At 34.9% G+C, this 72,089-nt stretch overlaps 1 protein-coding gene across 2 annotated transcripts; it reads right to left on the reverse strand.

Annotated features, from left to right (window-relative positions):
- Positions 1–21,871: 21,871 nt before the first annotated feature.
- LOC110673316 (protein DETOXIFICATION 45, chloroplastic) lies at positions 21,872–44,804 on the reverse strand. Of its 2 annotated transcripts, none has more exons than XM_021836416.2 (15): positions 44,562–44,804; positions 43,643–44,002; positions 43,218–43,360; positions 36,285–36,428; positions 35,792–35,967; positions 35,342–35,477; positions 34,435–34,531; positions 34,247–34,347; positions 33,847–34,010; positions 33,333–33,404; positions 33,066–33,182; positions 32,883–32,978; positions 32,659–32,780; positions 22,341–22,398; positions 21,872–22,242 (listed from the first exon to the last, which is right to left on the reverse strand). In XM_021836416.2, exons 2-15 carry the CDS (start codon positions 43,981–43,983, stop codon positions 22,231–22,233), a joined length of 1,779 nt encoding a protein of 592 aa, XP_021692108.2. In that variant the 5' UTR covers positions 43,984–44,002; positions 44,562–44,804; the 3' UTR covers positions 21,872–22,230. The 2 variants fall into 2 exon arrangements, with proteins under 2 accessions (XP_021692108.2, XP_058001939.1); XM_058145956.1 differs by having other exon boundaries at positions 22,337–22,398.
- Between the last annotated feature and the right edge of the window lie 27,285 nt (positions 44,805–72,089).

Genomic DNA, 72,089 nt, shown 5'->3' on the forward strand with positions numbered 1-72,089 from the left:
CTGTGTCAATGGCAGCCCAGTTATAAAATCCATGGTGATGCGGTCCCATTTTCATTCTGGTATAGATATAGGTTACAACAATCCTGATGGAGCCTGATGCTCAGCTTTAACCAGCTGGCATGTCAGACATCTGATTACAAAATCACCAATCTCCTTCTTCATTCTAGGCCACCAATACTGTGCCTTCAGGTCATGATACATCTTGGTACTTCCTGGGTGCATAGCGTGGAAATTACTATGTGCCTCTTTCAAGATATTCTTCTTCATTTATTCATCTCCTGGTACATAGATTCTGCCTTTATAATACAGGCACCCATATCCTTTTAGCTCATAATCAGTCTCCTTCCCCTCTTTAACTCTGCCCATAATTGTCATCAGCTTTTCATCTTTCATCCGTACTTCCTGTATTTGCTGTAACAAGCTTGGCTTTACACACAACTCAGCCAAAATAGTCCTATCTGGAACTAAGGACAAGTGAACATTCAATGCTCTCATAACCATCATGGACTTCCTGCTCAGTGTGTCAGCCACTACATTTACCTTTCCAGGGTGATAGTCGATCACACAGTCATAATCCTTAAGGAATTCAATCCATCTCCTCCGTCTCAGATTAAGTTCCTTCTGAGTTGGCAAGTACTTCAGACTCTTGTGATCAGTGTAAATGTAACACTTCTCACCATATAGGTAATGCCTCCATATCTTCAATGCAAATATTATTACCGCTAATTCCAAATCATGTGTTGGGTAGTTCTTTTCATGTGGCCATAGCTGTCTGGAAGCATAGGCAACTACTTTACCTTCCAGCATCAGAACACACCCAAGTCCATTATGAGAGGCATCATTGTAGATCACATAGTCCTTCCCTGACTCTAGCTGTTTCAACACTAGAGCTTCTGTGAGCATAGCCTTTAGCTTTTCAAAGCTAGCTTAGCATTTGTCATTCCAGTCAAACTTGACATTTTTATGTAATAACTTAGTCAGTGGGGCTGTTATAAGGGAGAATCCCTTCACAAATCTCCTATAGTATCTAGCTAACCCCAAGAAGCTTTTGACCTCTGTTACATTTCTAGGAGGCTTCCATTCAACTACTGCTTCAATCTTCTTTGGATCTACCCTGATTCCATCTACTAATACAATGTGTCCAAGGAAAGATATCTCATCTAACCAGAAGTCACACTTGGATAACTTGGCATACAACTGCTTTTCCTGCAGTGTCTATAGTACTACTCTCAGGCGTTCATCATGCTCCTCCCGGTTCTTAGAATACACCAGAATATTATCTATAAAGACCACTACAAACCGATCCAAGTAGGGATGAAAGATATGGTTCATGAGGTCCATGAAAGCTACTGGTGCATTTATCAGCCCAAATGGCATCACTAGGAACTCATAGTGTCTATACCGGGTCCTAAAAGTAGGTTTTAGCACATCTGTCTCCTTTACCCTTAACTGATGGTAGCCTGATTTGAGATTTATTTTGGAGAATACACTGGCTCCCTTTAGTTGATCAAATAGGTCATCTATCCGTGGTAAAAGATATTTATTTTTCACAGTCATCTTATTCAGCTGTCAGTAATCTACACAAAGCCGAAGTGTATCGTCCTTTTTCTTTACAAATAACACCGGTGCTCCCCATGGTGATGCACTTGGGTGTATGAAGCCCTTATCCAGTAACTCCTGTAACTGAACCTTTAACTCTCTCAGTTCAGTAGGTGTCATTTTATATGAAGCAATGGAAATCGGTACAGTACTCGACATAACCACTATAGCAAACTCCACTTCTCTATCTGGTGGTAAACTCGATAACTCTTCTGGAAATACATCTGAAAAATCACATACAGTGGGGATGTCCAGTAAACTCGGGCTAGTCTTACTGGTGTCAATCACATGTGCCGAGAAAGCCTCACAGCTTTTTCTCATTAATCTTCTGGCTGCTGTGGCTGATATAATGGTAGAAAGATAACCCATTCCTTCACCCACGACTATAATCTCATTCCCATTTGTTGTCTGTAATGAAATTCTCTTCAACCAACATTCTACCATCACCTAATGACGTGATAACCAATCCATTCCCAGTATCACATCAAACTCATAGAATGGTAGTTCAATCAAGTCGGCTGGAAACTCATAACCCTGTATATTCAGAGGATAACCCTTATAGACCTTCTTCACCATAACACTATGGTCTAAAGGTTTAGTAACTTTTATGTCCTCCTCTAACTCCTTTATCTGTACCCCTCTATCAACTGGCGGTGTAATACACACATATGAATGTGTGGAGCTGGGATCAATCAGTGCACATACTAACATATCGTAAAGAGAAAATATACCTCTAATGATATCTGCTAGATCTGGCTCCTCCCGAGCCCTCGTAGCATAAGCACGAGGAGCTACCCTAACCTCCTGTCTCTGAACTGTCTCTGCAGTAGGGCTCTGTGATAGACCAGTTGTATCAGGCCTCGCAGGTCTTCTACCCCTCTGTGCTGCCGCGGTAGACCTCTCTGTCTGGGGTGGAGTAGTGGGAACACTAGCACTCCTCTATGGACAATCTTTTAAGAAGTGATCCGTAGACCCACATCTGAAACACCCACCAGTCAACAATCTGCACTCTCCTCGGTGGTTGCTCCCACAGTGTGTACAGGCTGGTATTGGGGCTGATCCCCGTGTAGCTGCACCTGGAGAACTACCCACTGATATACCAGACTGTCCTCCTCTTCTCGGAGCAAACAGAGATCTCTGCCTCTTACCTCAACCCTGAGTCTGAACTTGAGACTCCTTGGACTTCTTACTATCAGTGGCTTTTGAACCAGACTGACCAGATCCAGAACCCCTCTTACGTTGCCTATCCCTCCTGAACTACTTCTCATTTCTGACTCTCTCCACATCCAGAGCTGATGCTACTAATAGAGAGAAGTCTGTGAAGTGGTGAGATGTGTCTATCAGTCTGATGTTATCATTTAATATGTCCTCAAATCTCATGCATCTATCAACCTCTATAGGCATTATCTCCAATGCATGCATATCCACTAAGTCTCAAGAATTTTCGCTCATATTCGAAGACTGTAAGCTGCCTCTATCTCAGTGCTAGGAATTCTCTCCTTCTGGCCTCTAAATACACATGGCTGACATATTTCTTCCTGAATTCTTCAAAGAAGAAATCCCAGGTGATCTGTGCAGGCTGTACTACCCTCGATACTGTCACCCACCATCGATATGCATCCTCCTGAAGTAATGACAGAGCACACTCCAACTGCTGCTCTGGGGTGCAGTGGAGCTGCTATAAAACCCTCTCTGTCCTCTCTAGCCAATACTCTGCAGCAGCTGGATCATCCTCAGTCTTACCCTTGAAGTTAACTGCCCCATATTTTCGCAGTCTCTCGAATGGGTACCTGTGTATGGGTTACGGCTATAGGGGTGCTGGTGGCTGTACAGGTGGCAATAGCTGTGGCTGAGGCTGTGGAGGTGGAGGTGGCTGAGGCTGTGGAGGTGGAGGTGGCTGTGGCTGAGGTATGGCTCCGGTGACCTGACGGAGGAGCTGTGTCATCTGTTCCAAGAAGGGCTGCTATGCTCTACCCGCAGCACCCATAAATGACTCGACTATTATGCTTTGCTCCCTACTAGGAGCAGGTGCAGGTGCGTGACTCTCTACCTCCTCCTCGATCCGTTTAGGAGACCCGTGCTCTAAAGGATCAGATGCCATCGATCCCATAAAATAGACAAAGAATATATCTGCATTAGTGTCACCTCAACTCTATTTAAAGGCCCATGCATGTGATGCAAACTATTTCTTTCTATCTATCTAGGTCTAGAATCGCCTAAACCTCTGCTCTGATACCACTAAATGTGATACCCCTTACCCATCTATAGTATAGTCGAGTAAAGTGTGCCACCTTTGGTGTCGGAGCACCCTATCTTATCTTGTCCTGTCCATTATTACTTTTAAACTTCAGAGAAAACATGTGGTAAATTTTTTTTTATCACAAATTATTTCTGTGGATACCTGGGCAGAGCTTCCTCTGTTTTATTAGCATCTGGCTGGTTCTACTATTCACCTGTTAAAAACAATTTCATAAATATCTCATATTTACATATACATCATGTCATATCATATCATTTCTACTTATATAATTTCAAGAAAATATATTTCTCATTCATTCATTCATATGAAATTCATCTACAATAATTTACAATTTATTTACAATATCAAAATTGAACTACATATCTCAAAAAGATTCACATCATTTACTTATATACAATAAACAAAATGCAAAACTAAATATACATGGGTCCTACCAAAACTACTATGCTGAGGTGACTAGCAGACATCGCCGATCCGATCAAATCTGCTGTGGCACTCTGCTGCACGCTGCTGCTTCTTCATCGTGGCGTGTCTTGTCTCCAGATTCACGCCGATGGAAAACCAACGCACTAAGCGAATTAGTGGTGCATAACTTTAAAGTAAAATAACTGAATAATTAAAAATAACAATTCTAGGCTAATTTCATAAATTCTAAGTCAGTTATGAATTTTTTGCACTTTGGAAATAATTAAATTTATCAGTATCTTTTCTGTTCATTTCTCATATTTTCATTCTTAATTAATTTATAACAATGCCCAAGTAACCTATAACAGACTATAAGTACTAGATACACGGGAGTATACTAGTTAGACAACCATATGTCTACCCTGTATAGAACTGTCATGTCAGGCACAAGGCCAACAGGCAGGCTTTCAAAGCCAGTAATGAAATTAGGCACAATGGCCAACCGGTAGGCATATAGCCTGTAGAACAATCATATCAGACATATTTTATCAGTCAATGATTATTCATGAAGGCAGTACTGCTATCTGCAGTCCCTAATCAGTATACCAATCGATCCAAACTATATACATAAGCCTAGGTTTACCTTGGGCAATTAAACATTATCAATTACTTATTAGAAATTTCATGTCACTTTGTAGTGGGAAAGTAGGTCCCACATACCTATTTCATGTAATTCAGTCTTTAGCAATTAGGGTTAAAACCCTACCATAAGATAAGTTGTCTTATGAACCTTTCTTTAGGTTTAGTTTTAATACCTTAACTTTACTTATCATTTTGATCACTTTGTGGTCACTGTTTGGCCATACTTCCTTCATGGAAGTTGTTCCTCTATGTTTTGTCTTTGTTTTTCCTTTTTAAATCATGTCATTTGGATTTCTGGAACTCAAGTTATGGTCAATTAACCATAACTGATTCATTTCCTAATTCTGAATCTTTAACTAGACAAATTTAAGAGTTACACTTTACTAATTTAATTGGACATGTTACAGTCACTTTTAGGCTTAGTGTTCTTCATAGAGTTTGTTGCCCTATGTATTATGGTCACTCAAAATTTTGGATTACAATTTTTCAAGTTTTGTAGAATTTCTTATAGCCAAATCACTAGCCTGGACTCAAGTACCCTGTGCCAACAGGATCTTAGTTCAGGTCAGTAGTTTTGACTCAACTTTTGGAATTCTTACATTTATAATTTAAGGAAAGTGTCTAAAACAAAGCTGGAGCTCTGTTTCTCAGGTTTCTAGAACAATATAGCTCATCCCAATTGAAGTTTCCAAATGAGAGATATAACTAAAAGACTATTCTGGAGTCAAATGGTCACTTAGGCAATTTTCAGAATTTGAATACTAACTTGATCTAGCCAATTGACCTAGTTTCCTTGATTTTTGGGTTTTGGTTAAAATACCAATATTGTAGATTGATGTCTTGTGGATAGTTTTCCATTGGTTTCATTGCATTTGGATTTCTGTAGACCAAGTTATGGCCTCTTTGCCAAAACTAGTCAAGTAAGCCTATTTCTAGCAATTTTTGGGCAATATGGTTCTGGGCAGTTTTGTTACTTAACTTGGGCCAACAATTTGAATTGGTTTAAGGCATTTCTGGGCTCTGTGGTCTTCATGTAAGTTGTAGTCCTATATTTAAGCTTTACAATGGTATAAAATTCAGGTCATTTGGACCTATCTAGTGGGAGTTATGGCCAAATGAATGTATACTGTTCATTTGGTCAATTTTCTGGGTTCATCATTTGGTCATCCGGATTGAGACAAGAATTTGGTCAATTTCTAGGCAGAAATTGGGCATGGTCTCTTCATGAAAAATGAAGCATTTTAGGTCTAGTTTCATCTCCAATTAGCCTCATACCAATTGGAGCAACACAAATTCAGTTATGGCTCAAATTATTCACTGGATTTCTCAATACTCAACCTGCATGGAAAAGTACACTTCCAAATTTCATTTCCTCCAACTCTCAAACTACAATTCAACATTCATGGCACTTCTTATATTATCAATTCATCTCAACACTATCAAATTCCAGCAACAACACAAAGTCTCTAATAGTTAAACCAAAACCCTAACTCCAATTTAACAACCACAACATACACATGCAATCAATTTCTTATACATATAACTTCAAATACATATCCATTAAGATCATCAAACACCATTTACATGCATGAAAACATTAAACTCCCATATATCTCAAAGCTGCTGATAGCTAAGGTTCTAATTTACTAATCATTTTCTTTCAATTTTATGTCAAACTCACTCATTTCAACCTCAATTCAAGGTTTAACAAGGAAAGGAGAAGAAAACTTGCATAAACCTTAAATGGACAATTCTTCAAGTTGCTAAAACTTCACCAATCCTTCATTTTTTTGCTGCCTATAGTCTTCCCAAGGTGTGGTGATTAATTTTTGTGAAGTAAACTTATGGTTTTATGTTGAAAATGGAGAGAATTGTAAGCTTGGAAAATGAACATTCATGGAGGAAGGAATGGGAATGGTTCGGCCACTTGAGAGAATGTTGAAGAAGATGAAGTTAGTGGATGCATCTTTGTCACCTAGTACTATTTATACTCCACTAAGAAATTAAATTATTAATTTCAATACTTAAGGTTTTAATAATTCTAATAATTCCCCCTTATATTTCCTTTAATTACATTACATATAGTTTTCATGTTTTTAAGGGATTTTCAAAATTTTAATATTACTTATTTTAATGGACATTTAGGTCAAAAGTCGACTCTAGGTGCCAAATGACCAAAATTCCCATCTTCAGGTTATAGTCAACTTTTTTTGGTAATATTGACTAAATTTCTGATCCGACAGTTCTTTTAATTTTATACTGTCTATTTCATTTTTACTTTTTACCTGTACTAATTAACTAAATTTTCTTTGACATTTTCAATGTCATTTATACCTCAGTAAACCTTTAATTATGTCTCAAAAATTATTTTCTAGGGTTCCTCGCGTGCAGGGTCGTTAATCGCTCACGCATGACTTCCGTCTGATCACCACCCATCGCCATGGTTTTGGCTTGTTTAACTTGTTACATTTCATTTCTTTTATTTTTCTTTAATTTTTCTTGGTCTTTATTTCATCAATTTATGTCTCGTCACCCTAATTTAAGTGTAGTTCTAGACATTCTGACTGTCCAAACAAACGTTAATCACCAGAATATAGAACGTACGGACTACCTACGGTGAGGGAGTTACAGAGCCATAGTGCCAGAATGTAGACACTGTGGTAGGAGACATAGAGGGGAGTGTCAATTGTTAATTGGGGGATGTTTTCGTTATGGAGCTACAGACCATTATCTACAGGATTGCCCATAGAGGAGTGTTCCCACTGCTCCACCACAGACAGAGAGGTTTGCTCCAACTGCCTAGAGGGGTAGAAGACCTGCTAGGACAGAGGAAGCTGGTACTTCACAGAAAGTTGCTTCTAAGACAGTCGAGAGGCCTGAAGCCAGAATAGCACCACGTGCATATACCATGAAGGCTCAGGAGGAGCCAGATCCAACAGATGTCATCGAGGGTACATTTTCTTTCTATGATATGTCTGTATACGCATTGATAGACCTAGGGTCTACGCATTCATACATATGCATTACATCGCCTGTAGATAAAGGGATACAGATAGATGGGTTAGAGGAGGATATATTTGTCACTAAACTTTAGACAATAGTGTGATGATAAAGAAGGTCTATAAGGGTTGTCCCTTGATGATACAGGGATATGAATTCTCAACTGATTTGATTGAGTTACCATTTCACGAGTTTGATGTGATAGTGGGTATGGATTGGTTATCATGTCATCAAGTGATGGTAGATTATCGGCTAAAGAGGATCACTTTAAAGACAACAGATGGTGATGAGATAACAGTTATAGGTGCAGGAACGGATTGTATTTCTAGTATTATATCAGCCTCGACAGCCAGAAGATTGATAAGGAAGGGCTATGAGACTTTTCTAGCACATGTGATTGATACCAAGAAGACTACCCTGAGTTTACATGATATCCCCACAGTATGTGATTTTTCGGATGTGTTTCCAGAGGAGTTGCCGAGTTTGCCACTCGATAGAGAGGTGGAGTTCACTATTGAGGTTATGCCAGGTGTTGCACCAATTTCTATTGCTCTATATAAGATGGTACCTACTGAGTTGAAAGAGTTAAAAGTTCAATTATAGGAGTTATTGGATAAGGGTTTCATATGCCCTAGTGTGTCGCCTTGGGGAGCACCGGTGCTATTTGTTAAGAAGAATGATGGTACACTCTGGCTTTGTATAGATTACCAGCAGCTGAATAAGGTGACAATGAAGAACAAGTATCCGTTACTCAGAATAGATGATCTGTTTGATCAGTTGAAGGGAGCTGGTGTGTTTTCCAAGATTGATCTCAGATTAGGCTATCATCAGTTGAGGGTAAAGGAGGCAGATGTGCCTAAGATTGTATTCAGGACCTGGTATGGGCATTACGAGTTTCTAGTGATACCATTTGGGCTGACAAATGCACTAGCAGCATTCATGGACCTAATGAACCATATCTTTCATCCTTATTTAGATCGATTCGTAGTGATCTTTATAGATGATATTTTGGTGTATTCTAAAAACCAGAACAAGCATGATGAGCACCTAAGAGTAGTATTACAGACATTGCGGGAGAAGCAGTTATATGCTAAGTTGTCCAAGTGTGATTTTTGGCTAAATGAGATTGCCTTCCTTGGACATGTTGTATCAGCAGATAGGATTAGGTTGGATCCCAAAAAGATTGAAGCAATAGTTGAGTGGAAGCCTCCTAAAAATACAACAAAAGTCAAAAGTTTCTTGGGGTTAGCTGGGTACTACAGGAGATTTGTGAAGGGATTCTCCCTTATAGTAGCCCCATTGACTAAGTTGCTACACAAGAATATAAAGTCCAACTGGGATGACAAGTGTCAAGCCAGTTTTGAGAGGCTGAAGGCTATGCTTATAGAAGCACCTGTGTTAACACAACTAGTATCAGGGAAAGACTATGTGATCTACAGTAATGCCTCACATAATGGACTTGGGTGTGTCTTAATGCAAGAAGGGAAGGTAGTTGCTTATGCATCTAGGCAGCTAAAGCCACATGAGAAAAACTATCCTACCCATGATCTGGAATTGGCAGCGATAGTATTTGCATTGAAGATATGGAGGCATTACCTATATGGTGAGAAGTGTTACATCTACACAGATCACAAGAGTTTGAAGTATTTGCCAACCTAGAAGGAACTCAACCTTAGACAGAGGCAATGGATTGAGTTTCTGAAGGATTATGATTGTGTGATTGATTATCACTCTGGGAAGGCAAATGTAGTGGCAGATGCTCTGAGCAGAAAGTCCATAGTAGCTTTGAGATCCTTGAATGCTCGCTTATCTCTAGCACAAGATAGAACTATTTTGGCTGAGTTGCAAGTAAAGCCAAACTTGCTACAGCAAATACAAGAGACACAGAAACAAGATAAAAAGTCGATGATCATCACGGGCCGAATTAAAAAGGGGAAAGAAATTGGATATGAGCTAAAAGGAGATGGATGTCTATACTATAAAAAGAGAATATGTGTACCAAAGGATGAAGAATTGAATAAGAACATCTTGAAGGAGGCACATAGTAGTTTTTATGCTATGCACCCAGGAAGTACAAAGATGTACCATGACTTAAAGCCCATTATTGGTGGCCCAGTATGAAGAAGATATCGGTGACTATGTGGCTAGATGTTTAACATGCCAGCAGGTTAAAGCTGAGCATCAGGTTCCATCGGGGTTGTTGCAACCCATATCCATACCAGAGTGGAAGTGGGATCACATCATGATGGACTTTGTCACTGGGTTGCCACTGACACAAAAGAAACATGATACCATCTTAGGTGATTATTGATGGATTGACGAAGTCAGCTCACTTTCTATCAGTTAGAATCGACTACTCACTGAAGCGTTTGGCAGAGATATATATAGCTGAGATAGTTCGGTTACATGGAGTGCCGACATCGATCATATCAGACAGAGGCCCGAGGTTTCCTTCGAGGTTTTGGAGGAAGCTATAGGAGGCATTAGGCACTCAGTTGCATTACAGCACGACTTTTCATCCTCAAATAGATGGACAGTCAGAACAAGTGATTCAAGTAACCCTTAAAGACTTGGTGAATTATTATTGTTGTTAAAAAAATGATGGTGATGACATGAATTATATGATAGGTGCTCGAGGATATGCTTCAGAGTTGTATTATTGATTTCGAAGGAAGTTGGGAAAAGTATCTTCCTTTGGTGGAATTCGCATATGATAACAGTTACCAAGCAAGCATAAAAATGGCTCCTTATGAAACATTATATGGGAGAAAATGCAGGACCCCATTATGTTGGACAAAACTGGGTGAAGATATGATTGTGGGGCTTGAGCTAGTGAGGCAAACTGAGGAGAAAGTAAAGCTCATCAGGGATAATTTAAAAGCCGCCTCAGATAGGCAGAAATCATATGCGGATTTAAAAAGGAAAGACATAGAGTATGAGGTTGGTGATAAAGTGTTCCTTAAAGTATCACCATGGAAGAAGGTGCTAAGGTTTGGGAAGAAGGACAAATCGAGCGCTAGGTTTATCAGTCTATACGAGGTCATTGAACATGTAGATCCGGTAGCCTACAGGTTAGCCTTACCACTGGAGCTGGATAAGATCCACAATGTGTTTCATGTTTCGATGCTGAGAAGGTACAGATTAGATTCTTCACATGTCATATCAGCAGAGAAGATAGATGTGTAGCCTGATTTGACATATGAAGAAGAACCAGTAAGAATCTTAGCTCGAAAAGCTAAGGAACTCAGGAACAAGAAGATTCCACTTGTGAAAGTATTGTGGAAGTATCACAACACTGAAGAGGTGACATGGGAGAGCGAAGAAACGATGAGGCAACAGTTTCCTCAGCTATTTACACCAGGTAAATTTCAAGGACGAAATTTTCTTTTAGAGGGGAAGAGTTGTAACGTCCCGAACTTCAGAGTTCTGAATAGTGTCATTTTCAGTCAATGAATAGTTCTATTCAAAGTTAGTTTGAGGACTAAAAATGAAATGAAAATAAATTGAAATAAGCAGAATAAAAATCAAAGTGACCATCGGGTTATGAACTTGATCGTCATTATCGAAAAAGATGGACTATAACCCCATGAGGGGCATTTTGGTCAATTCACTCTAAGAGTTGACTTTTGACCTAAATGTCAATTAAAATGTGTGAGATTAAAATATTGAAAATGAATTAAAAATATGAAAGTTATATGGAAAATTTATAAGGGATACATAAGGAATTAAGTGAATTGTTATAATTAAAATTAAAATTATTTAAAATAAGACAAAAGGAATTAATTCATTCTTATCAATAAAACTCATCTACTTCTTCCTTTCTATTGTTGGCCAAACCTCCCTCCCACCATCTTCCACCATTGCTCTTCATTTCAAGTTCCATTTTTCTTAGATTTCTACTATATTTTCCATAACCCCTAAAATAAAAACTTGATATTTGACCTCAATTTGAAGATTGGCAGTAAAAGGAACCAAGGAAATTGAAGTTTTGGTAAGCTAGAAAATTTGGTCAAGTGAGGTATGTGCACTCCCATATTAAATTCATGTATAATCCTTGAATTTAAGTATAATTATGAGGAAATTGTATGAGAATTAAAGAAAAATAAGCGTGAATGGTAGGGTATGAAATTCAACTAGCTATGGGAGTATGAGGTTGTGATGTTTTGATGGAATTAAATATGCCTACTAGTGTAGATTGAAGTGTATACTTATTTTGTATGATTGGAACTTGCTTGGATGTGGAAGATGTGAAATCAGAGTTTTGGAAGAATTAGGATTTTTGTGCTATGAAGTGTAATTAAAGTGTATAAGGTCTTATAATGACCAATGGATGTGTATTGAATGAGGAATGATGATAAGTTGGTGAAAGAATAAATGTGATTGACAATGTGCATTAGGTTGTAAATCTGGACAGCATGAGTCCAGCAAGCTTGAATGCCTATAAGTTGAACTACATAGCTCTAATTGGTGTAAAACTAATTAGAGATGAAACCTAAGACATAATGCTATAAGTTTCATGAAGAGATACTGTCCAGAAAATGACCATAAGTTACCCTAATTAAGCCTTGAATCTGGAATGGTAATTCTAGACCTGAGCAAAATGACTATATGAATAGTACTTAGTAAATAAAGCATAACTCATACTAGGAAACTCCAATGTAGGTGATTCTTGAACCTATAGAATTTTGAGACATAGGAGAACATTTCATATGAAGAACTTAAAGCCAAATTATGACCCTAACTCAACTAAATTGCTAGACAAAGTTGGTCCAGAAAACCTGTCCTGGTTCTTGACTGAACCTAAATATTTAGGTATCCAACCAGTTTTGACAAAATTGCTATAACTCAAGCTACAAATTTGAAAATGTAGTAATTCCAAAGCCAAAATTCTCCTAAAACATAGAACTACAACTTTTCTTTTTGGACCAGAACCCAGTTCTTAGAGCAAAGTAGGGAAATTGTTAGGATAAGTCAAGAATGTCAAATTTGGAATTCCTACACCTGAAGCATTTTGCCTTATGACCTCTGAATGGTCAACAGGCCATAACTTTCTCTACAAAACTCTAATTGACATGATTCAAAAAGAATTGGAAACCTAAGACAAAGGGCTAAAACCTTGTTTTAGGGACCTAAAGCTAATTTTGAGTTTAAGGTGCTAGGTTATTAGATGCAAAATTTGGTAAAATTCTGGAAAATAAGGAAATAGCAGGGTTTAGTGCCCTGGAACAGTACTTAATAATTTGTTCATAACTAGAGCTCCAAAACTTCAAATTGAATGATTCAAAAATAGAATTAAAGTCGAAACATAGGGGAACAACGTTCATGAAGAAAGTGAGGCCAAACTGATTTTACATCTTGGCCAAATTGCTAGGAAAAGTTAAAGCATCAATTTTGGAATTCATTAAACTTTCACAAAATGACTTGAAATGTGATATATGCTTAACATAAATGGTTTGATGAACACATATATCATATGAATATGTAATTGGGACTTTTGTTCCTATTATGAATAGAATGAAAATGTTATGAAGCATGACTAACACATATGTTGAAATAATGAGATTTATGTATACATAATGATACTAAATTACCCATGTATGCCTAAAAATTAGTGCATGAGTTGGATCGATTGGCATGCCGATTAAGGACCATAGATGCAGTACTGCCCATAGCTTTTGAGCCTACTTCATGAATGATCATTAATAGACAATGTATGTCTGATATAGTTATTCTTCTGGCTTTATGCCTGACATGCTGGCAATTTTGCCTAACAGTTTTACTGACTTTTATGCCTGCCATCTGGCTTTATGCTTAACAGATGTATACATGATAGGCACATAGGGTGTCTAACTAGTATACTCCCATGTATCCAGTCTTAACAATCTGTTATAGGTTACTTGGACATTGGAAAGAATTAAGGAGATTGGATGTTCAATAAATGAATGGTAAAGATGCCAATGAACTAAATTGCTCCTAAAGATCAACAAAAATGTACAATGACTTATAATTAATGAACATGCATTTCCTTTATGACACTACACACATGAAACATTTACTTTTATTTATTTAGTTTATTTTCATTTTATTATTACACCACTAAGCAATATGCTTAGCGCGATGGATTTTCCTCACGTTGGTACAGGAGATAAAGCCCAATAGATGTTGGACTGGGATTTGGACTACAGATTTGTACTAGAGTTAGTGTCACCTCAGCGTAGTATTTTGATAGGGTTCACCGAGCTACCATATATTGTCATTGTACATTGTAACCACATATTAAGTTTGTAATTTGAATTCAGAATTTATATAAAAGTTTTGTACATTATGTAGATTAATAAATTTTGTAAATCCCATGTATGAAATGAGTTTGCAATTTGATATGGATCAATATGAAGAAATGAGTTGAAATTGTGATGGCAATGTGTATGGATGAAGATGAGATTTTGATTTGAAATTATTGAAAATGATGATGGAATTGAGATTGATATGGAATTATTTAAACAGGTTATTAATTTTAATAGGTCAAATGTTGATAAAACAGGGAAAATTCTAGCAGTTTCGCCATTTAAATATTAAGATTTAATTAATAATGGGTTTGAATGTCACACCTTACCCCTCTGTAAGGCATAACATGATCCCGTAGAATACTTAATGAACTACCGAACTTCACCTACCGATAACTCATTAAGCACCCTACAAGGGATTTTAAAACAAATTTCTTACTTTTGGTAAGTGGTGAGCATTTTCTAATAAGTACTTAAAACATGTAATTAAGTTGAAAGCTAGTTGGAAATTTTAGCCCATTTAATTTTTTCGCAAATTTTATAAAAATTTTGACAGAATTTCATCTGTATTTTGGGAAAACAGTTCTTCAATTACCTGTAAAAAGCACTTCTAAAAATTTTCCTCAACAACTACTTCAATTTCATACTCAAACTCAATCAATTTCTCAACACATTTATCAACTTTCAAATTTCATTCATATCTCATTAGAAACAAAACAATTTATATACATCATTACAAAATTTACATTAAGAGAATTTCAAACTACAATATATATTACAACTTTATACAATTTTTATACAAACTGCTCAAGACCCATTTTTACATGTCCATACATTTATGTGCAATATATACATCAAAAAAAATATTTACAGTTAGGGTATAGATTATACCCGAAGACTTTAAACTGATAGCTCCTCACACCTCAGCAGCTCAGTCTGCTGCTCCTCTAGTCTCTGTATCTGCGACAGGAATAGAAGCCATCGCTGAGTACTAGGACTCAGTGGTGCACAACATACAAAAATAATCTTTATGCAGAATATAATCACATTTATTCAAAAATTTGACTAAACATAAGCATTAAACACAAAACATGAATTATGAAATTTTAATGCAAACCAAGTTTATTTCGAAGTATCAAAACACATTTCGTAAAACCCACAGTTAGATCATGCCATTCGAAACAAATAGAATCTCAATAGCCAGAGGCTAAAGAGAAATCACATCACAAGGCTAGCTAGCTCAAATATATGGATATCCATTCACATCCTCTTCTACTGGCACACCTCAACACTTCTCCAGAGAAGGAATCAAAATTCGAAACTAATTACCCCCACTAGTCATGCTAGTGAGGTGTTCAAATATATGGTCATGATACTGTGGTTTCAAAACTTATCTTAACAATTTGCTAAACATTGTCATTTTAATATACATAATAACTTTCAACAATTTAAATCAAAACATCATAGGAATGCCATAATTCAATATTTCACATTATTCAAAAATGTATGCAAAAGACGATTATAAAAAGTATACGTTGTGCACAAACCTCAAGCGAGTCGCCCCTTAGCCTCGACTCGGTTCCTCGGGTTCCTTCCCGATATTCTTTTCCACTGAAACACACAATTTTACAATGTTTCATTACTAGAACTTAACATAAATCCAAAATAAATTTAGCTTCACATTTACCTAGTTCTAACGTGTTAAATTCAACGTTCTCGAAATTTTTGTGTTTCGGGTTACTATTTACGATACTATTCAAGTCAAAGAGTTGACTTTCTTAGGCTTAATAGGTATGGGAACTCCAACTTCACCCACATACCACATTTTGGTCATTAAATTTGTTGATTTTAGTCATTTTCTCAAAACTTAAATCCTTTTGGCCAAATTGTCAAATTTTCAGTTTTGGTGCTTCAAGTTGCACTGTTCCATTAGCCCTTTTACTGTTGGAATTTGGCAAAACTTCCTTCATAGAAAATGTTCCTTATTGTCTTAAGTGTATTCTCATTTTTGGATCACCCCAATTGGAGTTTTATAGCTCAAGTTATAGCCAAAATATAATTACTGTTCACGTGCACTGTTAATGCTGCAATTTAGGTTCTGGCAGATTTTTTATCTAACTTCATTCAATAATTTGATCAACTTAAGTCTATAATTTGGTCTAATTTCCTCCATAAGAAATGTTCTACTATGTCTTAGGTTTCCATCGGTTCAAGAATCGCCTAAATCGGAGTTTTCTAGAGAGAGTTATAGCCATTGGAACTTTACTGTTCAAATGGAAATCTGCAGTTTTGCAGGTTCAGTAACTCAACTTTGCTCAATCATTTGATTAGGTTAATGGCATAATTTGGGTTGGTGTTCTTCATGAAAGTTTTAGATCTATATCTTATCTAATTACTGGTAAAATTTCAGGTCATTTTGACCTTCCTAGCTCGAGTTATGACCAAATGAACAATTACTGTTCATTTGGTCAGTTTGTGCAGTGGCAGCCTGCTCTCATTTCACTTTGGTCAATTGGTTCACTAAGTTTTGGTCAGTTTTTGGCCATGGTTCCTTAATGAAAATTGTGCTATTTTATGTCTATTTTCATCCCCAATTGGTGGCATATCAATTGGACTTGTAAAATTTCTGTTTTGGTCCTTCAAAGTTGGCTTGGTCATGCTGCCAGCAGCATGACCATTTGCCCTACGAATTTAACTTTCATTCTCACAATTTCCACACATCTCTTTTGGTCATTATTGACCATTTTTCATCTCACAATAGACCAAAGTCATCATTTAAGCATTTCTCCAAAATTTGGTTCACAAACCCTAGGTCTTCAAACCCTAATTACACTAAAATGTTGTATTTATTCCCATTTATGCATTTCAATCTTACTACCACTTTCATACAAGCTTACTAACACATTTAATTCATTCAAAATACATCAAACACTCCCATATCCATGGCTGGCTGAAATTCCTTTTGGTCTTCTACAAATGTTTTCTTTTGATTTTAATTAAATTTCTAGATTACTCAAACCACAAAGATAACCAATAAACTAAAATTTGCAATTTAGATTGCTTACCTCACTTGAAATTCCTCTTCCTCAAATTTCTTCTTTTTTTTCCTTTCCTAATCTTGCTCAAACTTCCTTTCAAGTGAAATCAACAAGGTTTAAGGTTGGTAAATAAATTTTCTAGGTTGGGATTTAGGGTTTTTCAAGCTCAAAATGAGCTTTAATGGTAGTTTAAGTGAGGGAGAGGGTGAGGGAGAGAGAGTGACGTTTTGAAAAAGAAGAAGACTTGTGTTTTATTTTTTTTTTCTTTTCTTTCTTTTTATCTATTTTGCTTATGGAAGACCACAAAATCTAATTTAATAAATAAATAAATTAATTTATTTATGGCATCATGCATGAGGTCATGCATGATGTCATCACCTTTTTACTTTTTCATTTTCCTCTCTTTTTTTTTATTTTTTTATTTTTCTATTAGTTCTTTAATTTAGTTCTCGATTCCAAAATTTTTTTTTCTCCGTTTTTATTTGACAGTTAGGTCAGAAATCAGCTCTCGGGGTCAATTGACCAAATTGCCCCTCGCCGGTTCATCCCGGTTTGCAATTAATTCCATATTTCTTTCGGCTCCCTAACCTAATTATTTGATTGGCTTAACAGTTATTTTTCATGATTTTCTCTTTTCCACTGTGTTCATAAGGGTCCTAAGGACCTCAGCGTCACATTTACTGTTCGAAATTTGAGTTTAAAACGACTTAGCAGTCCTTCCCTAGAAGGTCACCCATCGCTGTGACTCTCGGCTCGTTTAACTTTTTATGTTCTATTTTTCTTGTTTATACTTAACTAATTGGACATTACTAATTATTTATGTTTATAGCTTCTCTAGTTGTCTTAAGTGTGGTTCTAATCCCCTTAATTGTCCGGACCGACACCGGTCACCGGAACAGTGAAATCTACCAGGCTATGCAAACGGGGGTGTTACATTGAAACTAATAATGAATAAAGCAAGATAAGAGAATGTGCTCCAGTATAGAATGTGGCATGCCTTGCTCGGCTACACTGTAGATCAGGTAAGGGGTGTTATAAAATTACCCAAATAAAGAGAGTGATTTCCTTTGTTAAAAAGGATTTGATTAAAGAAGAAGATGCTACAAAAAGAACATCTTGAGGATCAAGATCATTAAGAAGTTACTTATGCTGATAATGGTGAGATGTTAGTGGTGTGTCGAGCTACCATAACTGAAGATGAATAGTGGCTATGTCACATCATTTTCCACAATTGATATCATCCCATGGAAAAATTTGTCATGACATGATCTATAGCGGTAATTATGCAAATGTTGTGTCCTCCAATATGGTTAAGTTCAACCTTTTAATCGAAAATCAACCTGATCCCGACAAATTAACATGGTTGAGAAATGGTAATGATATTAAGGTCACTAAGATATTTTTGGTAGACTTTTATGTTGGCAAGAAGTATCATGATAAGGTGCTTTGTGATGTAATTCCTATGGATGCTTGTCATATGCTATTGGGTCATCCACGGCAATATGATCATCGAGCTTATATCCCATGATGGCTATAAAAACACTTACACCATTGAGAAAGATAGTGCAAAGATTTTGTAGTTGCCTTTTGAGCAAGAAGTCTTAATTAACATACTAATGAGAACAAAAGTACGATATCAAAGTCAATGTTTGTAAAAGCATTTAAAGAGGCACAAATTGCTTGTTCTTTAATAGTGCCTGAAGAAATTCCTATTGGATTACCTTTGATTCGTGATATTCAACATTGCATTGATTTTGTTCTAGGATTTGTCATTCTCAATAAGGTAACATATAGGAAGACTCCTAAAGAACATAAAGAATTATAGTGTCAAGTTTCAAACTAATGGCTAAAGGATTGATAAAGGAAAGCAGTAATCTATGTGTAGTACCTACACTTCTCGTGCCAAAGAAGGATGGGTCATGGCACGTGTATCTGATAGTTCTGTTGTGAACAAAATTGCAATCAAGTATTGTTTCCTATTCCTCGACCTAATTATCTATTAGAACAACTTCATGCTGAAACTATAACTGTAAAGATAAATTTACATAGTGGCTACTAGCAAATTCATATGTGACCACGTGATGAATGGAATATTGCTTTTAAGACCAGAGATGGATTGTATAAATGGATGGTTATGCATTTTGGCTTTTCCAATGCACTAAGCACTTTCATGCAATTAGTGGATCACATGTTTTGACCTATCATTTTTAAGTTTGTTGTTTACTTTGAAGACATATTAGTGTTTATTTGAAGCCGAGGAGATCACTTAGCATGACTTTGACAAAATTTTGAAGTTTTAAGAGAGCAAAAGTTATATGCCTACCTAAAGAAATGTCACTTTCTAACTTACAGAGTGATATTCCATGGACATTAAGTGTCAATTAAAGGAATCAATATGGACACTAGCAAAGCCGAAACTATCACTAATTGGCTAATACCTCAATCAGTCCACGATAGTTGAAGCTTTCATGGATTGACATCCTTTTACCATTGATTTATAAAGAATTTCAACACCATTATTGCTCCAAGTATTAAATTGTTAAAGTAAAAGAAGTGAGTGGACACCGAGACCTTGAAACAAAAAGTTATTGAAGTTCATGTATTAGCATTGCCTGAATCTAATAAAGTCTTCGAGGTTGAATGTGATGCATAAAATGTGGGTCTATGTGTTACACTTAGTCAAGATAGCTATTCTATTGCCTTCTTTAGTGAAAAAGAGTTAGACACAAATACTCAATATATGATAAAGAAACATATGTCATAGTACATGCTTTAGATCAATGGAGCCATTATTTGTTGGCTAGGGAATTTATGTTGTACACAGATCATGAAAGCCCTTAAGTATGTTCAAAGTCTAACACAAACTCAAAATGGAGGTAGTTGGTTTTGAAGTGCTAAATTATATGATCCAAATTTTGGACAATTGTGGGAACATTGTGATAAATTCCCTCTTCACTATTTTCATTGGTACAATGACCATTTATTCTTTGGAAAATGATTGTGCCATAATAGTGGTATTGCCAAGCATTTTGATCAAGACAAAACTGGAAGCTTGTTTAAAAGAATTTCTACTGACCTCATATGATATAAGATGTGGTTCATCATGTTAAAACGTGTGGAATTTACCATATTGCTAAGACACATAAACAAAATACCTATCTATATACACCATTGCATGTTTCTGAATCACCATGGGAAGATGCAAGTATGGATTTTGTAGTTGGTCTACCTCATACTCAAAAGAATAAAGATCGTTATGATGGTTGTTGATCATTTCTCCAAAAGTGTTAATACTTCTTATATTGTCATCCTCTACTTTAGAGAATTGCATGACTTCATACAGTTCCAAATATGATTACTTCTGATTGTGATGTGAAGTTCTTAAGTCATTTCTAGTAGGCTAATTGGTGTAAGATTACTTCACTAATAGAATGAGTAATCTTAACGAAGCCAATAAGTCTTTGTGAGCATGTTGCTTCACTTAAGGAAGAGAGATTTCCAAAAGAATCTTATGGCAAGTTGAAGCCTATAGTAGATAGAACGTTCAAAGTTTTAGAGCATATTGGTGAAAACACATATAAAATTGAGCTTTAAAGATATTAGTGTATCGGCTATATTCATTGCTGCTAATTTGTCACCATATATAGATGAAGACAAGCAAAACTCCAGGATGATTCTTTTTCAACCATAGGCATGACACCGAATATTATGTTCAACCAGTTTACTTTTTTCACCATTAAGTCTCCATTTGTTTCGTAGAAAAATAACTTGTATATGAAAAATGTTTTCTAAAAAAATATTTTTCTTTATTTGGTTGCAATGTTAAATTAATGATATATTGTATAAGTATTTTTATATTTTAATAAGATTATCGAAATTTATAAAATGAAAAATGATTTTCTGTTTTGAAAAAAAAAAAAAGAAAGGCATTTTTCTTAAACATAACTTAATCTCCCTTTTAACTAGAAAAATATTTTTCTTTGATCTAACAAATGCTAAAAAATATAAAAAATAATTTTTATAAAACAAACAGAGCCTAAGTAAAAGATTCACATCCTATTTTAGGTAAGTCTATTAGAAAATCTCTCTACCATGAAGATATTTATTTTGAAAAGCCTTGTATTTTCTTAATTAATAGGAGATTATATTTCCTAATTAGGTGACATTTATTAAGAAGTTGACAAAAATAATTATTATTCTTATTATTTTTAATTTTTTATTAATATTGTTTAAATATTTAAAGAAACTAAATTACCTTTTAACCTAATTAATATTAATACCCTCTTAGAAGAGTTAAAATGTTAACCTTAAAGCACTAGATTAATAATTACCAAAATGTTAACCTTAAAATACTAAATTAATAATTACTCTATTTAAAAATTAAAACTTATAAGAGTAACATTTAACATTAATTCTTTAACCTTCCACCAAACACATCATTTGGGTTAAAACTTTAACCTATAAGTAGGGCTTTCCCCACCTTATATAATCCAGTTCTTAAGATTAAACAAAATTTGAGCGTTTTCTACGTATTGTGTGATCTCACTTAGTGGATCGGCTTGAAGAATTATCCTACAATTTTTTACAAATCTATAGGCATTTTGCAATTTACCCCAATTAAGTTAATGATGGTGAAGTACAAGTTTGCATTAATACTATTTATTAATCTCCCCTTATTCAAAAGGTGCAAGGCATCTCTAAGTCTCAACAAGGTGAAAAAGATGAAAGAAGTTCAATAAAGGATGAGCAACATAAACAAAGGCATAACGAAAAATTAAAAAATAAATAGTTTACAGCTGAACCAAAATATTAAATGAAGTCAATAATCAAAAGACATCCATCATCTTTAAAAAAAATGGAGGAATTCTTTCAACATCATTCAATTATGCTGAAGTAGCTGATAGTCAAAATTGTTGACCAGTTAATGAGGACGAAATACTCTAAGCTTAAGTCTGAGAGCATTCCCCAATAGTCTACCAATTGATTCTGTAGTGTTCACATCTCAACTAGCAAGCTGGAAAAACAATATATAAATAAATAATGAGATTTGCAATCATATTATAAAATTCAGAATGTTAAATTCTCAGGATGGCTAATTAAATATCAACCCACTTGAGCACTGTGCAAGTCTTTGTGCAGGAACCACCATGGACCGGATTTTGATAGTAATCTGAAAACATAAATAAACAAGAGTGGAAAGATAAACCAAAAAGCATGAAATTGAAAAAAGTGTCTATTCTTTACTCATTAGTTAAATCATCAAGAAAATTGGTTTACGTGCATAAACTCAATTATGTACGATACCATGTCATATACTATCAGAATAAGGCAGAGTACAATTAAAGTAAACAATAAAATTCTATGATTCTAGCACTGGAAAATGGGGTTTAAGTTGGAAATTGGGACAAAACAAAAAGAACTTGTTTATCAAAAAACAAGAAAAATCCCATATTCAAGAGAATAAGATCCAAACCCAGCAAAATAACTTGGGTTTTAGGAAAGAAAGAGACCATATATGAGCCTCGCGCAGGTGAACTACCCACAATTCTCCAAACAAACTGATGTAGAACCAATAGAACACAGAGGAAAAGAAACAAATTCTCATATCTTAATTAATTCTGAATATCAATAATAATTATAATAATAGTCTATTAAAATATGTAAAGCACAGTTTTTTATAGTTTATCAACTAATCCTATTAGTACTAGGATTTAGAACCCCAAACAAGAAATTACTAAGCAATCTCTAATTAGAAATCCAAAAACAATGATAAATTGGAAAATACTAAACCTATTCCTAAATAATACAAATATTACTTTCTAATTAAATTTCCTAAACAATAAAAACTAAACTACTTAATTTTACAATGAAAAATTAAATCAACATAATCCCTAAATTAAATCTACTTTGACTGCATCATTTTCCCTTAATTGGAGAAAAATCAACCTCAAGTTTTGTACTGTGGAAGAGTCAAGAACTGAATTGACAGAACAAGCAACTATATCTTCTTAAATGGTAGCAATAAGCTTGAAATGAAGAAATTTATTCTTTCATTCACATCTCTATGAAGATCGAAACAAATAAAATCAATCACAACTACAATTGAAAGGCTAGTCAATTTACTAGGAACAATAGAAATAGATAGACTTTAACTTTCCTTATCGGCATCCAAAATATCAGTTTTAGTGTTGCTTAAACATTAGCATGATTACCATGGTTGAGGATTATAGACTTATGAGTGTGCATATCAAACTGGCATACTACAGGCCATTTTTGTTTGGTTTATCAACACTTTATACCCTTTAATTTTCTTATACACTATTAATGTGGGACTTGATCCCACAAATAATATTCCAACACTCCCCTTTAAGTAGTGTTATGAAAAGTCAATCACTATGTTATGGAAAGTCAATCACTATATTATGGAAAGTCAATCACTATATTATTTCTCTGTATATTTTGTATTCTGTATTCCTATTTAGGACTTCTTATTTAGAATTTCTTCCTAATCAGTAGAACACAATTGTAGGAATCAATTGTATATATATATCCATGTACAGATTAATTGAAATCAATGAGAATCATCTCTTTCTACATGGTATCAGAGCAAGTCATCAATCTAGGGTGACTATTTGTTCTCACTACCCAGCTCAGGAGAGACCTTGGCTGCCGACCGGCCTTTTCAACCCCGATCAATATCGCCGGCGTCGTCTCAACCCCCTCATTCCACCACTGTGTGCTGTTGCCTGATCCAGTATAACCATTAAAGGACTTCTGCGGTTTGGCTCTCAGATCCTATTTTGGTATTTGCTTGATTTGTGATTTTGGGTTATTTTGCTGCTATAAGCACTTTGGATTAGCGTTTCGGTTAGTTTTCTTTGTCTCAACAAATGACAGACAATAAGAATGTTATTTCTGATGTGATTCCGGTGATAACTAAGATCACGGAACACCAACTTAATGGCTCGAATTATCTGGAGTGGAGTACGACTGTTAGGGTCTGTTTGCATAGCATTGATAAGGATGATCACCTTACTAAAGATCCACCCACTGATGATACATGACAAACTTGGCTAAGGGAGGATGCTCGGTTGTTTTGAACTCGATTCATAGTGAGGTAATTAGTTTAATTAATCACTGTAAATTTGTTAAGGAATTGATGGATTACTAAAGATCCACCCACTGATGATACATGACAAACTTGGCTAAGGGAGGATGCTCGGTTGTTTTTGCAGCTTCGGAACTCGATTCATAGTGAGGTAATTAGTTTAATTAATCACTGTGAATTTGTTAAGGAATTGATGGATTACTTAGATTTTCTGTATTCTGGTAAAGGGAATATCTCCCGTATTTATGATGTTTGTAAAGCATTCTACCGTGCTGAGAAAGAGGATAAGTCTCTCACGGCTTATTTTATGGATTTTAAACGGGTATATGAGGAACTTAATGTATTGTTGCCTTTTAGTCCTGATGTAAAAGTTCAGCAGGCCCAACGGGAGCAACTGGCTATTATGAGTTTTCTTGCAGGCCTTCCTTCAGAGTATGAGAATGCTAAATCTCAGATCCTCTCCAGTTCTGAGATTTCCTCTTTGCATGAAACGTTCACACGAGTCCTTGAGAATACTCAATCTTCACACCGCGGTAGTGCTCTTATTAGCCGTAATCCAAATGGACAACAGGGTAATAGAAGAGGAAGTAGAGGAGGAATTACAGCAAATGTAATCGGCGTAATGGAGAGGCTAGTTCTAATCGGGACTCAAGATGAGTCATTTGTTATTATTGCCATGAGCACAGCCATACAAAATATAATTGTCCGCAACTTCAGAGAAAAAATCAGCAATCACGGATGGCAAATATGGCGTGAGAGAATTCTCTGATATCTTCCTCTGAGAAAACTATTTTGGTATCTGCAGAGGATTTTGCACAATTTTCCCAGTATCAGGCATCTCTAAAGCCTACCAGTTCCCCTGTCACTGCAATCGCTGAGTCAGGTAAATCCACTACATGCCTTGTGTCTTCTTCATCCAAATGGGTTATTGATTATGGTGCGACAGATCACATGACGAATAATTCTAGTCTTCTATCCGCTTTTATCTAATCTCACTTCCTCTCATTACTTTGTTGATGGTTCTACTTCTTGTGTCATGAGTTAGGCTGAACACGACTTCGTCATTTTCTTTGTCTTCTGTTTTGTGTCTACCAAAATTCTCTTTTAATCTACTTTCTGTTAGTAAACTTACTCGTACCTTAAATTGTTCTGTTTTATTTTTTCCTGACCAGTGTTTGTTTCAAGATCTTACGACGAAGCAGATTATTGGTAGAGGACGCGAGTAAGGTGGTCTCTACATTCTAGAAAATCATGTACCGCGGTCGTTTGTTTGCTCCAGTACCTTAACACCTCTTGAAGCTCAATGTAGATTGGGTCATCCTTCTTTGTCTACCATGAAGAAGCTGTGTCCTCAATTTCAGTCTTTATCAGTACTAGAATGTGAGTTGTGTCAGTTTGCAAAACATCATCGTTTGCTTTCTGTGTCTAGAGTCAATAAACGGGCTTCATCTCCTTTTGAGTTAGTTCATTCTGATGTTTGGGGTCCTTGTTCTGTTACATCTAAAACTGGATTTCGTTATTTTGTTACTTTTGTTGATGATTACTCTCGTGTTACCTGGTTATATTTAATGAAGAATCGTTCTGAGTTGTTTTCTATCTTTTGTGCCTTTTGTAATGAAATCAAAACTCAATTTAATATTTCTGTGCGCATATTAAGAAGTGACAATGCCAAAGAATACTTTTCAGCACAATTTCAGCCTTATATGACACAAAATGGCATTCTTCATCAGTCTTCCTGTGTGGATACCCCATCCCAAAATGGCGTAGCCGAAAGAAAAAATCGTCATCTTCTTGAGGTAACTCGTGCTCTTCTTTTTCCAATGAAAGTACCTAAACACTTTTGGGCGGATGCAGTTTCTACGGCATATTTTTTGATCAATCGTATGCCGTCTTCTGTCCTTAATGGGGATATTCCTTATACTACTTTGTTTCCTACAAAATCTTTGTTCCCTATTGAACCCCGTATTTTTTGTTGTACCTGTTTTGTGCGTGATGTTCGTCCACAGGTTACTAAATTGGATCCAAAATCTCTCAAATGTGTCTTCCTTGGGTACTCCCGGCTCCAAAAAGGGTACCGTTGTTTCTCTCCTACTCTTAATCATTATCTTGTTTCTGCAGATGTCACATTTTTTGAGTCCACTCCATTTTTTCCTCCATCATCTGTGTATGAGAGTCAGAGGGAGGAGGATGATCTCTTAATATATACTGTCCAACCAATGTCTAGTCCTCTCCCACAGCCTGTTCCTTCTGTCTCTAGACCTACTCGACCTCCCGTTCATGTTTATTCCAGGATTGAGATTCTGACTCGAGATCCTCCACCTACTTCGTTGGGAGATCCTATACCTCATCGATCATGATTACGATCTAGACTTACCCATTGCTCTTTGTAAAGGTAAACATTCATGTACTTACCCGATCTCTTCTTTTGTTTCTTATAATCAATTGTCTTCTTGTTCTCGGTGTTTTGTTACTTCTTTAGACTATATTCCTATCCCTAATCGTTGATGAGGCCTTTGTCTCATCCCGGTGTGATGCTATGAAAGAGAAAATGGAGGCTTTAGATGCTAATGGTACATGAGAACTTTGCCCACGATAAGAAAGCTATTGGTTGCAAATGGGTATATCTGATGAAAGGTAAATCGATGGTTACGTGGCTAGGTTAAAAGCACACCTTGTAGCAAAAGGATATGCTCGGACATATGGGGTTGATTACTCGACACTTTTTCTCCTGGAGCTAAACTGAATTCTATTCGCTTGTTTATCTCTTTAGCAGCTACATATGATTGGCCCCTGCATCAATTGGATATCAAGAATGCTTTTCTTCATGGTGATCTTCAGGAGGAGGTGTATATGGAGCAACCACCTGGGTTTGTTGCTCAGGGGGAGTTGGGTAAAGTTTGTAGGCTTCGGAAGTCTCTTTATGGCTTGAAACAAAGTCCTAGGGCATGGTTTGGGAGATTCAGTGAAGTAGACAGAATTTGGTATGCAAAAGAGTAAGTGTGATCACTCGATTTTATAGGCAATCTGAGGCTGGTCTAATTCTCTTGGTAGTCTATGTGGATGACATTGTCATCACTGGGAGTGACTCTGCAGGTATTTCATCTCTTAAAACCTTCCTCCAAACTCAGTTTCAGACCAAAGACTTGGAATTGTTAAAGTATTTCTTGGGTATCGAAGTTATGAGAAGTAAGAAGGGTATTTTCTTGTCTCAAAGAAAATATGTCCTCGATCTATTGACAGAGACAGAAAAATTAGGTGCTAAGCCTTGTAGCGCACCAATGACTCCAACTTTACAACTGTTAGCAGGGGATAGTGAGTTGTTTGAAGATCCAGAGAGATACAGGAGATTGGTAGGAAAATTGAACTACCTTACAGTCACTCGTCCTGACATTGCTTATGCCGTTAGTGTGGTAAGTCAGTTTATGTCTTCCCCAACTGTTGTCATTGGGAAGCCTTGAAACAAATCTTGTGTTATCTGAAGGGCGCTCCAGGAAGAGGTTTGCTATATGGTAATCATGGGCATTTGAATGTTGAATGTTTTTCAGATGCCGACTGGGCTGGATCTAAGGTTGACAGGAGGTCAACTACTGGATATTGCGTTTTTATTGGAGGAAATTTGGTGTCTTGGAGAAGCAAGAAGCAGAGTGTAGTTTCTCGATCTAGTCTGAATCCGAATCTGAGCCATGGCACAATCGGTATGTGAGGTAATGTGGATACTTCAATTACTAGATGAGACATGTTTTAAGACCTCCGCTGCGAAATTGTGGTGTGATAATCAAGTCGCTCTTCATATTGCTTCTAATCCGTGTTTCATGAGCGAACCAAACATATTGAGATTGATTGTCACTTTATTCGTGAAAAGATTCAACAGATCATCTCAACAGGACACATCAAAGCGGAGAGCGATTAGGAGATATTTTCACAAAAGCTCTGAATGGAGCTAGGATTGACTACATTTGTAACAAGTTGGGCATGATTAACATCTATGCTCCAACTTGAGGGGGAGTGTTATGGAAAGTCAATCACTATATTATTTCTCTGTATATTTTGTATTCTGTATTCCTATTTAGGATTTCTTATTTAGGATTTCTTCCTAATTAGTAGAACACAATTATAGGAATCAATTGTATATATATACCCATGTACAGATTAATTGAAATCAATGAGAATCATCTCTTTCTACAAGTAGCAACTAGGACATCCGGTTGATAATTGAAACAAAAACGATGCGGCAACATTGGGAAACTGAATTGAAGTTGAAATTGGGCACTCACCTACTTTGATACCATGTTGAGAATTATGGACTTAGGAGCGTAAATGTCAAACTGGAGGGCTACACGTTGAACTAGGCTTGAGATTGGGCTCCCCATCACCAAAATGGCCTAAGCCATTTTGATTTGGTTTGCCAACACTCACATGCCCTTTAATTTTCTCATATACTGCCAATATGAGACTTGTTCCCACAAGTGACATTCCAACAACCATCAACTTGCCTCTTTAAGGAACAAGAATCTATCAAGGAGTCACCTTCACCATTTTGTGCAACAACATTGCTCACAACTGATTTAGAAGATTTCTCATTTGTAGGATCAGCTTGTTTAGGAAAACCTATTGCAGCTGTTATTTCTTTATCAGTCTGGGTAACCTCATCCAATGATACTCCAGCTGGTTTGCTTTCTTCAACTTTATTTTCATCAGTTGCATGCGCATCATTTTGTTCAACGATACCAGATTGGCATATGAAGTTAGCTACTTCACTATAATCATGAAAAGAAAACCCAAAGATTTCACATCTTATTGCAAGTAACGCATAAACTTGTTAGCACAACTTTAAAACACTTACTCTCCCAAGTTATGAGCAACATTTACAACTTCCACATTGCCCCTTTTTACAATAACTAAAAGAGGAGAAAGAAATTGTATAGAGATATTTTCACTTTCTTGTAAGGCAAGGGTCATAATGGTCTCCATAAACAAAAAGATATTCTCTTGGTGATAATCCCATAAAGCATCAAGGAAATGCTGGAACATCTGAACATCTTAATTATCAAAACTTCACATTCAAGATCCAACATCACCTCATATGACCAAACTTTCCCAACATCTTCAAGAATCGAAGTATGTTTACCACTAGATTTTCAAATGATGAGCCAATCAGCTAAAATACATCCTTCATCTAATCATCATAAAGGAGCATCTGGAGTAGTTCTTTTGGTTATTTCGCTAATGCAAGAGACAATTGCTACTTTAACATCAACATCTGCTTTCATAGATGGGAAAAATACACTTTTTATTGATTTTGTAGGAAACTGTTCCACTTTTGATAAACAATTCTTGACTTGCTAAAGAAGATGAAGTTCATCAACCGAAGAAGTTAACAAGTTTAGTCCCAACTTCCATAAGTTGTTGTTTGAGCTTTTCATCCAACTACGTCATTGTTTATGGCATTTCTGTATAAATAAATAAAGATACAACAACAGCAGCAGTAGCAGCAGCAACTACGCCTTAATCCCAAACTAGTTAAGGCTGGCTAAATAAATAAATAAATAAAGATAAAATAACTTATATCTATAGATCCTTGGAAATTTGAGACAGGCTAGAATCTCAACCCATTGAAACCCAAGGCACCCACTTCACTGAAAACACCAGTGCGGATAGGCATAGAACAGATGCACACAGGCTCAGAGAATCAGCATTGTCTCACGTGGCCAATTGAGGCAGATCCTGACCAAGCTGGTCAGATCTTACCAGCGAGAGAAGGGAATTGCTTCGGGAAGGTCATCCTCAATTAAACTGGGTGACCGAATTATGTTCTACCAACCTGGAGGTCTTCTACAATTAAAGCGAGGAACCGAATTGTGTATTACTGACCTTGTGGTTGCCCACCTTCAACTCAGTCGTTCTATCTAAGATTACCCATCCTTCTATCAATTAGTACAACCTTTTGACCCCTACCTGCTATCAGCTTGTCCCCATTGCTTATCTATTGTTAGGCTTATATCATCACCCCCTTTCTTGAAAACAAACTTGCCCTCAAGCGAGAAGTAAGTAAAATCAATCACGACACATTGAATATTTTCCCATGAAGCTTCATCGCTTAATTATAGGGATTTATATCAATCTAATCTATACGTTCCTATTCTAACACTCCCACTCAAGTTGGAGTATACATACTGTATGCTCCTAGCTTATTACAGATGTACTCAATTCTAGTCCCTTGGAGAGATTTAGTGAGAATGTTAGCTAACTGATCCTTTGAACTGACAAAACTTGTAGCAATATATCCAGACTCTCTGTCTAATAAAGTGATAATTTATCTCTATGTGCTTTATCCTTTCATGAAACATAGGATTAGAAACGATATGTAATGCACTCATCTTCATTTGTTCATCTCCTCCACATTTTAACTCATGAAGAAGTTTAACCATATAAGCTCGCACGTAGCCAATGCCACAGCCCCGTACTCTGCTTCCACACTTGACCTAGCCACTACATCTTGCTTCTTACTTTTCCAAAATATTGGATTCCCTCCAATTAGAACGCAATACGCTTAAGTTGACCTTCTATTTGAAGGAGATCCTACCCAGCCTGCATCAGAATATCCTATAATCTGTGCATGTCCCCTATTTTCATATAACAAACCATTTTTACCCTTACTTGTTGTATGTTTGTCCCCAAAGCTTATTTACTTTTAGGCTTATATCATCTACTAAAATATTTACAAGAATAGGATTTTATAATTTATTAACTCGTCCTGTTAGTACTAGGATTTAGAACCCGAAAATCAATTAGCAAAGGAATCAATTGATAAACCATTGGAAAACAAACATATTTTTGGTATTCTTATATATATAGCTCAAATGGAAAAAAAGAACAGTAATAAAGTTAGAAAGTGTAGCGTAAGAAATAGGAAAAATGCAATTAAAAACAAAGGTAACAAGACAAATTAAAGCTATAAAGGAAATATTGAAAGTATAAATATTAAAGAAAGCAAGTGAATGACAAAAAAATAAACCTTGAAATAGATGTAAAAAATGATCTTTTTGTACAAGACCTCTCTTCCTCTTCCCATTCTCATATTTATAGACGAAGTCTACTTCCTCCTCAATGCACAAGGTAAACATGGACTATCATACAATTTTCCTTAATTTCTTTGGCCATTTGAAATACATTTGGTTTCTTATCCCTTAAATTTCTTTGGGCATGAGAAATACATCTAGATTCTTATCCCTTTGCCAATCTTACTCCCTTATTGATGACATCTTATACTATCAGTAAAGATTTAAGAATTTTGGATTAAATGGAACCAATCAGCCCTTCGCCAAATCAGTTTGGGTTTCTTAGGGCTTGCTTACTTACGGTTTTCCATTTTCTAAAAAAACTCTAGTTTTCAATTTCCATGGAAAACTAGGGAAAATATGGAAAACGCGTTCACCTGTCAATAATATAACACAGTTTTAAAAAATTATTTATACCTTTCATAATTAAAAAATAAATCATTATAAAATATATCTAGAGATTTATTTTACTTTTAAAATTTATTTATTTATTTTATAATATTATAATTAATTTTTTATCATTGTAAATAAATATTTTTCTAATTAATTATTTAATTTTAATTTTGAAAATTTATTGCTTTTGGAAAACAATTGAAAAACATAAGTTTTGTTATGAAGGAAAATAATAAAAAATAACTTAAAACTATTCTCCAAATCTTAGTTAAATTTTAGAGACTTGGAAAACTAATTTTTCAATTCTCCAATTAGAAAACTGTCACGTGTGAAACACAAAACTTTGTTTTCCAATTTTCCTCTAAAACTTTTCTAAAAAACCACCAGTTTTTCACAGGTGAACATGCCCTTAATATTTTGGGTTTTCTAGTTAAAAAATATGAGAACCAATTTAAATAGGTTGATTCTAGTTTAAGGCATTGGATAATGGACTCAATCTAAGAACCAAACCTTAAATATAAATAAAACAACTAAAAATTAGTTTAGTGTGAATTTATTTTATATGATTTTAACATGTAATTCTAAGGTTAAAAGCACTCAATTTCTTATATTTAGAGTTCATGGCTCCTAGTTTTAAGGCTAGGTCATTAAGAATTATATGCTGATAATGTTAACTCTTTTCTAACGTCAACCTCCAACCACTGAATTGCTCTGCTTACTAGACTTGTATTTAGCACCCATATTATACAAATTCTCATCAACAAATGAACTAGCCATTAATCCACGTAAAGGATGGACTTTAAGTGTTATGAACAATCTTGGACTGTGCTTATGAAAACAAAGAAACTTCATATTATACTGTTCAATGTACCTGATAAATCCTGCTGCTGTACGCAAGCCCATAAAGAGAGCCAAGCCCAACCAAACCCCAGGAAGGCCAATAACTGGTGGAGCATAGAGTAAAAAGACGGAAGATATTGCTCCAACCAACATCTGTGCATCGTTTACAAATGTTATATTGACCAAATATAAGGATGGTCAGGAAAATAAAACAGTTATTGTAAGAAAATGAAGACATTTCAGGTTTCAGCTTACCATAGAACGTGCTGCATATGGGAAGTCGGAAACACCATAATGAAGACCATCAAAAATAAATGCTAGGGCATTCATAGGTTGACTAACACTAACAAACTGGAACAATTTTAGACCACACCATTAAGAAAAAATGGAGCATTCAGATAAAATATTATACAAAAATTGAAAGAAAAACACTCTTACTAATACTCCCATTCTGACAATGCTTAATACTTCAGTATCCTTGGTAAACAGGGTGGCAATGGAACCAAAAGAAATACCCAGAATTGCAGCCAAGGAAGCACCAGTGAGCAGACCAATCTAGAAAAACAAGCACATCAAGCTGTAAGCAAACTCTAATATTATAGCAATAGATATCCTAGCATGATGGAAATATGAGGTCAACTACTTGATAAAAAGAAGAAAAGAAAGAGAGAGAGAGAGAGAGAGAGAGAGAAAGAGAGAGGCTACCTTCAACACAAAGTTCGTAACTTCTTTCACATATTTGTAGTTGCCCTTTGAGAAATAACTCGCAGTCAGAGCCTACAAAATATATAGAATATTGGGCATCAACTAGACACAAATTTATGTGCAGGCATGCAACATACATGACATGACAGTGAACCATATATTACAGAGCTTTACTCAACTAGAAACACAGAACTTTCCCGAAAGAGTTTATATTACACGAACCAAATGCATAGATCGAAGATTAGCATAAAAATAATTCTTAAGTGTAAGAATATCACTACCGTTTAAAATATTAAAATACCAGTTGAAGTTATATTCATGAGCTTACTTCTTGCTTTAAACAGCAATTTTTATTTGATTGATTTAAATTACAAGAAACACATATTTGTCCATCCACGTTCTTAAGGCTTAAATAGAGGAATTAAAAGGGATAATAGATAAGGAAAAAAATGGCTGCAAGTTACAGTTTTTTGTTGACATTGACAATATAAATTAAATGGAGAGATCTCTGTACCTGACCAGATGCCGCAAGTGCATCTGTAAGAAGAGATACAGCCAACCATACTTGCATGCATATCTGATGTGCAGCCATGGCTTCAGGACCTTGACGAGCAGCCATTGAAGTCGCTAATGTCATCGTTGTTAATACAGCAAGAGTTCTTCCAATAAGAAAACCACCTACAAGATTTCACCAATTGTAAGTGAACAAAATAAGAATACCAAGAATCTCAACAAAACAACATAACATATAGATAGATGAAGAAATGAAATTAGTTAAATGACATAACAAGTGCAATAATCCACCATTCAAATCAATGCAATGCTACAATGCCACAGAATGACTATCATAATGGAATAAGATTGCATGTATTAAGTAGTTCCAGTTTTCTTTTCAGATTAAGGAAAGAACTCACCAGATTTCAAATAGACACCAAATTGCAAGGCTCCCATCTTCGGAGGCAATAATATAACCCTCTTATTTAGATCCCAAATCATTAAGAAGGTGACAATATATCTACAAGAAGAAACTTTTAGCATGATAATTGAAAATGAAATAAAATAAAATTGCATGAAGAAGGCATCCAATGCATAGAGAACATACTGAGAAATGACAGTGGAAATTGCAGCTCCAATTACACCCAACTTAAAATAATACATGAGTATGGGAAATAAAAATACGGCTGATAAATTACCCCGGGCTGCACATGGAAGAACTAAATCAATTAGCTGGAACAGAAATACAGCAAGAAAGTAATCAAAAAATTCGGGGAAAACACTAGCGCCAGTTATACTAAACCATATACCCAGAGAAGGAGGCAAGGAGGTAGAGCGGGAGGGAGAGCAACAAGCAATAAATAAAACCACAAACAATAAAAAAATATTATTTTTCTTAATAAATTTTTTCAGAGCATTAAACAACCAAAGCGCCAAAATCCAACATCAACATCTTTCCAATTCAATAACCAAAAAAAAAAAAAAATCTCTTTGGCAATTATTATATGTGAAAAATGGATTCTCTAACATGGTTTGACACATATGGATTAATCAGTAAAAAAAAATGTCTATCAGTATTAACTACTGAAATGATGTTTGATTATAACTAGCTTCACTATGCAATGACTGCATATTTCATGTAAGCAATAAGTAATTAGTAATCCATCTGTATATTCATAATTTTAGTGTCCAAAAAAGACGGTCTACAACATATAGTCTAAAAATAAATCATACTCATCAACTAATAAGTTTTAGCTCGATGGTACTAGAGTCATTTCAAGAATTGTGAGATCTTGAAGTCAAGTCCCAATTGGAACCAAAAAAACCATTATAATACTAAAAGAACAACTAAAAAACTTTGGCACATGCCAAAAGCACAAACACAAACAGTAAACATAACAATGAGTATGGAATGTGATACAAACATTTGGAAACATTTAATGAGACAAAACAACAAAAATAATGAAGGTTTTCATGCTCGACTATATACATTCAGAAATTAAACAAGCACTTGCCTAAACAATAAACAGGAGACTTTGTATCCTTGAAGCCCCGGAAAATGCCTTGAAGAGCTAAAGACACTACAACTGCAGGAGCACCAAGGGCTCTTAGTGAAAGAAATCGTTCTGCAGGTACCCGCATCGGTGAATCCTGTTCAGAAAATGATAGCCAGGAAAACCTTTTCCATATGAATCATACATCTCATAAAGTAGGATTTGTTGAGAAAGTTGTTTTCATGAGTTGCAGTATGACAGGTCTCCCAATCTCCCATCTAAAGCAACTTTCTCCTTTTCTTTTCTTTGTATTATATTGTGTTCATTTATTTTTGGCTTTTGGCATTCAAAGATGTAGCTGAATTCAAAAGTTCATACATAATTTCTGAAATTGAGTTTTCAACTAGCTTTTTATAAAGGTAGGCACAAATCTATAGAGGTTTGCACAAACTTAGTATATGCAAAACTCACCAATTTTATGCCCATCAAGTTAAGAAATGGTCCACATCCCAAAGAGAGAGCCACTGCCTCAAAGATGCCAATACCAACAGCTAACAATAAGGCTGTGGACACAGAGGATAGTTGCTTTCTTTCAGGCACCTCAGCAGTAGGTTTGCCATTTGTAATGTTTTCCTGAACATTCTGTTCTGCATAACAAGCAACTCACTTAAATTTGAAACTGAAAATGCTAGTAATTCATTTTCTTATTTGCAACGAAAACCTATAATAAAAAGGCCACGTTCAAAAAGATGGCTATCAGACATCAAACACAGGTAGAAGTCTTAGCTAACCCAATGCACCCAAGTCAGAAACATATCAGGTACTTGAATGGATATTGTTACTTTTATATGATCTTCTAAATATAAGGAAGGGCTAAGAAAACAAAAATTAAACACATTAACGTAGGACATAAATATGCTTCTGACACTTCCACACGAATCGAACAACACAGCTTTAAATTTACCTGAAGTAGAATATTTTATTTCATTCTTGGCAATGTCTTCAGCAACGAAAGAAGTTGCAACACTAAGAAGAGGAATATTAAACAACTTTGATATATTGTTAAATATTGTAATGGAAACACCAGCTGAACCCAGCTCCACAGGACCTACGAAAGCAAGACAGAAGCATATGTATCAAGAACACTCAAACAGCCTTAACCTATCTGATGAAATCCATATATAATTATGTATGAACATAGAAACAAATTAAATAATCAATCCAAACATTAAGCCCTGGCCAAACGCCAGAACTTATTAACACAGGGTAATTACATTGTTAGTCGCTCAGACTACAGGTTGAGTTCTCATTGATCACTAAACTTTAATTTGTTATACTTTCATTATGCAGCATTAAATCCTACAATTAGTTACTGACAACGTTATTGGAACACCATTCACATTACTGCAACTCACTGGAAATCCAATGTGGCAGCCTAACCGGCATTTGAATGCTGAATAGTTGTAGAATAATTAATAACTGACGGGATAAAGAAAGAAATTCGCAAAACTATACAACTATAGGCTAAAAGTGAAGCTTAGTAAGTTGGATTTCCGTTCAGTTCTGTTAAGATATGTACAATAAATAGCTAGGATATGTGTATCTGTAGTGATTGTGTGAATATATTTAGGTGCTAGAATCGTGGCTATAATTACGTATTTAATTAGGATTTTATTTCCTATTTAGTTGACCTATACAGATTATAAATTGACACCATTGGCTTGAGGGAATAATCAAGCTCTTCAATCATTCTCAATATTCTTCTTCTGTTCTATTTTCTCACATGGTATCAGAGCTCTCGGTGGGTCTGATTTGAAATCTGAAACAGAGTCCTCATAGGGAGGAACTTTCCCTCTTTTTCTGGTCACTTTTTGGGAGTCCGTGGCTGTCACAGCTTAGCCTAGTGGATTACCCAGCCCAAGATCAGCCTCAACCACGCTGGTCCCGTCACCTGTTTCTCACTTTTTTGTCACTATCTCTTTATACAGTAGGCTTTTCTGACGTATTTCTGAGCAACATTTCAGTGTGCTTCTCTTGCCAACATGTCTGAGATTGAGGAGTCCTCCAATACAGCCTCCAACACAGGTTCTGAGATTCTCACACCCATATCCAACACAGGTTCTGAGATTCTCAAACCTATAATTTCTTCCATTGGTAATTCACCAGCTATTACTACTGTTAAATTAGTAGGAAGTCAAAATTATATGTCTTGGGCTGCATCAGTGGAATTATGATTTATAGGGCAGAGGTATGATGACCACTTGGTTAAAAATGCCATAGATATAGCTTTAACAAATAAAGCTAATTGGACTAAGATTTATGCTCAATTATGTAGTCTCTTGTGGCATTCTCTAAACCCAAAATTACTTAATATTTTTCAGTCTTGTAAAACCTGTTGCAAAGTCTGGACTAAGGCAAAAACCTTATATACAAATGATGTTCAGCGTATTTATAAAATAGTATCAGATATGGTTCATCTGCAGCAAAATCAACAAGATATGTCTAGTTATTTGGGATAGGGAGAATCACTGAAAGATGAATTTAATTCTATCATGCCATGTACTAATAATATTTCTGAGCAACAGCGGGACAGGTTCTTCACAGTTTTGGCAATGATTGGGCTAAGACCTGACCTTAATTATGTTAGAGACCAGATATTAACTAGTCCTGTTATTCCCACTGTAGAGGATGTGTCTGCCAGGCTTCTACGCATCTCACTCAATAAGGATAATTTCTCCGAAATTGAATAATCAGTTTTAGCTGCACAAAGTAAAAACCAACCGAGTCAGGATACTTATCAGAGAGGCAAGGCTAAAAGGCTCCATTGCACTTATTGTGATAAGAGTAATCACACTCGAGACACTTGTTGGGCCCTTCATGGTCGACCACCACGCCCCATTCAGTCAAATAATGTAGGCCGATCAACTACTCATATGGCTCAATCCAGTGAAAATAGTATTCTTCCATTACCTGATGGAAAGGATCAGGTGTCAGATTCTATCCTATTAACTGGAGCTGATTACATGGAGTATTTGCAATATCAAACAGCTAAACAACAATCTTCTAGATGTGCTCATTCTGGTAATTCCTTTGCTTGTCTAACACAGTCTTCGCTCACTGGTCCATGGATCCTAGACTCTGGTGCTTCTGATCATATATCTGATAACAAAAGTCTTTTATCATCTCTAGTTTCTCCTCCAGTTTTGTCTAAAGTTACTTTGGCTAATGGTTCACAAACTTTAGTTAAGGGCATATGAGAAGTAAAAATCTTTTCATCTATTCCTTTAACCACAGTTTTGTTCACTCCAGAATGCCCATATAATTTAATCTCCATTAGTAAATTGACTAAAAATCCCAATTGTCTGTCATCTTTACAGCTGACTCTGTTGTTGTGCAGGACCGGAGTACGGGGAAGATGATTGGAATAGGATGTGAGTCACAAGGGTTGTACCATCTTTCTACTTCAAATTCTCCAATTGCTCTTGCCTCTACCACTTCCGCTGATCTTCTTCACAGTCGTCTGGGTCATCCGAGTCTTGCCAAATTGCAAAAATTAGTTCATAGTCTTTCTAGTTTATCTTCTTTTGAATGTGAGTCCTGTCAACTTAAGAAACAAAGTCATGTTTCCTTTCCCAAGCGAGTCAATAATAGGGCTAAGTCCATGTTTAAAATTGTCCATTCATACATTTGAGGTCCAAGTCGTGTCAGTACAACTTTGGGATTTCATTATTTTGTTACTTTTGTTAATAATTATTCTCGTTGCACTTGGTAATTTTTAATGAAGGCTCGTTCTGAATTATTCTCTATATTTCAAAAATTCTCTATTGAAATACGTAATCAATTTGGTATTTCTATTAAAATACTTCGTAGTGACAATGCAAAAGAATATTTGTCTACTCTCTTTACTTATTTCTGATCTTCTCAAGGTATTACTCACCAAACTCCATGTGCTTATACCCCTCAACAAAATGGGGTTGCCGAACGAAAGAATCGTCATCTAGTTGAGATTGTCCGCACTTTACTTATTCACCATAATGTTCCTCTTCGTTTTTTGGAGAGATGTTATTCTTACTGCTTGTTACTTAATTAACCGAATGCCTTCTTCTGTTTTGCAGAATTAGAGTCCTCATTCCATTTTGTTTCCCGACCAAAATGCCCATCAATTGTCCCTACGTGTATTTAGTTGTATTTGTTTTATTCATGATCACAGTCCTGGCAAAGACAAACTTCAGCCCAAATCAATAAAATGTGTCTTTTTGGGATATTCTAGACTTCAAAAAGGTTACAAATGCTACAATCCACTTACAAATAAATACTTTGTGTCAGCTGATGTGACCTTCTTTGAAACATCTCCCTATTTTTCCTTCAATACCGCATCCAAGGTTTTTATTCCCACTGCCTTACCAGTTCCTACTCTTCCTCCACCACCAATCAGTCCACCACCTCTACACGTCTACTCACATCGTCCTCATCCTCCCGCTAACACCATTGATGCTCCTTTGCTTGATACATATACAACACCGGCTCCTGGTGACTCTTGCCCTCTTTCATCTTCACCTATTCCGGTCTCGCCTTCAACAGACGATGCTACTCCTCTCATTGCCATCTGAAAAGGCATTCGTTTGTCTCAAAATCCTCATCCTATTTATAATTTTATGAGTTATCATCATTTGTCTACTTCCTACTATGCTTTTGTCACCATTTTGTCTAATGTATCTGTACCTAAGACTGTTAGAGAAGCTTTGGAACATCAAGGATGGTGTAATGCAATGGTTAAAGAGATGACTGCTCTCCATAACAATGGCACCTGAGATTTGGTGCCACTACCGAAGGGCAAATCTACTGTTGGCTGTCAATGGGTTTATACAGTCAAGGTGGGGCCTGATGACCAGATTGATAAGACTTAAAACTTGCCTTGTTGCAAAGGGCTATACTCAGATCTTTGGCCTCGATTACAGTGATACCTTCTCTCCGGTGGCTAAGATTGCCTCGGTTCGCCTTTTTATTTCCTTACCTGCCATCCATCACTGGCCACTTCATCAACTGGATATCAAAAATGTATTTTTACATGGCAAGCTAGCTGAGGAAGTTTATATGGAGCAACCACCAGGGTTTGTTGCTCAGGGGGAGTCTGGTTTGGTGTGTCACCTACGGCATTCTTTATATGGCTTGAAATAATCTCCGATAGCATGGTTTGGACGGTTTAGTACTGCAGTCCAACAATTTGAAATGTCTCAGAGCGAAGCTGACCATTCAGTATTTTTCCACCATAATGGCCATGATAAGTGCATTTATCTCGTTGTTTATGTTAATGACATTGTTATTACAGGAAATGATCAAGTTGGGATCTCAAAACTCAAACAACACTTGCCCAGTCATTTTCAGACTAAGGATCTTGGGAAGCTAAAGTATTTCCTGGGGATTGAAGTGGCACAATCCAAGACAGGTATCGCCATTTCTCAAAGAAAACATGCTTTGGATATACTGACAGAGACGGGCATGTTAGATTGTAGACACGCAGATACTCCTATAGATCCAAATGTCAAACTTGTTCCTGGACAGGGGGAGCCATTGAAGGATCCTAGTAGATACCGGAGATTGGTTGGAAAACTCAATTATCTTACAATCACACGCCCAAACATCTCATTTGCTGTACGTGTGGTCAGTCAGTTCCTTCAAGCACCATGTAGTAGTCATTGGGATGCAGTTATTCGGATACTCAGATATATTAAAGGAGCTCTAGGACAAGGCCTATTATATGAAGACAGGGGTCATTCACAGATTATTGGTTACTCAGATGCAGATTGGACAGGTTCTCCTTCAGACAGACGGTCTACTTCAGGATATTGCATTATGATTGGAGGTAATTTGATTTCTTAGAAAAGTAAGAAGCAAGATGCGGTTGCTAGGTCAAGTGCAGAAGTAGAATATTGAGCTATGGCTTTGGCAACTTGTGAACTTATATGATTGAAACAACTTCTCCAAGAGTTGAAGTAGGGGAACTTAAACAAATGCAGCTAATCTGTGACAATCAAGCTGCACTTCACATTGCCTCTAATCCAATGTTTCATGAAAGAACGAAACATATAGAGGTGGATTATCATTTCATCATACCAAAAATTGAATCTGGGTGTATTGCCACTGGCTCTGTTAGCTCAAATGACCAATTAGCAGATATCCTTACAAAATCTCTCAGAGGCTCTCGGATTGAATATATTTGTAACAAGCTTGAAGCATATGATTTGTACACTCCAGCTTGAGGGGGAGTATTAAGATATGTACCATAAATAGCTAGGATATGTGTATCTGTAGTGATTGTGTGAATATATTTAGGTGCTAGAATCGTGGCTATAATTACGTATTTAATTAGGATTGTATTTCCTATTTAGTTGTCCTGCACAGATTATAAATTGACACCATTGGCTTGAGGAAATAATCAAGCTCTTCAATCATTCTCAATATTCTTCTTCTGTTCTATTTTCTCACAAGTTCCACACTTCAGTTATGGGATTGAAAGAATCCTGGCAACACTGACTAAATAAATTGTGGATGAAATTGGAAGAACACATTCAAGTTTAGTAACCAACCTAAACTTAAGCCCTAAATTGTAATTAACAGTGCAATTTACACTCTTAATTCATTTTGATCAAGCGTAAACACCAGAGATGATTGTACTGTCTAGATCTACTTGACTTGAAGCAGAAACAATAAAAGCAATTAATGAAATATCCCATAAAATTGACTCCAGAGAAATGAAATTGAGTAATCTGCTGAGAAGTTCTATCTAGGTGCCCAAACTAAAGAAAAAAATAGTAAATGAATAATGACTTCAATAAATGTAATACCAGATTTAAATTCCGCCACCCATACACCTAAAAGTTCCAATTCCAAAATATATACATAACCTTCTTACAATTTCAATGATGTCTTGCAAATCTCTTAATGAGTACGTGAAGAACAAGAGGATGCTTGCATGAACTAAAAATAGCAGCCAATTAGTAGGGATGGATGGTAAAAATAAAACCAGTCAAGTATCATGAATAAAAAAAAAATGAAATTTTCACTTGAAAAAGAAAAAAAAAAAACACACACACACACACACACGCAATTTGCATTATCAACAAACAAATATTAAAGGCAGTGAAAGTCCTTATGTCAAGACGTTTTTTTCAATATAAATGCAGTATTCAATCAAGATTTCAATATACCGTATCAAGATTTTAAAAATGAATTGGTTTAAATACATTATGAAAATTGAGTTTTCACTAGCCTAACCCTTCAAAAACTAGTTTAAGCATATTTGGAGCCCAATTTAATAGTTTAAGAACATCATAAACCTAATTTAAAAGAAAAGCACCAACAAGCAGAAAAGAATTTCAGAACTAGATATTAGAAAACTAATGATTTCAAAGGTTTGAAATTCAGAGATTAAAAAGAAGATCCAGAAATAATTAAAGAAAAAATTGAAATCACCAAAAAAAAAGTATGACTGAAAAGCAAGAAGAGATTATTTATATATTTTCATTTCTCATTTATCTAAACCTAAATGATCATACAAATTGAATTGGGCTTACTACCCATAGAGTTCCAGAGCTAAATATCAAAGTTGCAAGTACAAATTACATGAATAAATCTATTAATAATCAGCAATGAAAATCTCAAACTGGAAAAATAAAAACAGAAAGAAAATCGGTGATGAAATTACAGAGAGAAATAACCAAATAAGCATCAGAAATAAATGGGAAAAAAAAAACTTGAAACCTGAGAAAACAAAATAAAGGTAAAAAAAATTACAGAAAGAAATAACCAAATAAGCATCAGAAATAAAAAATAAAAATAAAAAAAACCCTTGAAACCTGAGAAAACAAAATAAAGGTGGAAAAAATTAGGTAAATACCTAGTCTACCAATATAAGCAGTCTCCATCAACTGTGCTAAGGGATCAATAGCCTGTCCAGCAACTGCAGGCAGAGAAAGCATTATAAGCTCACGTTTGACATCTGAAGAATGTGATTGATCAATTGGAATCCCAGTTGACTCACTGCAAACAAAATTAAGAAAAATAAAGAATGTAAGAACAATTATAACAAATGTGCCAATTCCTCTAAACAAAAATGGGAGAAGAAAAATATTTTTATGAAGAAGTACAGTTCTCAGGCTTCATTTCTTTAGAGAAAAGAAAAAGTATTTTTAAATTAACAATCTTCTTGTACCATACATATTGTAATATATAACAGCTATAATTGTCTCGTCAGTGTTATCATCAAGTTTACACTACCTACAAATAATTTAACATGAGTAAAGATAAGGATTTTGGACTTACAGGTGTTCATCTCTTGAGCTATTGAGGGAATATTCTTCTTCTAAAATTGATCTTTCTTGCACATTAGTGGATTCCACACCACAACCAGAACGTGACTGATTAAAAGCTATCCCAAATCGTCGCTTTTTTCCACGAGTCACAAATGGTGAAAAATGATTTCTGTACTCCGCAGACAAGCGACAGTTGGAAGCAACATCTCTACAACCTAATCTTTTGACAACCTCACTTGGGCATACCAAAGAAAACCGTCCCATCCCTTTTGCTACTCCATTCCGTACACTACTTTTCCTAGCCAATCCTCCAGACAGAGTACTAGCACCCAATTGTCTAGTGGTCATCATCAGTATTTCTCCCTCACACCTTCAAAATCAGATTATAAGAAAGTCAAGGCATGACAATAAATCAAATTAGAAAACTGGGAGGCAATTTCTCACAACAGTAAATTCCTAACCAGACTTATTAAAAATTATTCAAATTTACGGCATCAAATGCACTCATAATTAAGATGAACTCTTCAAAATCACTATGTCACGTTCATTGTCATCTTCAACAGAGACTGACAAAACAGAGAAAATTTTTGGACTTTCGATACTGAATTAAGTGCATGCTTTGATCAATAAATCAAGCAAAAAACAAAAGCAAAAACATTTATATGTTTCTTTTCCTACAATTGTGAGATTAAAGCCAAAACAAAATTGAAACAAAAGAAACAGAGCATAAGAACAGAACGATGGAATGATCGCCACTGAAACACAGCCCAATTACATGACAAAAAGAGAATTCCAACATAAAATTCCTGGAATGAAATGGAAAAATGGCAAAAAAGAGAGAGAAAGCAAAGAAAGCTAATAAAACCAAACCATTAAAAGAGTGAGAAAGAAGAGAATTGCGCAAAGATAGAAGTTATAGCGAGAGAGACCTTGCTTTTGTGATTATTGGTTTCGCGGGTTGAGAATTGAGACTGTTAGGGTTTAAGATTTCTCTGGAAAGTTCGGCGATAAAAGACAAAGAGAAGGCATGGTAACGGAGACTAGGAGAGGTTTATTGCCATGACGGGTACGAAGCGGGCGCTTGTTGTTTGTAAACTGAACACGGTAGACAGCTTCAAAGCTGTTTTACCATGTTTGGGAAAGAAGATTTTATTCTTTTCGAGGCAAGGTGTGAATTTTTAAAGGTCTAGTTTGGTGCTACGGTGTGACAAAGAGAGAATAATTAATTATATTTTATCTACTAAAAAAAAATAATAATTAATTATATTTTAAATAATATTAAAATGAATGTTATATAATTTAAATTATTTAATTTATTATCACTATTAACACTACAATCCTCCCCTCATCCTGCCACCGTTGCCTTCACTCCCCACCCCCCATCCGGTCATCGCTGTTACTACCTGCACCCATCTTTACCACCATCGTTACCATTTAACTTCGATAACCATCATAATTTATCACTAATTTATTATTGATAATATTAAATTAAAATAATATTTAATAAAATAATATTATATATTAAATTTTATTACTAATTTAATTACATTCCCCCAATACATATATAAGTGTGCTCAAATAAACTTGAAATTATAGTAGTTATTGCATTAAGTTTTTGTGTTTCCAAATAGAATAATGTAATACTTAATACATTACAATTACAATTTTAATTTTATTATATAGTTAATTATATTCTATTGCATTACATTGATTTTTTTTTTAAATAAAGTCAAAATTTTAGAGATTTTAAAATTTTTACTTTTTAAGCCCATTAAATAGATGGATTAGGATTGTTTTAGTTGTTTGTTTGTTAAACTAAAGATAACTGGTTATTTTTTCAGCTTATTGCATGGGCTATTAATTATTTTATTTAATAATATAATCTAATATTTATTTTTATATATTTTATATTTTTAAAATTGTATTATATAATTTTATTAATAATAAAATTTTTAATTACTTATATTAAATATAATTTAAATTTGTATTAAAATTTAAAATAATTATATGTCTATCAAAATCAAATTAAATTTTTATTTATTAAAAGTTTATTAATTATTTTCTTATAAATATTTTTTCATAAAAATATGATAATATAATATCTTTATAATATTAAAAAAGTTCATGTATAATTAAAAAATATATATATTTATATTAGCAAATGTAGTAATAAGTATGCTGAAAGATATTGCCCTAATTAAATCTTATGTTAATATTCAAGAAATAATAACAAAAAAAAATAAAAAATCATAATCATTGAAATTTTGATAATAACAAAAAATATAAAAAGTCATAATCATTGAAATTTTGATAAGTGAAAATGAGAACAATTTTAATAATCCCTACATCTAGTATTCAAGAGAAGTGAGTAATGAATTTCATTTTATGTATTAATGAATAAATCTTTTAGTAACGGCTAATATAATTTTTCAACAACAGTTGATATAATTTTTCAGTAGCAGTTGATATAATTTTTTAAATTAAATAATACTCCATGTAATAATTTTTTAAGTTAATTAATATGCTATGTAGTGATTTTTTTTAATAGCAGCTTATATAATTTTATAATAGTTGCTTGATATAATTTTGTAATAGTGTTGATATAATTTTGGATATGATATAATTTTTTAATAACATCACATATAATTTTGAAATAGTTGTTGATATAATTTTGTAAAAATATAAGTTTGTATTTAATATAATTTTTAATAGTAGCTAATATAATTATATCATTATATTATTTTTTTAAAATTGATTAATATGTCACACAATAATTTTGTTTTTTAATAACAACTAGCATGATTTTTTATCTAGTAATAGTGACATGAAAGGACCTTAGGCAGTGTGTGTACTTACGTGCATGGAATTTAAAAACCAAAAAAAAAAAAAGTTGTAGCAGATTATCCCCCCCCTATTGTCTCTCCTCTACCCACATTTTCCTTTCTTTTTCTCCTTTTTCTTTCTAGTAAGCCACCCAACCAACACTAGCCGATGAGTCCCAAACCTCTCCTGCACTAATCGATGATGGTGTCAGCTACGGCAGGGACCTAGTATCCGGCCAGCAATGTGCAGGACAAAGAGAGAGAGGGGAGTTCATGCACATGAGGCATCAACTTTGGAGCGTTATTCCGGTGCCGTCCAATGGGATTTTTCAACCATCTTGGTGGCACTGGAATCCTTATCAACCCAGCTTCAAAACCCAACCAACCTCACCGGAAATGGTGGCTAGAGGAGAGAGAAAATAGGCATTTTCAAGCTTTATGGTCATATTCCGATCAATCCGACTGTCAAATTGGCGATTCGAGACCACCTTTGAGCTTAGCACCTCGAAACCCTCGAGATGGGACTAACTTTGCTCCCATCAAACACCGTTTGAAAAAGATAATCATCAAACAATTCAGATCGCTCGATGAAATTTTTAAGCCTTTTCGATTTTCGTAAATTTAATATAATCATATAATAATTATTAACAATATATGAATTTCTTTTAGGTGTAATTTGATTGGTAATGGCTCACCGAACTCAGGACCGAGTTTTTGGCCCGATCCAGGTGTCTGACAGGTTGTCCCTAAAAGGAGTCGTATTTACAGTCAATCTTAAGGTTTTCAGACATTTCATATGCATTCCAGATAGTAAAATTTACAAGATAGTCTCTAACTTAAGTTGTATAGTTTTTTTCCTTGTTTTGAGCTAGATGTTTAATTAGTAAAATATTTGTGGCTTAGAAAAGTTAAGTAAAATGAATTTAATTAATATAAGGATGATGTAAATGACCTCCAGGAATATTTTTAAAGTTTTTGAAGTGCTGGAAATAATTATTGGACTGTAGAGAAGTTAGAAACTCAAGCTAGAGATTTGAGATTTGGACTTAAATTAGGCTTTTCTAGGCCTTGGATGACTATTATAATTATTATTATGGACCTGAGGCTCTGTATTATTGCCTTTGGTTGAGTTTTCTTGCAGGGGTTAAATCCAGTTATAGGGAAGACTCTGTCGAAATTTCGACAAGACTTTAGAATTTATTTTGGCAAGACTTTAGGATATATTCTTACTTTTATAGTTTGAATTAATTAGTTAATTTTATTAGTCTTTTGATAGAGGTTAATGTTTATAAATAGGTGATCGGTGCCGGCCATCTTCTCCTTCAAACCGGACCAGCTATAATCAAGTCAATCAGTCTGTAAGTTAGATATTGATTACTTTTATAATTTCTATATTATTTATATATCTAGCATGTTCATGCATTTTATAAATATTTACTTATTTATGCATATAACTAGTTGAAATATGTTAGGGGTATTCCTGTTGTCACACCTTACCCCTCTGTAAGGCATAACATGATCCCGTAGAATACCTAATGAACTACTGAACTTCACCTACCAATAACTCATTAAGTACCCTATAAGGGATTTTAAAACAATTTTCTTACTTTTGTTAAGTGATGAGCATTTTCTAATTGGTATCAAAACACTTAATTAAAGTTGAAAGCTAGTTGAAAATTTTAGCCCATTTTATTTTTCCGCAAATTTTATAAAAATTTCGACAGAGTGCCGTCTGTATTTTGAGAAAACAGTTCTTCAAATACCTGTAAAAAGCACTTCCAATAATTTTTCTCAATAACTTCTTCAAATTCACAATCAATCTCAATCAATTTCTCAAGTTTCAAAATTCAACAATCCTCATTTCTCAATTTCCAAAAATCAGTAATCAACAAAATACTATCAATCAATTTCATTCATCTTTCATTAAAGATAAACAATTTATATATACATCATACTAAAAATTTACATCAGGAAAATCCAAACTAAAATTTATTACAACTTTATACAAATTTTATACAAGCTGCTCAAGACCCATTTTTACATGTCCATACATTTATATGCAATACATACATCAAAATGAATATTTACAGTCAGGGTATAAATTATACCCGATAACTTCAAGTAGGTAGCTCCCCTGTCCTCAGCAGCTCAATCTGCTGCTCCTCTAGTCTCTATATCTGCGATAGCAATAACAGCTATCGCTGAGTACTAGGACTCAATGGTGCACAACATACTAAAATAATCTTTATGCAGAATTTAAATCACATTTATTCAAAAATTGGACTGAACATGAGAATTAAATACAAAACATGAATTATGAGATTTTAATCCCAAACAATTTCATTTTTGAAGTATCAAATCACATTTCATAAAACCCACAGTTATATCATGCCATTCGAAACAAATATAATCTCAATAGCCAGAGGCTAAGGAGAAGTCACATCACAAGGCTAGCTAGCTCAAATATATGGATATCCATTCAATTTCTTTTTCTACTGGCACACACCTCAACACTTCAGCCAGAGAAGGAATCAAAATTTGAAACTGATTATCCCCACTAGTCATGCTAGTGAGGTGTTCAAATATATGGTCATGACACTGTGGTTTCAAAACTTATCTTAACAATTTGCTAAACATTGCCATTTCAAACATATACAATAACTTTCAACAATTTAGATCAAAGCATCATAAATAATGTCACAATTCACTTTTTCAAATTATTTAAAACAATATGCAGCAAATAATTTACAGAAATTATACGTTGTGCACAAACCTCAAGCGAGTCGCCTCTTAGCCTTGACTCGATTTCTCGGGTTCTTTCCCGGTGTTCTTTTCAACTGAAACACACAATTTTACAGTGTTTCAGTACCATAACTTAGCATAAATCCAAAAATAAATTTAACTTCACTTTTACTTAGCTCTAATATGCTAAACTCGACGTTCCTTACATTTTGTGTTTCGAGGTTACTATTCATTACACTATTCAAGTCAAATTGTTGACTTTCTAAGGCTTAATAGGTATGGGAATTTCAACTTCACCCACATACCACATTTTGGTCACTAAATTTATTGGTTTTGGTTGTTTACTTAAATTCTAAGTCTTTTAGGCAATTTTGCAAATTTTCTATTTTGGTGTCTAAAGTTGCACTGTTCCATTGGTTATTTTTCTATTAGAATTTGGCAAAACTTCCTTCATAGAAAATGTTCCCTATTGTCTTAAGTTTATTCTCCTTTTTGAATCACTCCAATTGGAGTTTTGTAGCTCAAGTTATAGCCATTTGAACCATGGATGCCGAATTGGACTCAACCCAGATTTCTGGGCAATTTTTGGTTCTGGCAGTTTTAGGTCACTAACTTTGGGTGGCCAAATGACTTGGTTAATGGCATAATTTGGATTTGTGTTCTTCATGAAAGTTTTAGGTCTATACCTCAACTATCTACTGGTAAAATTTCAGGTCATTTAGACCTACCTAGCTCAAGTTATGGCCAAATGAACAAACACTGTTCATTTGGTCAGTTTGTACAAGGCAGACTGAGAATTTCCGAATTTGGTCAATTTGTTCACTAGGTTTTGGTCACTTTTTGGGCATGGTTCCTAAATAAAAATTGTGTCATTTAGTGTCTATTTTCATTCCCAATTGGTCTCATACCAATTGGACTTGTAAATTTTCAGTTTTGGTCCCTCAAAGGGACCTTGGTCCTACTGCCAGCAGCATGACCACACTCAATCCGAATTTGATCTCAACTCCAACTCTTCCAACACACTTCATTTGGTCGTCATTGACCATTTCCCACTTCAAACTAGGTCAAACATATCATTTACCCATTTTTCACATTTTTGTCTCTAAACCCTAAGTGTCCAAACCCTAGTTTACCAATTCTTTGCATTTGATTGATTCAATGCCTATATACATGTTTCTTCATCTCAAACAAGATCACATACACTTTTAAATCTATCAAACTCATGCATACACACATCAAAACCCTAGTTGACCGAAATTTAGGTTTGGTCCTCCAACAATTAATTTCATCTCATTTCTTTAGTTTCTAAGTTCATTTAAATAACTAAACATACATTTGATTAGATAATTGAAAGTTAGAATACTAACCTTTGCTTTGGATTCCCAAAACTCCAATTTTCTATTTTTCTTCCTCCTTCTTTCTTCTATACTTCTTGTCTAGGGTTCTTAAGAAGCTTTCTAGGGTTTAGGGTTAATTTTAGTGGAAGAACATCAAGTTATTCAAGTTTGAATAACTCTTTAATGGTGGACACTCATAGAGGAGGGAGAGAGAGGGGTTTCGGCCAGCTTGGAAGGGAAGAAGAGAAATGAATTTTATTTCTTTATTTTGTATATTTATCCTTTAATTGACTTAGTCAAATTATTAAGTAAATAAAAAAATTATTTATGACTTCATATGTGATGTCACCATGATGATGTAATAACCTTTCATTAAACTTGTTTTCTTTTTCTTTTATTTTCCCATAACTTCTTCAATTTAATTATGTATTTCAAAATTTTCTTTTCTCAAATTTTATTTGACAGTTAGGTCAGGAGTCAGCTCTCGGGGTCAATTGACCAAATTGCCCCTCGCCGGTTCAACCCGGTTTGCAAATAATTCAATATTTATTCCGGCTCTCTGTCCTAATTATTTGACTGACTTAACAATTCTTTTTCATGATTTTCTCTTTTCCACTGTGTTCGTAATGGTCCTAAGAACCACGACGTCACATTTTACGATTCGAAATTTGAGTTTAATTTGACTTCGCAACCCTTCCCAAGAAGGTCACCCATCGCTGTGACTCTCGGCTCATTTAACTTCTTATGTTCTGTTTTTCTTATTTATACTTAACTAATTGACAATTACTAATTATTTGTGTTTATGGCTTCTCTAGTTGTCTTAAGTGTGGTTCTAATCCCCTTAATTGTCCGGACCGACACGGGTCACCGGAACAGTAAAATCTACCAGGCTATGCAAATAGGGGTGTTACACCTGTTGTTGCATATTTATTTATTGAAAATTATTTGTGATTACCACCTTGAGGATAATTTGGATTTGTGTGTATGTGTTATATATATACATATGGTATATGATGGATACGATTTAGATGAGTAGTCGCGGCTTGAGCTAGTCTCACTAGAACCTGGTCCTTATAGATATGGAAAGTCGGGATGAGGCACGGTTTTGAGTTGATCTCGCTGGCTTCCGCACTTGGATTTAAGCAAAAGTCTGGCTTGAGTTGAGCTTGCTGGTGGGATTTAGATTGAGAAAGTTGTATAGGGGATCAGCTCTCATTTCTATATATTGATGTGATACACTGGGTGTATGAGTAGCTCCAAATTATCTTCTTATGTGAATATTAAGTGAATTGTTTGTATTTGTGTTGGATGTGCATTACATGGTAGAATTGCACTATTTTTTTCTTAAGTGGTTATAGAAATTGCATCTATAATCAATATCTAAAGTCTCTTAATCAAACGCTCATTTCAGTTCAAATATTTTTTTCCAGGTTATAGGAGGAGCAAGTTTATTTTTTGGGTATAACCTGTATTTTTCTCTGCAAGTTATGGTGTTTTTTATTTAGTAGTTTTTATTATGTTTATTTATCTATTTATTTGTTTGTTTAACTACTAGAACTCCATTGTAACACTAGTTTATAAATATATTTTATTAGTTAAGGAAAATTAATGTTATTACATGGTTTGTACATGTTGTGTATTAGGATTGAGCTAGGCTCCGTATTAGTGGATTTCTGGTAGTTATTGGGTTAAGTTAGCCAAACTTAATTTATAATATTTTATTTTGCATGTTAGGCCTTGAATTTTTGGGCTCAGTTATGGGTTTGGGAGTAATAAGGCTTATTACGAACTTCGAGGGCTTTATACTGGCCTAAGTTCTAGTGTCGGTCCAACTTGCGAAATCGGGTTATGAGACAAATGTTCTTTGTAAAAAATTAGCAAATAATTGTTGGCACACTCTGTGGACTACTGTCTCATTTCACTTGACATTACTGTTTTCATGCTATTTTTGTAGGTAACATCATGGCTCCAAAAACCAAAAGTGCTCTTAGTAAAAAAAAACCAGCAGGTCTCAGAACACGAAGGGGACTCCTACAACAGTTGGCCCAAATCTTTAAGTTCTGCTCATGGTGGAATGATTTGAGAAAGGACCAACTATTTATAGAGAAGAAGTGCAAAATCCAGATATGTTAGAAACTATACATACCATGATTGAATCTCTAAACCAAGAGCAAGGTGGTTCAGTTTTTATAATTAATGAAAGAAACCTCGTAGCACCATCACTAATATCTTGTAGAAGGGCATAGGAAGGTGGATGAAAATAGTTCTCGATAAAATTAATGAAAATATAGAAAAGATTATTTTGTTGATTCAGTCATTGGCTGAAAAGTTTAATTTGCCTATTCTGTTAACTTGTGATAGCCAAGTCTCTAGGCCAGAAGAATCTAATGTGAAGCCCAGAGTTGCTAGGGAGCCTGAGAGGTACGTCCAGTCTTGAACTCTTTAGGGGCAATGCTGAAGGAAGCCGTGCCAGCAGCAAGGAAAGATACCAGCCACCCCACAAGAGAGAAGAATAGATGGCTAGCCAAACAAGAATACCAATCCAACCCAGCTGCCCCAGCGGTAAAACTATTATTCCCAGCCAAGTCATCAGTAACACTAACTCGGTCACTCACCCTAGTGTTTATGACATAGAAGCAATTACAGGTCCTCAAGTAGTACCAACCCTTTAACAACAGTAGATACAGATGCCCCAAGTAACATTTGGCTCTTATGGCTCAAGGGGTAATAACTTCAGAGAAACTACAGTGTCTATTATGCAAATACCTTAACTAGTACTAGAACTTTTGTATCAAGTACCAACTCTTGTAGTATAGGTACCTGTTATTCCATCTGCACCCCAGGTGACTATGGATGCTGTTAAAGATTTATACAAGAGCTGTATGGTCTTGGCCTTAGACAGATTGGCCGATCAAAGTTCCTTAAGCCATATCTAGACTCTGTTAAAGATACACTTATATCATATAGGTATTTTAAGGCGGCATTGTATTTTATAGCATTTAAGTAATTAATTGCATGCATTTTAATTAGTTTCATTAGTTTTTGTTAGTTTGGTTAATCTCTACTTAATTTCATATTTTCTGTATATTTTCAAGTGTTTTAAAGAAGATCCAAGGGGTAGAAGTGATTGGACAAGTTTAAAAGTTAGGAAAAACTAAAATGCCTACTGTACAATATTACACGAGTCCTTTAAGCAAGAGAGCTAACCCATGTAACCTTCTGGTAGTCAAAATAAAAAGAGCTAAGGAGAGGTCACGGTATATGGGCCATGTTAATTGCCTTGTGTAACCTTCTTACCCCTGTGTAACTTGCTGTCTCCCTCAAATGCGAAGCTTGAAAAGTGTCCAGAGACTTATATGGCCTAAGGCCATTTAGTGCTACATTGGCTACGTACTTTGACACAGATAGACTTTCTGTTTCGACCTAAATTCTCCTGCACACATTCCAAACATACTTTTAAGGCTTTTAGTATTCTGAAACATGACTTTTAGGCATTTGATATATGTACTAGAAGGCCGAAACAAGCAGAAGGGGGGGACGAAGAGTCCGTTTCACTTTCAAACCCTAGTTTTCTAAGTAATTTGGAGAGAATTTGCATCAAGCTCAAGGAAAAGGACTCTCAGCTAAAGTTCCAAAAGTTCAAAGCTGCAGCTTTGTTCTGTGTTTTTTTGTTTTATTTCTCTATATTGTCTTATATTCTTTTATTTTAATTTTATTATGTTTGTTAAACTTACCATGAGTGAGTAGTTTGTTTAATTCTAGGGTAAGGAGAGTAGCACTTTCAATTTCTATTATGGGTATATACTGAGGTTATTTAATGGATTTGAGTTTTGTTCTTTGATTCAATATTCTGTATTCTTAATGCATGCTATGTGTTGGTACCCATTTAGAATTGATATAAGATACTAATTGAAGAACTGAAAGGTAAAGATTAGTATTGGAAATCAAGATTTTGAACCTAGAAAATCTGACTTAGAGATAGGCTGAATTTCTTTGTGGAGTTCCATAATTAATCAAAGAGCTTAAAAGGTTTTAATTAAGATTGATCGCCATGAAAGTAGGGTTCAGGTTAATTAAAATATACCTGAGGTTCCTTGAGAGAGGACGTAAGATATCTTAGGATTAATTTCCATCATAGTAACAATTCTCAATTTGTTGAGTAGGTAAGGTTAAGTCCATAATAAGGTTAAAGTGTAAAATCCTAACTCTGGAATGTTATCATCCATTGATATTTTAGTTCAGTTAATTGTTTTAGTTTTTATTTCTTTTAATTTAGATTTAATTACTATTTCTCTACAACTCGATCATCTAGATAATTAAAATCACTATAGTTTGGTACTCAAAACTATCCTCGTGGAAATGATACTCTACTCATCACTCTATTACTTGTTAACAATCTGTGCACTTCTAGGATTGTAAATCAGCAAACAAGTTTTTTGCACCGTTGTCGGAGATTGATACTTGATATCAACTTATTAGTGATTTGATTAATCTAGACATTCTTATTTCTTTTATAGTTTATTTTTTGTTTTTATTTTTTTTTATGTGTCTAATTTTATTTTTACTTTTTTTTTCCTGTGAGGATCATTGAGACATTCATTAGAAAGTCTTCATAAGTTTTATTCAACAACATAATGAACCTTTTTATGATGCTTGGAGAAGATTTAATGAATTGGTAAAGCAATTTGCCAATTATAATCTTTCAAATCATGAACTCACTCTCAATTTCTACAATGGTTTGGATGAAGCGACAAGAAATTGGGTATATAATGGAGCTTAGGCTACTGGTGATCACGTTCTTCAGAGAGACCATAAGGATGCCATTCACTTGTTGAATGACATGGTAGATTTTGATTACCATTGGTATTGGGATCCTTCGCTGCAGGGTTGGAGTCACTAATACCCCCCACACATCTATTAATCTAACATTTCACATCAATAATTTAAGCCACAATTAGAGAAAAGAGGGGAGTTAAAGAGGCAGTAGCTCCATTGGAAAATTTTGACAACCTAATGGTGAACAATGAGCTATCACTTTATAAGTAGGAATTAAACGAACAAGGTTGGGAGAGTGAAGAAGCTTCATGGGAATTTGAACCTATAAAAGAAGTTGAACATCAAGAAAAAAATTCCTTTGAAGATGATTTACTGGTAGAGTTCCCACTAGAAAAGGAGTTAATTGAAAAAGAAGTGAAACCTAGAGCTCAAGGAAACAACTCCTTTACAGTTAGGCAGTTATTGGAAGAGTGTTTACATGAAGATGAATTAGAGATGAAGGTGGCGGATGAAGAAATTGATAAGACTATCAATTTGAGTTCATTAATGATGCTTACACATACACCACCAGAAGACCCTTTCCTATCATGGACACCTCTTGCATCATTATATGTCCTCCATGAGCTAAAGTAGTCCTCTTCCCAATAATATCATTCTAAGCCATGTGTTGTTCATGCTATATGCAATCTTATTTCAAATCTTGCCAATCTTGAGGGCACCATAAATCAAGACCCATATGTATTATTATATGATAACTACTATGGGTAAAAGTCACTTTTTTATTAGCACTTCTGAAAGGAGTCAAGCTAACGACCTTAAATTAGTGCTCCTTGGGAGGCAACCAAAGAATTTAGAATTTTTCTTTAAGTTTATTTTGTTTTTGCTTTCTTTTATAATTTAGTTAAATAGGCATCCCAAACTCTAACCTTGGACATTGTAGGTAAAAGCAAGATACAGAGAACAAGGAATGGATGAAAACAAAGAGTCAAAACCACACAAGATAGGAAAATTTCAAAACCAAGGAAGTACATATGTTACTAATCTCTGTTATGCATTTTATTCATACATTTAGAAAAAAGTTAGCATGAAAACTTGAAGGGATAGGAAAAAGTATGCATCTGAAGTGTAATGCTCCTGCTCCAACCACTAGAGGAATTATCCGCTTTCGCTCACCCCATCCTAAGCCTCATAGTTTTGTCCCATAGGTAGAATGGAGAACTTCCTAGGAGGTCACCCATCCTAGGATTTCTCTCAAGGGAGCACACTTAACCCCAGATGTGACACCCCTTACTCGTCTATAGTGTAGCTGAGCGAGGCATGTCACACTCGGTGCCGGAGCACCTTAACTTATCTTATTTCATTTCCTAGTAATCACATTTCATTTTGTTAATTTTGGGTTAATTTATTGACCAGAGAAACTGACGAAGTTTTCCCTAATTTATTAATATTTTGACGATTTCCACCTGTTAGAAATCTCAACATTATAGTTTCAATAATGTAAATTCTTCCTTATATTCAATTCCAATACTCCATCTCAATATTGCAAACTCATAATTTCATACAGAAATAGATCCATACTTAAATTTCATAAATAAAATATACAAATCTCATTAATTATATAATTTACAAATAATTACATAAGTTCATAATTTACAATACAAAATGAATATGACAATATACCAAAAATGACTAACATGGCCTAAAGGGGCCCTACTAACACCATTTGACACTAATGCTGATAAAAAATCTCTATTCCCAGTCTATGGTCTATTGGGCTCTCTCTTTGTATCTCTAGTACCTATGTGTGGCAAAAAGCGATGAGCTAAGCATACAGATTAGTGGTGCCAATATAATATAAAAATAAACTAAAATAATTAAATATGCAGAATTTATGTTATTAATGCATGCAGACTGAAATTTTGGTAATTGTTCATAATATTCTTAATTTAGTGATTTTATGTTCATTATTTAATTAAAGAATTTTAAAACTTATTTTAGTTACTCAAGTAACCTATACAAATAGACTGGACTGGATAAACAGGTAAACTAGCACTGGGTATCAAGTACCTCGGGCCGTCACACCATTGGTCACATAATGTCTGCCAGGTGTGCAACAGAAGGGCTAACAAGCCATAATAACCATCGGACAATAAGTCAAGAGTATCAAAATGGCTAAAAGCCATAACATCACAAAATGGCACTAAAAGCCATAAATCACAGAATGCATGAAGCCATGGGCAGTACTGCAATTGGAACCCTATTGGCATGCTAAACTATCCAAACCAATCATTCTAGGCATACTATGGCATGTTGACAAAGTTAAGTATTTGGTTCTTTACATTTGATATTTTAGTGGTTACTATTTACATTACTATTCATGCAAAAATATTAACTTTTTCATAATTAATAGATATACAATTTCTAAACAAATGGTCATACCACATTTTGGGTCACACTTTTGTTAGCATTGGTTGCCAATTATAATTCAAAGCTTATTGGAAGTAATTTCAAATTTTCAGATTTGTTCACTTATGTTTACCGTTCCATTGAACCATTATACAATGGGAATTTGGCTAAACTTTCTTCATCAAAGTTATTCCTTAATGTGTCTACTTAATTTCTCTTTTCGAATTACTCCATTTGGAGTTTTGTGGCTCAAATTATGACATTTTTACCACAACTGGCTGGATTGGTCATTGTCCAGGATTTCTAGACAATTTTGGTTTTGCCAGATTTGATGAGCTAATTTTGGTTAGTAATTTGAATAGGTTATGGTCCGAATTTGGGTTTCTATTCTCCATAAAAGTTGTTCTACTATGTCTAAGCTTTCCATGGGTTTAAGAATTAGGTCATTTGGACCTCTCTACACAAAGTTATGGCCATTTGAACAAACACTGTTCTTTTGGTTATTTTTCCAAGTCCTGATTTTAGTTACCTAGATTTAGGCAAATTTTTGGTCACTCTAAGTTGGTTTTCTGGGCAAGATCTCTTTGTGAGAAATGTGGCATTATTTCCTAGTTTCACCTCTAATTGGCCTTACACTAATTGAAGCTACACAAGTCAACTATTACTGCCCAAACTCACTGGACTCAAGTCTAAAATTTCTGGCACATAGGGCAGCTTAACCATTTCACCATTCAATGCCACAATTCACTCCAAATTAAGGTCAATTCACCTCAAATGGTCACTAATTGACCATTAGAACACTAATTCACCATTAATTTATCAAAACCCTAATTTAGCTCAAACCCTAATTCCTAAAGTTTCAATTTCCTCTCACATACACCAATTTAGGTTCTAACTTAGATATACTTATCAAGCTCATCACCAATCACTTTAATTTAATTGAAAATTCACATAACCCTAGCCTACATCATGGCTGCTGAAAATTTATGATTGCTCTAACATGCACATTTTGGTTCAACTTGCACAATTTTTAGCTTAACTTAAAGTCCTAACCATGCATAGAGAGAGAAAGAGGAGAGAATTGGCACTAACCTCTTGAAGTAAGATTTTTGGATTTCCAAATCTTCACTTTCTCTTTATTTCTTAGCAGCCAAACACTTCTACAAGGTTAGGTGACAAGTTTTAATGAAGAGAATTGTAAGTTTGATGTTGAGAAATCAAGGTTTAGCAAGGGTTGATGAAGGAGCATCAATGGAGGACATGGGAGATGGGTTTCGGCCAAGCAATGGAAGAAGGTAGAAGGAGTTGATTTTTATTTTAATTTGTCCCTTTTTTCCTTTTATACTTAGGCTTGGCTAATAGTGATTGGTGGAAATTTTTTTATTGCATCTCATGACTCATTCTTAGGTAATAAATCTAATTTAAATTTCCTTTTGTTTATCTTTCTTTCTTCTCTCTTTTACTTATTTTTAATTAATTTTTCAGCAATATTTATTCACATTTTATATCATAAATCTCACTTACTTAAGTGGATAAATTGGTCAAAAATCATCTTTGAAGGTGAAATGACCAAAATGCCATTCGTTTTGCTTACCAAGTTAAAATTATCTGTACCGATTTTCAAAATTTTCGTAACATTTTCTTAGCATTCTATTGTCATCTGAACCTCAATAATTCTTCATTGGAGTCCCAAAAATTATTTCATAGGGTTTCTCCACTGGTCTAGTGTTGCTAATTGCCTTCATAGCCGCTTCCCGTTAGGGTTACCCATCGCCGTAGCTTTGGCTCATTTAACCTTATTGCATTTTATCTTTTAAATTTTTCCTTAATTTTTCTTATCAGTATTTGAGTTATTTATGACTTCTCACTTTAGTTTAAATATGATTCTAGATATTCTGGTTGTCCGGACAGACATTAGTCACCAAAACAGTAGAATGTACGAACTACATAAAGTGAGGGCGTTACATTGGAGTTCTTTCAACTCTCCAAGCCATTCCACCAAAAGGTGCCTCTAGTGATTAGTTTCCCAAATTTCAATGTATGATTCGATTCATTCATGTGCTCTGAATTCCACTACCCTAGGTAGCCTCACCATCCTAGAAGCCTACCGGGAGTTGACTCTCTTATGCCACTCCCCACCCTTATCGGACCGCTTTCCCTGGTCAGGTCGTCACAAGCCCACTAACTTCTGCCTGGTTCGTCCTTGAACCACATATCTACTAGAAGGGTTCTAGCTCTGATATCATCTGTAATGCCCCTGCTCCAACCACTAGAGGAATTGTCCGCTTTGGCCCACCCCATCCTAAGCCTCACGATTTTGTCTCATAGGTGGAATGGAGAACTTCTCAGAAGGTTACCCATCCTAGGATTTCTCTCAAGCAAGCACGCTTAACCCCAGAGTTCTTCCAACTCTCTAGGCCATTCCACCAAAAGGGTCCTCTAGTGATTAGTTTCTCCCATTTCAATGTATGATTTGATTCATTCCTATGCCCGCATTCTACTAACCTAGGTAGCCTCACCATCCTAGAAGCCTGCCAGGCATTCACTCTCTTATGCCACTCCCCACCCTCATCGGACCGCTTTCCTGGGTCGGGTCGTTACAGAATTGTAATACCCCCCACTATAAGTAGTCCATACATTTTATTATTCCGATGACTGACATCTGTCCAAACAGAGTGGGATATCTGGAACTACCCTTAAATTAAAGTAAGGAGTCATAAATTAAATTAATAAAGACCAAGTAAGGTTGAATTAAAAATAAAGGAAGTGGAGCATAATTAGTTAAATGAGCACAAGTCTCGGTGATGGGTGATCCCACTAGGAAGTGACTACAGGTTTGGTTGTTACTCCAGTTCCTGCAGGATCTTGTGAATTAATAAGTAAAGGAAATGAAAAAAAATAAGTTCAAATAAGTAGATTAAAAGCCAAAGCTAGGGACTTATCGAGTATTATGGAAAAGATGAACAGAAACCTTGTAAGAGTAAAATTTAATCAATGAAATTTAAAGGTCCAACATTAACCAAAAATAAGATTTATTAAGTTAATAAAGTAGGATTAATATAATTAATTAAGATTATGAAAATTAAATATAATTAAATTAATTAGTCAAACCAATGATTATAAATTTCGAAGTATTTATAAGTTTGTCATTCCCCTTAATTACAATTTTGCCATTATAAAATTAAATAAATATAAATATCAAATAAAAGAGATAAATATGAGTTACTTGTCTTCTTCTTCCTTCATTCAAGCTGTCCACTCTCTCTTTCCATCTCTCTCTCTCTCTCTCATCTTCCTCCATTAAAGCTTAAAACCAAGCTTTGAAACCCTAAATTTCTTCCATAAATCTTATAGGAAATTGAGAGAGAATTTTGTATTAAGCCCTAATTTGAAGAAAGCAAGCAAAGGTTACAAGAAATTTAGAAGATTGGTGAAGGAGGAGGATTTTCCAAGTTAGGTAAGTTGTGATTTAAGCTTGTTTAGTTATAAATTTATGGAATTCATGGTTGATTGTGAGGATTTATATGAAAATTGATTTAAAATTTCGGGTGTATTTAAAGAGGAAGAATTCGGTTGGGAGACATAGTAAGGGGATCAAAGTTGTGGTGGATTGAAGCTTGATTTGGAAGTGGTTAGGAGTTAAAAATCAAGGTTAGTGATATGAATCTCATGAAATTTGAAAGTTTTATCACTTGAATTAAGGTTTTCCATACGATTAGGGTTTTCTTGGTATGGAGCCTTTTTAATATAATTATGGTAGTATTATGACTATGTGATATATATTGATTGAGAAACATAAGTCATTTGTTGAAGAAACTAAATAAAATGGGTGTCGGACATTACGGACGAATATGGACAGCTTGAGTCCAGTGGAGTTAAATGCTCATATATTCAGCCACATAACTCCAATTGATGGGAAACCAATGGTAAATTAAAGCTAAGACACTATACTAAAACTTTCATAGAGATAAGTTGTCCAAATTCTATGTGTAGGTACTTAAAATAATTGTTAGAAGTTAAGTTATAATACCTAAAACTTAGATGTAGGGCAACGTGAGCAGTCCGAATTAAATGAGTTTAAGTCATTCTAAAAAAATCCAAATTAGGTGATTCTTAATTTTTTTAAAAAGATAAAACATAAAGAAACAACTTTCTTGAAGAATAAAATGACAAACTCAAAGTGTAACTTGTTCAAATTTGGCTCCAAAAACTGCCCAAACCCTATCCTGCAATTAATAAAGAATACACCTAAACATGTCCTATTTACTTAGACATAATTCCTTGTATATAATTCCAAATGAGGTAAAATTTACCTTGTTGGAAAGCTATGACATAGAGGAATAATTTTCATGAAGAATACTTGACCTGAAATTGACTAGAAGATACCTGAATTAGGACTGGAATCCGGAAGTGCAAATGTGGAACCCTGAAAAATGACCAAATGAATAATACACACTAAATTGAGCATAACTCACTTTACAAACTCCAAATTGAGTAATTCTTGAACCTGTGTAATCCTGAGATATAGGAGAACAATTCATATTATGACGCCCCTTACCTGTCTACAGTGTAGCTGAGCAAGAGTGCCACATTTGGTGCTGGAGCATCCTATCTTGTCTTGTCATGTTTATTGCTAATTTTAATATTCATTTCCCAGTATTATCTCATGTGTGGAATTTTTTTTCTCACAATTTATTTTTGTGGAGACTCGGACAGAGTTTTCTCTGTTTTATTTGCATATGGAGGGTTTCACTATTCACTTGTTAAAATCAATTATATTCATTTCATTTTTCCTACGTATCATATCATTCACCAATGCTCATGTAATTTCAAGAAAATAATATATATTTCATTCATATGGAAATTCATATACAAAAGAAAATTTATAAACTTTATTTACAACTCAAAATGAATTACAATCTATTTACTTATGTACAATGGACAAAAATGCAAAATCTAAATACATGGGCCCTACCAAAATAGATACTGCTGAGGTGACTCTCGTACTAGCAGATCTGATCAGCCTCTATGTGAGCACTACTGCTGCGGCTGCTGGGACTAGTCTCTAGTACCTACGCGATGGAAAAGTAACGCGCTAACTGAATTGCTTAGTGGTGCATAAATTAAAATAGAAGTAACTAAATAATTAAAAATAATATTTCTATGTATAATTTCATAAAATCGAGGTTATTTACATTTTTATTTCACTTTGTGAGCAATTACATTTATCGGGTTCTTTTCTGTTTACTTATTCCATATTCAGTCTTGTTTAGTTCATATCATTGCCTAAGTAACCTATAACATACTATAAAAGCTGGATACATGGGAGCATACTAGTTAGACAACCATATGTCTATCCTATATACATCAGTCATGTCAGGCACAAAGCCAGCAGGCAGGCATTTAAGCAAGAAATTAAAATAAGTACAATGGCCAACAAGCAGGCATAAAGCCTGTAGAACAAACATATTAGACATATGTTATCTATTAATAATTATTCCTATGGGCAGTACTGCAATATGTAGTCCCTAATTAGTATATCAATCGATCCAAGCTATATACATAAGTCTAGGTATACTTTGGGCAATTTAGTATTACTAATTACTTATTAGAAATTTCATGTCAATTATAGTGGGAAATTAGGTCCCACTTGCATTTTCATGTTATCTATGCATTTGACAATTCTTGTAGGTAATCTACATATCATGTATTAGGCAATTTCTTGAACCTATCTTTAGGTTCAGTTTTAGTGTCTTATTTTCACCTAGCAAATTGGCCAAAATGTGACCACTGTTTGGCTATACTTCCTTCATGTAAGTTGTCCCTTCATGTCTTATCTTTGTTTTTCTTTTTGAATCATGTCATTTGGAGTTTTAGAACTCAAGTTATGGTCAAATAACCACAACTGGTTCACTGTCTCTTTCTGGGTCCAGAATTAGGCAGATTCCATAGTTAAATTTTACCTAATTAATTGGATATGTTACAGCCACTTTTAAGCCTAATGTTCTTCATAGAAGTTGTTATCCTATGTCTTATGATTACTTAGAATTTTGAATTACAATTTTTTAAGTTATATAGAATGAGTTATAGCCAATTGACTAGCCTGGACTCATGTACCCTGTGTCTTCAAGAATCCAGGTTCAAATCAGTGGCTTTGACTCTCATTTTAGGGTCCTTATACTCACAATTTGAGGAAAATGTCTAAATCAAAGTTGGATCCTTGTTTCTTAGGTTTCTAGAACAGTTTAGCTCATCCTAATTGGAGTTTTCTAGTGGGAGATATGCTATAAATACTGTTCTGGGGTCAAATGGTAGTTTAGTCAAATTTCAGGTTTTGATATGCTGCCTTATTCTAGCAATTTGACCTAGTTCCCTTGGGTTTTGGGTTTTGGTCAAAACACTAATATTGTAGATCTACATATTATGAAAATTTTGGCACTGGTTTCATTGTATTTACAAATTTTTAGATCAAGTTATGGTTTTTTTTCCAAAACTGGTCGGATATACCTAAGTCTAGAATTTCTGGGCAGTTTGGTTCTGGACAATTTTACTGACCTAACTTTTGCTAGCAAATTGGTTTGGTTAGAGGCAGATATGTATTCTATGATCTTCATGAAAAATGTACTTCTATGTGTAATCTTTTCAATGGTATAAAAAACAGGTCATTCTGACATTTCTAAAGGAAGTTATGGCCAAATGAAGTTCATTTGGTCATTTTTCTGGGTTTAGATTATGGTCATCCGAATTCAAGTAGTAATTAGGTCAAGTTGTGGATAGTTTTTAGGCATGGTTTCTTCATGAAAAAGGGGAATTTTGACCCTATTTTCATCTCTAATTGGTCTCATACCAATTGGAGTAACAAAAATCTAGATATGGCTCAAAAACAACACTAGACTCAAGAGTCCCACAACCTGCATGAAAATGTACACTCCCAATTTCATTTCCTCCAATCTTCCAAACTTTATTTGACATACATGGCACTTCTAAAGGTCAAAAAATCATCTCAACAATGTCAATTTCAAACATACACAAGGTTCTCAAAGTTAGGTCAAAATCCTAACTCAAAATTTTAATCTCAAACATATCACTTGCAAATCAATGTATAACTCATCTTTACTTGTTAATCAACCTCACAAATCACATTTATATTCAAGAATTCATCAAACCCCTATGGTTCCCAAGGTTGCCGAAATTTCTTTCCCTCATATTCTTATCATTCTCTTTAATTTTCATGCAATATGATGGTTTTCGAATCCACCAAAAATTAAATTAATTGAAATTACCAGTAATGAAATATTTTCTGTAGCAAGTGGTAATCCAGGTCTAACCCTAGAGACTGTGTTACTAAATTTCGTGCACTTGTGTAACAGGAAAAGAAAAGGTTGGGGGGGGGGGGGTTGTAACACTAAATAAAAAAAATCACGTTTAGAAATTAAAGAACTATATTTAAATATGAAACTCTCAACTTAAACAAACTTCAGTCCAAGGTAATTCGCATTCCAATGCATGACTCGATCATAGACAAAAGAAATACAATTATCTCTTATTGAACACTTTACGTAGATTTATCAAATAGTGAGGTAAAAGCCCTAACTTCCCTATACTCATCAATTCGAGCCCAGCACTCTTGTTGACTTTAATTATTAACTGAATTGGTATTAAGCAATCCACATCAAATTAATAACTGCATTAAGAACAGAAAGTAGTTAAGCTGAACAACGATTTATAAAGCATAAATTATTTAATTCAACCTATTGTTTCCTTAGGTTATTATCAAAAACTTGGATCATAATCAATAAAACCTAATTGCTACTCACATTCAATCTTACACAACAATTACAGATTATGAAGATGAACTAGCAATTGATCACATCAAACAATTAACTAATAGGCCTTTTTAGCAAATCATTCAATAGATCAAAAACAATGAAATCAGGAAATAAATAGATATTCACAAAGACATAATTTAAATTAAGAACCTGGTCTCACAAATCATGCAATAGAGCTAAAATCCCTTGAACTGAATTTAGAACTTAGCCACTCATGTTCATGGCTTACAGAAAATTGAAGAAAAATAAAGAAGAAATCCAAAAAGAGAATGGAGAATGAAGGACTTCTATAGTGTTTGAAGGTCTTAATGGCGTATTTTGACTGCTGCCTAAAGATGGTTTTTATACTAAAAAACCTAATCCAAAAATAAGAGCCAAACTTGGAAAAGTTTTGAAATTCAAAAGATAGATTTTTTACTCTGCAATCACAACAGTTTTTCAGTCACTTCCCTTTCGAATCTGTCTCTGTCTTTTTCAAAAAAGTTGTAGCCCTATTTCTTAGCTTTCCAACGGGTACTCATTTGCCTAAATCCAAGGTCTACAGCCCATGTTATGGGCTAAAAACCGAAATTGGTTCTGACAGACGGTCTAGCCCATAATTTTGACTTCATTGCCATTTTTTACAATTAAAATGACCTTATCTCGCTTCCAGCCCTTCATAACAATTGTAGAGGTGTCTCTTAAGGTTCAATTGGGCTTGGGTTTGCTTCATTTGGACCTTCAGAGCTTCAGATATAAAGTAAATCCCAAGACTGGTCTTGACAAATCAAGTATGGACTTTTGCAATAGATCCATAGCTCATTTTGTCAACCTTGGAGACTGATTTGGGTTTTGGTCCCTCTTTGTCATTTGTAGTACTTTGACTTAGCTTTTAAATGAATTAAGCAGCATTGGATTTGGAGAACGACAACTTTAGAAACACCTAAAAAACGTAGCAAAGGTTAAATTAATGCAAATGCTGAAAATTTCTCCATTTCACACAATTATTCCAACAACTATCTAAAAATATGCCTAAATGATAATTATACTTTAATCAACTGAATTAGGCATAAAAATACACTAGAAAGACTAAATGTGATGGGAGTAAAGTTAATAAATTATGCACTTATAAAATTCCCCCACACTTATTCCATGCTTGTCCTCAAGCATGACTTAACTCTCAATCAACTCCACTTAGAAGTTCATTTAACTTCACCCTATCACAACATTTTCTAGCAAAAGATTAAAAGTTTGAAAGAAGAGGCAAGTAAGGTATTAACCATCACAACAAATTCCATCAACACAATACCAATATATCAATAATTCTCCAACACAAAATAAAAGGCTTGAAATCAATTAAGCTCATACAATTAAAGTTCCATAAAATTTTAAATCAATACATACCAAATCACAAGGCTAATTTATTAAGGCACAACAATTATAGCTCTTTGCAAATCTTAAGGGAGAGAGAAATGGCCCATTTTTTTTTTTAAATTTGAAATTGGTACTTCTCTCTCATCACAGTTACTCTCTTTTTTTTTTTAATTTTTTTTATTTTAACCGTCACCTTCAGAAAAGCACCTTGCTCATATCCTAGCTAGCTTTTGGCCTGAGTATCGATATGGGGTTCATGAATACCCCTGGTTACTTTGCTTAACTAAAATAGCAGAGCAATTTTCAAGTTCAGCCTTTTATTTTCCCAAATTTATGCGTTTACATATTATAAAGTGCCTTGATAGATTAAACAAAGTTCTGAAATATGCATGATACTAGTTTAAAGCACACATAACTAATCATTTCACCATTAAATCAAGCCTAAATGATTTATGCAAAAAAAAATTGCTCTATGATATGGAGAAGAGGGAAAATCCATCATTAAAGTTACTATTACCTTGCCTAAAATCTCAAAAATTCAACCTAAAATAGAAAATTCATTTTAAAGATAAAGCACTTCTCTCCAAGAGTTAATATAGAATTATGAATCAAGCTTATGAGAACGATTTTTTATTTTTTTTTATTTGATTAAAAAGAAATTACAGCAACAAATTTCTCCTCCCCCACACGTAAAACTTACATTGTCCCCAATGTAAAGCCCAAATGCAAAAGAAAAGGAAAAAAATGCTAGAAAATAAAATATGATAAGGGAAAGAAAACAAATCTGATTGTGGCTAACAAGCCACCCATGGGTTGCCTCCTAAAAAGTGCTTTTGTTTATCAACGTTAGCTCGACATAGCAAAGCTGCTTAATTCACATAAATTGGGTTACTTAATTTGAGCTCCTCCACTGTATGCTCCTGAAACCCCTCATAAAATGGCTTGAGTCTATGACCGTTGACCTTGAACACCTTGTTAGTTCCTAAACTTTGAATTTGAACTGCACCATAAGGAAACATATTAGTAACAACAAAGGGTCTAATCCAACAAGAACGTAACTTACCAGGCATCAGCTTTAATATGGAATTATACAATAAAACTTTTTGCCCAACCACAAACTACTTCCTTAGAATTAATTTGTCATGGAATGCCTTGGTCTTTTCTTTATAGATCTTAGAGTTCTCAAAAGCCTCATATTGAATTTCCTCTAATTCCTACAATTGTAATTTTCTTTCCACACCAGTAGTGTCCAAATCCAAATTACAATGTCTAACAGCCTAATAAGCCTTATGTTCTAACTCAACAGGAAGGTGACACAACTTACCAAATACCAATCTGTAGGGGGACATACCTATGGGTGTCTTATAAGCAGTCCTATAAGCCCATAAAGCATCATCAAGTCTAAGGCTCCAATCTTTTCTATTTGGCTTCACTGTTTTTTCCAAAATAGACTTTATCCCTCTGTTAGACACCTCTGCTTGCCCACTTATTTGAGGATGATAAGCTGTAGATACTCTATGGAAAACACCATACCTCTTCAACAATGCCTCAACAGTTCTATTACAAAAATGCATGCCTCGGTCACTGATCATAGCTCTGGGAACTCCAAACCTGCTAAAAATGTTTGACTTGATAAAACCTATAATAGCTTTAGAATCATCAGTCCTAGTGGCTTTGGCTTCCACCCATTTGGAAACATAATCAACGGCAAGTAATATATAAACAAAGCCAAAAGAAGAAGGAAATGGACCCATAAAATCAATACCCTACACATCAAAAATCTCACAAACAAGTATTGGATTCTGAATCATCTCATTCCTAAGGGTTAAACTTCCTGTTCTTTGACATTGTTCACAATTTTTGCAAATCAAGTATGAATCACGAAATATAGTGGGCCAGTAAAAACTACAGTCTAATATTTTTCTACCTGTTCTCTTGGGTCCAAAATGACCTCCACATGCATAGGCATGACAAAATGTAAGAATAGATTGAATCTCATTATCAGGAACACATCTCCTAATAATTTGATCTGAATAAAATTTCCACAAATACGGGTCATCCCACACATAATACTTAGCCTCACTTTTTAATTTCTCTTTCTTAGCTCTACTCAAATCAAAAGGCACAATCTTAGTAACCAAATAATTCACTAAATCGGCATACCAAGGGATCATACCTTGCAATTTAAATAACTGCTCATCAGGAAAAAATTCTTGTAAATGAACTGGCTCTTCTTGTGTTACTAACCTGTTCAAATGATCTGCTACCAGGTTCTCAGCTCCTTTCTTATCTTTGATTTGAAGATCAAATTCTTATAGCAGAAGGATCCATCTAATCAACCTTGGTTTTGCTTCCTTCTTTGCCAAGAGATACTTCAACGCTGCATGATCAGAAAAGACAATTATTTTAGAACCAAGCAAATATGATCGAAATTTTTCTAAAGCAAAAATTATGGCCAAAAACTCTTTTTTGGTCGTAGAATAATTGCGCTGAGCTAAATTGAGTGTTCTGGATGCATAATAATTCACATGAAAGAGCTTCCTAACACGCTGCCCTAAAACTGCTCCCACTACATAATTACTCGCATCATACATAATTTCAAATGGTACAGTCCAATCAGGAGCTTGGATAATAGGGGGTAATGTTAATGCAGATTTCAACTTGTCAAAAGCCTCCTTGCACTCTTCACTAAACTCAAAAGAAACATCTTTTTGCAAGAGTCTAGACAAAGGCAATGCTATCTTAGAGAAGTCCTTAATGAACCTGCGATAGAAACTTGCATGACCAAGAAAAGAGTGTACTTCCCTCACAGTTGTGGGGTAGGGTAAGTTCACAATTAAATCAATTTTAGACTTATCCACCTCAATACCCCTATTAGAGACAACATAACCCAAAACAATCCCCTATTCCACCATAAAATGACACTTCTTATGATTCAAAATAAGATTTTTCTCAATTCATCTCTCAAGAATAGAAGTCAAATGATGTAAACGTGCATTAAATGAATCACCATACAAAGTAAAATCATCCATGAACATCTCAATGCAATTATCAATGTAATATGAAAATATGTTCATCATGCATCTCTGAAACGTGGCAGGTGCATTACAAAGCCCAAAGGGCATCCTTCTAAAAGCAAAAGTTCCAAAAGGGCAAGTGAAGGCAGTCTTCTCTTGATCCTCTAGTGCAATCACAATTTGATTATATCTAGGAAAACCATCAAGAAAGCATAAATAAGACTTACCTGCTAACCGCTCAAGCATCTGATCAATGAATGGCAGTGGGAAGTGGTCCTTCCTTGTTGTTAAATTTAGCTTGCAGTAGTCTATGCACATTCGCCATCCACTCTGAATCCTTGTTGGAACAAGCTTATTATCTTGATTTTCTACCACAGTGACTCCTGATTTTTTTGGCACTACTTGGACTGGACTTACCCATTTACTATCTGAAATTGGGTAAATAACTCTTGCATCCAGTAGCTTTAAAATCTCTTTCTTCACAACCTCCATCATCTATGGGTTCAACCTCCTTTGAGCTTCTCTACTTGGTTTAGCATCATCCTTCAGTAAAATCCTGTGCATGCACACTGATGGACTTATGCCTTTGATGTCAGCTATTATCCATCCAATTGCTTCCTTGTGCCCCCTCAGAACCCTAGTCAATCTTTCTTCTTGAATTTTTGTCAAATTACTTGAGATGATAACTGGAAGTATCTCATTGTCTCCCAAGTAAACATACTTTAAATGCTCAGGTAAAGGCTTGAGTTCAAGAACTGGTGCCTGCACAACAGAAGGTAATAATTTTGTGTGAGACACAAGTAAGTCAAACTTTGATACTCCATACCTTTTTGGAACAAGAGGTAATGACTGCAATGCCATTACTGCATCTTGAACCTCTACACTTAATAGTTGATTGGTATTGATTTCTTGAATTCCTTGACTAATCACCACTTCTAACTCATCCTCCATGCTTAATTCAAGAACATCCTGCACAAATGTATCAACAACATCAATAGAAAAAACAGAATGGTCATCGGCAAGATACTTCATGGCATCAAAGATATTAAATTTGACAGTCTCTCCATCAAACTCCATAGTTAAGGTACCCCTCATCCACATCAATTTTTGTTTTGGCAGTTTTTAGAAAAGGTCTTCCAAACAAAATCAAAGTTGACTTTAATGTGAGAGCACTATCTTCCATATCTAGAATGTAAAAATCTGTAGGAAAAATCAATTCTCCAACCTGCACTAAAACATCCTCTACTACTCCCAATGGGTAAGCATTAGAACGATCAACTAACTGAACAATGACACTGGTTTCTTTCAAAGGACCCAACTTTGAAGTTTGAAAAACTGAATTTGACATGACATTAATAGATGCTCCTAAATTTGCCATTGCACCTTCAAATCTAGAATCACCTATTTTGCAGGGAATAGAAAACGAACCTGGATCCTTACACTTAGGGCCTAATTTTCGCTGAATTAATGTCGACACATTTTCCCCCATACTGATCTTCTCATTATTCCTTAACTTGCACCTTGTAGTGCATAATTCCTTAAGGAATTTAGCATACCTGGGGATTTGTTTGATCGCATCAAGTAAAGGCATATTAACCTCTACCTTCCTGAAAGTCTACAAAATTTTTTTCTCTTGTTCTTCTTTCTTAGTCTTGGCCAACCTGCAGGGGAATGGAGGAAGAACAGAATTATTAACCTTATTCAGTTTAGATTCAGTATTTACCTCAACTTCAGGAACTTCAGACTCTTTTGCTCCTTGCTTTTTCTTTTTCATTGACTTATGTGGAGTCTAATTATCAACTTCCTTCCCACTCCACAATACTATAGCACTCGCATTTTCTCTGGGATTCATGACTGTTTGTGATGGAAGCTTTCCAAAACCTTGAGCTTTAAGCTTACTCACAGATGAAGCTAACTGACTAATCTGCCTCTCTATGTTTTGAATGCTATTTTTGGTCTCCTGTTGAAACTGTTGTGTATTGCTAGCCAAAGCCTTAACAATTTCATCAAGTGACATACCTTGATTTGAGGGAGGCGGAGGTGGTTGATTCATTTGTGGTCTTTGGTGTTGGTATTGATTTTGCACCAGTTGATTCCCATAACTCAGATTGGGATGATCTCGCCATCCTGGATTATAAGTATTAGAAAAGGGATAATACCTGCATTGTGACTGTC

Source organism: Hevea brasiliensis, chromosome 1, assembly GCF_030052815.1.
Source record: "Hevea brasiliensis isolate MT/VB/25A 57/8 chromosome 1, ASM3005281v1, whole genome shotgun sequence".
NCBI lineage: Eukaryota > Viridiplantae > Streptophyta > Magnoliopsida > Malpighiales > Euphorbiaceae > Hevea > Hevea brasiliensis.

Coding starts and splice junctions, on each gene's coding strand:
- LOC110673316 (XM_021836416.2), bottom strand. CDS start 43,983: ATGATGACCACTAGACAATTGGGTGCTAGTACTCTGTCTGGAGGATTG. Junction 36,429..43,217: donor TGCTTATATTGGTAGACTAG/GTATTTACCTAA, acceptor TTGCTTTCGTAG/GTCCTGTGGAGCTGGGTTCA. Junction 32,979..33,065: donor TTGTCAGAATGGGAGTATTA/GTAAGAGTGTTT, acceptor AAATTGTTCCAG/TTTGTTAGTGTTAGTCAACC.